The sequence below is a fragment of the Armigeres subalbatus genome, chromosome 2, assembly GCF_024139115.2.
Source record: "Armigeres subalbatus isolate Guangzhou_Male chromosome 2, GZ_Asu_2, whole genome shotgun sequence".
Taxonomy (NCBI): domain Eukaryota; kingdom Metazoa; phylum Arthropoda; class Insecta; order Diptera; family Culicidae; genus Armigeres; species Armigeres subalbatus.
The window spans coordinates 399,454,914-399,522,299 of NC_085140.1; the positions used below are offsets into that span (position 1 = coordinate 399,454,914).

General features: G+C 38.6%; 6 protein-coding genes and 1 long non-coding RNA gene across 13 annotated transcripts; 5 read left to right on the forward strand and 2 right to left on the reverse strand.

Annotated features, from left to right (window-relative positions):
• Positions 1 to 11,169: 11,169 nt before the first annotated feature.
• Positions 11,170 to 12,186, reverse strand: LOC134213271 (NADH dehydrogenase [ubiquinone] 1 beta subcomplex subunit 9). The gene is made up of 3 exons (XM_062692156.1): positions 11,987 to 12,186; positions 11,553 to 11,695; positions 11,170 to 11,493 (listed from the first exon to the last, which is right to left on the reverse strand). The coding sequence occupies exons 1-3, from the start codon at positions 12,082 to 12,084 to the stop codon at positions 11,294 to 11,296; spliced, it is 441 nt and encodes a 146-aa protein (XP_062548140.1). The 5' UTR covers positions 12,085 to 12,186; the 3' UTR covers positions 11,170 to 11,293.
• A 123-nt stretch (positions 12,187 to 12,309) lies between these two features.
• LOC134213270 (dolichol-phosphate mannosyltransferase subunit 1) lies at positions 12,310 to 13,361 on the forward strand. The gene is made up of 3 exons (XM_062692155.1): positions 12,310 to 12,536; positions 12,597 to 12,807; positions 12,871 to 13,361. Exons 1-3 carry the CDS (start codon positions 12,439 to 12,441, stop codon positions 13,279 to 13,281), a joined length of 720 nt encoding a protein of 239 aa, XP_062548139.1. The 5' UTR covers positions 12,310 to 12,438; the 3' UTR covers positions 13,282 to 13,361.
• A 4,092-nt stretch (positions 13,362 to 17,453) lies between these two features.
• On the forward strand, positions 17,454 to 22,188 carry LOC134210238 (uncharacterized protein K02A2.6-like). Its single transcript, XM_062686282.1, has 3 exons — positions 17,454 to 18,895; positions 18,989 to 20,842; positions 20,899 to 22,188. Exons 1-3 carry the CDS (start codon positions 18,173 to 18,175, stop codon positions 22,105 to 22,107), a joined length of 3,786 nt encoding a protein of 1,261 aa, XP_062542266.1. The 5' UTR covers positions 17,454 to 18,172; the 3' UTR covers positions 22,108 to 22,188.
• Positions 22,189 to 29,813: 7,625 nt separating this feature from the next.
• Positions 29,814 to 30,602, forward strand: LOC134217522 (uncharacterized). Its single transcript, XR_009981075.1, has 3 exons — positions 29,814 to 30,042; positions 30,116 to 30,248; positions 30,316 to 30,602. It is a non-coding gene; the product is annotated as an uncharacterized LOC134217522 (long non-coding RNA).
• Positions 30,603 to 31,761: 1,159 nt separating this feature from the next.
• LOC134217523 (uncharacterized) lies at positions 31,762 to 33,356 on the reverse strand. Of its 3 annotated transcripts, none has more exons than XM_062696285.1 (3): positions 33,115 to 33,356; positions 32,698 to 32,760; positions 31,762 to 32,631 (listed from the first exon to the last, which is right to left on the reverse strand). In XM_062696285.1, exons 2-3 carry the CDS (start codon positions 32,743 to 32,745, stop codon positions 32,083 to 32,085), a joined length of 597 nt encoding a protein of 198 aa, XP_062552269.1. In that variant the 5' UTR covers positions 32,746 to 32,760; positions 33,115 to 33,356; the 3' UTR covers positions 31,762 to 32,082. The 3 variants fall into 3 exon arrangements, with proteins under 3 accessions (XP_062552269.1, XP_062552268.1, XP_062552270.1); XM_062696284.1 differs by having other exon boundaries at positions 33,090 to 33,355; XM_062696286.1 differs by lacking the exon at positions 33,115 to 33,356 and adding an exon at positions 33,055 to 33,073.
• Positions 33,357 to 42,001: 8,645 nt separating this feature from the next.
• On the forward strand, positions 42,002 to 43,061 carry LOC134217525 (uncharacterized). Its single transcript, XM_062696288.1, has 4 exons — positions 42,002 to 42,224; positions 42,294 to 42,367; positions 42,432 to 42,633; positions 42,697 to 43,061. The coding sequence occupies exons 1-4, from the start codon at positions 42,104 to 42,106 to the stop codon at positions 42,810 to 42,812; spliced, it is 513 nt and encodes a 170-aa protein (XP_062552272.1). The 5' UTR covers positions 42,002 to 42,103; the 3' UTR covers positions 42,813 to 43,061.
• Positions 43,062 to 45,062: 2,001 nt separating this feature from the next.
• LOC134213272 (centrosomal protein of 104 kDa) lies at positions 45,063 to 50,958 on the forward strand. Of its 5 annotated transcripts, none has more exons than XM_062692160.1 (11): positions 45,063 to 45,934; positions 46,019 to 46,186; positions 46,546 to 46,995; positions 47,059 to 47,695; positions 47,774 to 48,139; positions 48,203 to 48,686; positions 48,743 to 48,904; positions 48,968 to 49,239; positions 49,310 to 49,452; positions 49,509 to 49,610; positions 50,084 to 50,958. In XM_062692160.1, the coding sequence occupies exons 1-11, from the start codon at positions 45,895 to 45,897 to the stop codon at positions 50,215 to 50,217; spliced, it is 2,958 nt and encodes a 985-aa protein (XP_062548144.1). In that variant the 5' UTR covers positions 45,063 to 45,894; the 3' UTR covers positions 50,218 to 50,958. The 5 variants fall into 5 exon arrangements, with proteins under 5 accessions (XP_062548144.1, XP_062548145.1, XP_062548142.1 ...); XM_062692161.1 differs by having other exon boundaries at positions 47,059 to 47,692; XM_062692158.1 differs by having other exon boundaries at positions 45,063 to 45,746; positions 45,812 to 45,934; positions 48,743 to 49,239.
• Positions 50,959 to 67,386: the final 16,428 nt, after the last annotated feature.

Genomic DNA, 67,386 nt, shown 5'->3' on the forward strand with positions numbered 1-67,386 from the left:
GTTAAACGCACCACTGGCGCAAAGATTTCGTCGTAGTCGCAGCCGAAACGCTGATTGAAACCTTGAGCCACAAGTCGTGCTTTGAAACGCTTGATCTCTCCATCCGAACCACGTTTTAACTTATACACCCACTTGCTTCCAAGCGCTCGCTTTCCCGGAGGCAGGTCCACAATATCCCAAGTATTATTCGCTTCAATTGATTCCAACTCTTCCAGCATGGCACGGTTCCATTCATCCTTGTTAACATCGTTCTGTGATTCTGCGTAATTCTGAGGTTCCGTTTCCAATTCTTCCGTTACACAAGCGTATCTTTGTGGTAGAGTGCCCTTTGTTGTTCGTTCTGACCGTCGGACTGCCAGTTCTAACGGGTCGACTTGCGGTTCCTGTAAGGTTTCATCATCGTTAGGTTCATTGTTCAAGAAACATTCAGTATCGACCCACATGTCGTCAGGATCGTCTACTATTTCGGCAATATCTTCTGGTACCATTTGATGCGGGTGAGGACGCGAGTTAGTTAAAGGTACGGTCACTTCATTTTCCCGAGGCTTTTCAATTAGATCAAAAGTGTTTAGAAACCGAACATCCCTACTAATTGTTATTTTTCCAGTATGAACATCAATCAAACGGTATCCCTTGGTTTCATAACTATATCCCATGAATTTTAACTTGACAGCTTTATCGTCTAATTTGCCCCTTTTTCCTTTCGGTACATGGCAATAAACATCGGTACCAAAAGGCTTGATGTTATTCAAAACTGGTTTTCGCCCAAACCAACGTTCATAGGGAGTGCATTTAATCGAACGAGACGGTAAACGATTTTGCATATAATTTGCCGTAACCACCGCCTCTCCCCAGAAACGATCATCCAAATCCGCATCAATTAGCATACATCGTGCCATCTCAACAAGGTACCGATTTTTTCTCTCGGCAACCCCATTTTGCTGGGGCGAATATGGCGCAGTAAGCTGACTGATGATACCATTCGATTTGAGATAGTTTCTCACCTGTTGTCCGATGTATTCGCCTCCCCTATCCGAACGAAGGACTTTCGGCTTCCGTCCAAATTGGGTTTTTTCCATTTCAACAAACTCCTTGAGCTTCTCCAACGTATCCGATTTTCTTCGCACTATATAGACCACAGTGTATCTGCTGTAGTCGTCCGTGAAGGTAAGAAAATACTTCCGACCGCCCAATGTCGCAGTTCGCATCGGACCACAGATATCTGTGTGTATCAGCTCCATTACGTTCGACGACTTGCTGTCTGATGCCTTCGGAAAGGGGCTCCGATGCATTTTACCTCGTATGCACACCTCACAAGCTTCATCACACTTGCAATTTGCAACTTCGAAACCGTCAGCTAATTCACACATCTTCACAATTGCGTCGCAGTTTCTGTGACCCAGCTTACGGTGCCAACCATGGACACAGTCATTGTCCTTTCGTACTAGCGACGCGGATTCGCCACACACTCGCATAATAAACAAATTGTGCTTAAGGTCCGCGTACGCACCAACAACTCCATCGCGAGCAATTTCTGCACCCTTGCTATCAAATGTCACCACAAAACCCTTACGCACAAGCATTTTAACCGACAGTAGATTGGTGTTCATTTCCGGAATGAATAATGCTTCAACTAGATTTTTCCATGCCTCCGCGGCTGATTTAGCCTTTCGAATGTGGATCAGTTGGTTATCCTCCACTGCTAAACCAATTGTGGCCATCGCTTGGTCGTTCTTGCTGCTAAAATCTTCATCATCTTCGGATATTTCCTCTGCTACCACGGTCCAATTTCCTTCCTTTACAAGAAGGAGCTTCATCCGAAAGCTCCAATTATCATAATTTGACCCATTGAGCTTGGGGAAGGAGGCGATCCTTTCACTGTTTGACATTGCTCAAAATAGAACCGACACTACAATTCGACGCGATGACAAACGACTTAGAAAAACGATCCCACGCAAGTCATCCGCCTGCTCCGCCGGGCCCATAACCTGTTGGGCAGAGACAGGTTTCGGATCCTTCGGAAAACACGCAGTTTATCACTTGAAACACGAACTATTTATTCATCGAAGTAAAAACTATATTATACATCCGCACGCGGTTATTGATCAGAGAGGAAGAGAAAATCAGAAACAAGTTTAAAACGAAAAAGGCAAAAGTCAAAAAACTAAAAAGTTATGCACTGAACGAAAAAGCTGTTAATGATTATAATGATTAATGATACGATCTGTGTTGCCATATAACAACATTATCCCTAAAATAGAAGAGCAATACTTCTTCTACTTGTGAAAGTAGAACAAATTGTTTATTTGACAAAATTTCTTTTTCTTATTTTTTATTAAAGAGATTTTCATCCCGGGGCTCTATCTGACAGAACTTCTCTTAAAATGTATTTTCATCCCAATCGCACTATCACACTTAATGTTTTCGCCGAGGCCGGAAAAATTAATAACCAAGAATCCAACAGCTGAGATGTCGGTAAAAATCTCGGAACAAACAATAAATTTATAATAATCTTCTATATAATAAAAATGAAATGGTCTGTGTTCGTATCCGCATAACTCGAAAACGGCTAGATGGATTTTCTTCATTACTTCAGCAGACATGTTCGTTATCGTTTCCGACGGGTTTATAATGATATTTCCTCATGCGAGAAGTAACGAGTAATACTAAGGACACACCTGTGGTACTTGTACCATGGTACAAGAGGACAAGAAAATTATTCCAAGACTATCTTTAATAAAGACAATAATTGGTATGGTACTTATTTCAAGATTCTTGTACCATGGTACTTATACCACCAGTGTGTCATTAGTATAAGGTTAAGTAATTCGTGAAATACTACAATTAAGATTTGTATGGAAATTTCGTATGGACATTTTCGCCTACTATGCAGGACAACGTCTGCCGGGTCGACTAGTTATCAATAAAATGTACAAGTAACAAACATTCACTAGTTGAACTAACATCAGTGTGATGATTTAATTCAGCACTGTGTTGAATTATGTCTGTACTATTTCTTATCACAACTTCTGTTCAAGCTTTGTTCGCACAATTTTGGCGAAGTTATACAACTACAACATCTCATTTTGAAAAACAACTTTATTAACTGATTCGTTAAACCTTTAATAAGCATTTTACTAAGCCTCAATTCAGCTACATGTGAATTCTTCGAAAATAATAACGCATAGAAGGTAACATCAGTAAGATCTCCAATGAACATATTTTGAAGCAATTGCTATTTTCATATAGTCATTTTATAATTTTCCTAAATCGGGTCTCGATCTGCTGTCATTTGATTATCCGCCGGTAACGTTGTCATCCGCGCCATCCTTGATTTGTTAGATATGGCTCACTCAATGCATAACATAAATAATCTTATTACTGAATATGAATCATAATTGGACTCTTGTTCAATAAGTCGATCTGTCAAACTACAGTTTGTTAATAACTGTACAAGATTTTTATTTCAACCATTGTTCAGTCATAACCATCGCACACTAGGAAAAATACGTAAAAATAATGAGAATGAGCATGAGCATGAGCATGATGACCGTGCATTTCGTAGTTGCTACTCCGTGATCGACCAGAACAATCGCAATTGCACAGGGAACCAATGGATGGGAGCATGGGATTTGCTCTCCAACCTCAATGTGCACAGTCCGAGAGCTCTAGTATTTTGGATGGTCGATAACGGCGCTGGCCACGTCCTCACGGTCATTGGGGATGGGAAGGAATTGATGATGCAGCCACTCGCCCACTGCAAGCCGAGAACACCTCTGCACTCACCACGAGTTCCTGCGGAATTTTGTTGGAATCTGGGGTTAGGTTTTATGGCAGAGGTTCGTCTTGGTTAACGGGTTGCCAATGTTATAGTAATGAAAGGGTGGTGTATATTTTAATTGGATGCCGAAACGAGCTTTATGGCTCATTTCGAATTCTAACAATTACCTGCTAGAGCTAATCAAGTTTTATGTATAGGGATAGAAGATGGAAAGCCCATTTCCAGTTCTAGCGATTGGTAGAACATGAGAAATATATGAAAAGATACAAAGTAGGAGAACTGGAACGGGCCTGAGATTGAACCCACGACCTCCTGCGTATGAGGCAGAAGCGGTAGCCATATGACCACCAAGCCCGTCACTAGGAAAAATACGTAAAAATAATGTCGATAAACGATAAAATGAAATCCGTCCCCAATGCTATTTATGAATTTATGAAAATCAAATCAATGTATATTCGGCCTTCCTCAGAATCTCTTGATAATCGGTTGCGATATGATTGTCAAATGCTAAGATTACATAATCCAATTTCGCCGCAATAAAGATCAACATTCATGCGATAATATTGGGATTCCACACATCAAAGATTCAATAATTTTCCGATGTTATTCAACGGCGTTATGCCCGGCTTTTAGTAAATTTAGTTCCGCATGAATGCATGATTTTTTGTATTGCTCCAGCAGTTTTGTTCGTTATAATCTCCGACAGTCTAATAAATCACGAAAATAAAAAGCATGTCTTGAAAATAAATCATTATTTTTCTATAAAACAAATTTCCCAGATCTAGAATCCAAATTTTCTCTCAAACTGAAAAAGCATGTATGATAGATCAGATAAATGTGAAATCCAATGGTTAAGAAGGATGTCTAATTCCTGCTTATTAAATTACTATTCAAACTCAACTCGACCACCCTTTCATATTGATTACATCTGTTCACCATTTCGAAAAGAATTACAGATTCAAAGTGCCACCCCTCCATTTCAATTAACATCTTAACAACACATAAAGTCTTCAGGTAAATTGTCGACCAAATTCATGAAGATTTATTGTATCTGTAAAACTTTCCAAAATGGTCTTTTTAACAGATCTAAGCAATATGAAAGCTGTTGATTACAGTCCAAAACTGGACTTTTTAAAAAAAATTGCCAAGGTCTGTTGGAATTATTACTTTTTTAATTTACCTAAATGTCCTTAACAATAATATCCGTGGGATGCGCTGACTCCAGCAACACTTTTACGCTATCTGCATATAGGCTAGAGTGATTCAAATTTTGACTTTTTCGTTCCCTTATGCTTAAACGATGGCATATGATATTAAAATAGTTTTCCTAAATTTTTAGCTAATTTGGTTGTAATTTGACTGAGCATATGCAGTTTGAAGTTTGTATGAAAATTACTATGAAAACAGTAACTTTCGAGGAAAACCGTTTCGCAGCGTTGCCCACTGAGCTTCAAAATAAATGAATACACTGCCAATATAGAAAATTTGGCCAGGAAACAGATCGTCTTTGTTGCGAAACGATTTGATGCTAGCATGAAAAGCTTTTACGGAAATACTGAATCGTGTGAAATTAAATTTAACATGTAAAAGAATAACATCAAAAATGAGCATTTTTGTTTTTTATAACTTTACTTATAACAGTCAGATCGTTTGGCAACAACCACTGACTTTCAGCTTAAAAAGCATTCTACAAAGTTCAAATATAAATTATATTCAAATAGTTTATGGGCCACCTCAGGAAATATTCTTTCACGTAAGTGGCGTTTTCCATAGCAATTTCCGTACAACCTTCAGATGACGCGTGCACAGTCAAATTACATCCAAATTAGCTAAAACTTTAGGCGGTCTATTAAAATGACAAAACTAGAGATGTCGTAAAATCCCGATTAATCGATTAGTTACTAATCGATTACTCTTGATTCTTGTCGATTATTGAATCGATTAATCATTGTATAGTAATCGATTCAAAATTAATCGATTATCACAACGATGCATCGATTAATCCAAATAATCAATTAATTTTCGACACCCTTATGATGTCGTAAAATTCTGATTAATCGATTAGTAACTAATCGATTACTCACGATTCCTCTCGATTATTGAATCGATTAATTTGCGACATCTCTAGACAAAACCAATCGTTTAAGCATAGGGGAGCGAGAAAGTGAAAATTTGAATCACTCTAATGTAGGCATTAGCTTACAGTGGCCAAACGTCTCGGATTATGTGGAACAGTGGAACAGTCTACTTGCCTCGCATTTCCTGGTGCCCCGGAAAACGTTCCGAATTCCATGATGAATCTGTAAAGCCGTTATTTCTGCAGCTCAGCAAAATAAAGAACAAATTTCCGTAAAAAATATGGTTATTTGCTGATTTTAGCAATAAAACGAAAGCTAGGACATTATATAACAATTCAATCGAGACTGCCTTGTTACTATTCAGTCGGTAGCTCTGAAAAGGTGATCGCCAGTGTAAACTAATTAATTTGGCACAGAATCTTCCAAATACAGGTTGGACTCGATTATCCGGAGTATCGTTTTTATTTTCACTCCGGATGATCGATTCACCATAAAAAATTAAATCTGCAATTAAAAAACCTATGTTTTATTTTACTCGCAGTGGTGTAGTCAGATATTATTTAGAAAAAAAAATCTCTGAATAATCCACCTGCGGCATCGGTGACTTTCTGATGTATTATGGAAAAATAGTATTTTTGCCATAACTCCATAACCATGCCATAACCAATTTTCAATATGAAATGATAAGACAGGATTTCCATTTGAATGCAACTTGTTGGTTGAGAATACGTGCAAGAAAAAAATGGCTGGACTATTTATACGCTTTTTGTACATTACTTAGGCTGTGAACCATTCCACCGATTCGTTTAACTTTTAGTTAAAATTTGACAGTTCGATGGTTATTTCGCCGTGGTTAAAAATCACCCTGCTCCGGAGCATGGTTAGATTTGACAGTTCGATAGTTAAACTTTGTTCGCGAGAAAATTGGCGCCAAATCCATTTCGTTCCGAATAACTATCAATCTGTCAAAACTCAAATGGGTCGGCTTCGGAGTAAAATTTTAACCACGATGGGAAAATAACCATCGGAATGTCAAATTTTAACTAAAAGTTAAGCGAATCGGTGGAATGGTTCACAGCCTTACATGTACTTTGACCATTACTTATTTTTTGCCAACAACTCGAACGCAGACATTTACGATTATTGCTAAATATTAACTGTTAAAAGCAGCAGCACGTCCAAACTAACAACAAACTGCCCTACGGAAAACGCACCGCACCGGCACGATAATGACAGAAAATCGTTACGATTTTGAAGCATTTGAATAATCTGGATCTGAAGGATCTAGAAAATGTGAGAAAATTATAGATTTCCATGATATACGGAATCAAAATTATTACAAATTATTTTTTCTTAACTGAACAATATTATTTAAATAAACAAATATGCATTACGTTTTATATTTGAACACTTTTAACAAAACATCGAAGAAATTTTCAAGCGGAAAGCTAAATGCGTTTCTGTTGAAGATACAGATTTGTATTACGTAGAGAGATTTAGTGGAAGAATTTATATGTATAAAAAATTGAGTGGAATTTGATTGGCTTCATTGTGCGGCGCAGCCGAATTTTTTTTATGATATGGAAATTGAAATTATTAAAAATAAATTTCGAAATTCCGCGAAATTCCGTTAAATTTCGTTAAAAGAATGATTTTTCTGTCGAAATTTTTGAAATTTAACGATACGAAACGAAATCAGTAATTCAGATTTCGCTATACTAAAATTCCGCGGAATTCCGCGGAATTTCGTTTCGAATGTCCTAAAACGAAATTTTTCGAAATACCGCATATGCTTAGTCATTTCTCCTATTGAGTTTTGACATTGGACAACGTCTTACCCGAAGGTACTGGGTGTCAAATCAGAATCTAAAATTGGAGACCGTCACGAAATCATTCAGATTTTGAACGATAATACAGCCTTTATCTTCATTTTTGAGATTTATGTATCAATCGACTCGGAAACTCTCCAGCAATTTGTCAATTTCATTGAAAGTTTCGATTATTCACGATAAGCTATTAAAAATTTCAATTCATGTCCTACCCAGTAAAAACATAAGAATCAACCAATCCCGTTCATGCATTCCCAACACGGACATCAGAATGATGTAAGTCACGAACCTTTTGACCCACCGTTTCATTTTCTCTGGGTATAAATAGACCTGTGTTTCGCGCCCGCGCGTCATTTCGGTTCGAGGATCCACGGAGAGCGGACAGAACGATGGCAGTGAAGGCGGTGTTTGCTGCATCTGTAGCGGCTCAGCGGCAAACAGACTATCGTTGGCGTCATCGGCACTCCAGTGAAAATTTCTCGCATGGTTCGGGATCTGGATTTGTTGCAGTTAATTTGGAAGGCGCATTATTCGAAATTAATCAGTTCTCTTCAGAAACTCAATTTTCCAAAAGAAAAGTTTGAGCAGAATACATTTACATCAAGGACAAATCATCATTATTTGGCCACAGCGGAAATTAACTTCAGCAGCAGAATCACAAGCGCGCGTAGGACTGTTGAGTGGTTGCTGTTGCAGAGATGCATCTGAACACGAGAACGCGTGTTCGTGTTCAAAATGTTTTGAACACAGCACACTGTTCAAGAGCACTGACCTAAGTTAGCAACTTGTATCCTAGGAAAACAAATTCAAGCCACGGCATGCTACACATTTTTCGGCTGGTAATGGAACACGTGGGCATCTAACGGATAGAAATCAAGCATGCTTGTATGTTTTTGCATAGTTCCAAATCTAAGGAATCTTAGTTACCATGATCGTTTTGCTTGCGTACCAACCCAGTGCACACTGAACAGTGTTCAGAGTTCAAAACTAAGAACACAAAGGCACGCTCTTGGCTCATGTGCTGTTCAGGATGCATCTCTATGCCTGTTAGTGATTCGCAAGTCGCATTATTGATATTATTCGGTTCTTCTCAGGAACCAACATTCTATAAAAGGGAAGGTTAAGGAAGAATTTGGTTCAAAGTGAAAATGAATTGCTTGGCAATCGCAGAAAGTTTCCGTCCGTAGCACGCGTCGGAAGGAGATGCTGCCGCATGGATGATATCAGTATCAGTAATGTGTAATTTTATTTCAATATACTTATTTGGTTTTGTTGCTATTAGTGTTCGGAAAGGCGCTTTACGGAGAATAATTCAATTCTTTTCAGAACTACAATTTTACAAAAGAGAAGGTTGAGCCAAGAAAATTTTTCTTCAAAGTGCATATCATGATCGATTTGTGATGACAGAAAATTTCCGTCGTCAGTCTCTCTCAGACTGCAAAAATGTATTCGCATGCAGAAATGTACTCCACCACGCTGCTTCAACGATCTCCACAAACGACAGCGGAACAAGCATGTTGCGATCGAAATGGCTCGCGTGCGCGGAAAAGCAGCTTTCTTGTAGTCAATAATGTAAACCCTCTAGCTCCACCGCTTTGGTGAGTGTTCGCACTCATCTCGATTAACAAAGAGGCGGGACTAATGCGCCGTTTCACTTGATTACAAGAAAGTTGCTTTCCCGCACGCGCGAGCCATTTCGTTAGATATGTCGTAGAAAGCGGCAAGCGGTCCCAACATCTAGATCTGGATTTGTTTCAGTTTAGTGGGAAGGCGTATTATTGTAAATCAATCGATTCTTTTCAGAACCTCAATTTTCCAAAAGAAAAGTAACTAAATTAATGATTTCGTGTGTGTTACTTCTACGTGAAGTTAAACGATTTACAATGATATGGAAATGCTAATATCATCTTCCAAACTTGGACGTACATGTTCATGATAGCATTAGAGGCGAAAGTATAGAAGTGCCTGCCGTATCCTAACGGAACTATCAATTCTATACTTTCGCCTCTAATGCTATCATGAACATGTACGTCCAAGTTTGGAAGATGATATTAGCATTTCCATATCATTGTAAATCGTTTAACTTCACGTAGAAGTAACACACACGAAATCATTAATTTAGTGTACTACCCTTGGTGGGGGCATCCATCAATCCAGCTGTTATTGGTCGACGGTACAGCAGCAGTGCCTTTCTCTGCTTTGTTCTCTCCGAGGCAGCCAAGTTGGTTGCGACGAGACGGACGCAATGAGAAAACAGAACTGTGCAATAAAAATCCTATTCGACTAAATGCTGATGTCATATTAGAAATTTGGAGACAGTACTCGTCGATAGCAAATCCTTCTGCACGCGATGGCACATGAGCAAGTCAAACCACCTTCCTTTTGCCAGTGGAGATATATCAGCTTCCACACTGATATTCTTCCCTCCCCCTTCATACGGGAGCTTGGCAGAAGGAAGGTCGTGCGATATGTGCCATCATAAATATTGCCCTCCGCTCGCTTTCAAATCGACTTCTATAAAAACATTCTTCATGCCTGCCGTATCCTAACGGAACTATCAATTCTATACTTTCGCCTCTAATGCTATCATGAACATGTACGTCCAAGTTTGGAAGATGATATTAGCATTTCCATATCATTGCAAAAGAAAGAGTTGAGCAGAATACATTTTCATCAAGGACAAATCATCATCGCTTGGCCACAGCGGGAATTGACTGCGGCAGCAGAATCACCAACACAAACAAACGGCCCTTCTCAGGGCCACCAAAAATGTTGACGAAAGAGAGAATGTGGCGTACCTGAGTTTATGATAACCTGTTTTGTGTCGAGTATGTGAGATCCACAAAATTTGTGCAAACCATGTATTCGAAGGATTTTGTTTGATTTTGCACACATTTTGTGAACTACTCTGGTCAATTCAATCGAGATTGATACTCTGCGTATTTGATTGTACTTGTTTCCCCAAAAGAAATTTTAAAAACCTGCTTTTGGAAATTCTATGGGTCTGTCTCATTTGGAGAATTAAACTTAAAAGTGACAGTTCGAGAATTAAAAAATCATCCCGTTATAAGAATGGCTGGTGCTACCCAGCAATTCCAATAGGACATCGATGGAAAATGATTCGATATCTGTCAAAAGTAATCTTGCTCTGCGAGCAGGGTTATTTGATAATTATTGAAATGTCACTTTTAAGTTTAATTTCAGTTTAATTATCCAATTGAGACAGACCCTTAGTAATTTTGTGTTGAATATTCTAAAAAATTGCCTTTTGAAAATTTAAAAAAAATTCCATTTGGAAATTTTGAAAAATTTTATTTTGGAAATTTTGAAGAATGTTCGTTTAGAAATTCTTAAGAATTAACCATTGGAAAGAATCCCATCTTAGAAATTCTAAAGAATTCCCTTTTGGATATTCCTCATATTTATTTGTTAGAATAGCAAATTCAGTATAAGTCTGTCATCGAAAAAAGAAATAAATCAATTTCTTCGGAGCTCTAAATCAACGTTGTTCCTCTATATTATCCGACCAGCATTCGTTATTGCTAGGTGATTCAATTTGCAATTAAAGGAAAAATATTTCCCACACATGACATAACTGGCTGGGATCAGTGGTGGTGCGAAGAATCCGCCCCGGATGCCTTACCGTACTGTTTCTCCCACCAGACAACGTACTCCTCCTTTCGCTTCTCGCGACGGGCAAAATATTCCGGGAACTGTGCCTTCTCCAGCGGGTGCCAGTAGTCCAGCACCCAGTCTGGAGGAATCACCTCACGCTCGAAGGCCACACCGCCGGGCGACATGGGGACTGGAATCAGAAACGAAGATTGAAACCCTTGAATGGACCTAGAAACCATGATTACTCACATTTCTTTGGCTGGAAGTGCTGTGTTTCGAACAGTTCCCGCTCACCATCGGCAACCAACTTAGAGATTTTGGCTGGATCTTTTTCGTTCTTGTTCTTATCGAAGCGTTCCCGCATCAACACAGCTTGGTAGCGGAAGATGTGTCTGAAAAACAACAAAAGGTACAATATTCATTTAGGTCTTATCAATTCAGTTCAGAAGTTCGATTTTTCTCACGTTAAACCTAATTTTGGAATTGGTGCGCTGTATAGCGCATTACCAAATGAAAACAGGACACCACTTTAGAAGTCAGTTTTAGCGTACGGATCGAGAAAAATACAACTTCGGTATTCGACTGAATAAATTGATATAATCGTCCGGCGGACAGTGTTTGTTTTGAACGTGAGCAGGTCTACAAAATTACATAAGCAAGGGACCGCACAAGGATGCACTTACCTCCGATCGTACCAACTTTCCAGATTCCGAAGGGACTTTTTGTACAACGAACAAACCCGGCGTGTGTGGGCGATTACCGCGGCCGACGGAGCGGACATTTTCGATGGTTCCCTCGGGGGATGTAATGGAAAAATAAATTTGTTGCTTCTAGCTCGCACTTGCTCTTCTCGATGCACAGTCCGTCGCTTCGATGAAAATCATCCGATTCGTCAAATCTCGGGTTTTGACGTTTCGGTACAATGAAACTTTTTAAAGTCCTGTTGAGACGACGCGTCGCTCCGGCGTTACCACTCTCCTATCCCTCGCATATAGAGCTTTGTTGTTTATTTTTACGTGGAGCTTGCAGTTGCTCATCGAATCGAAATCGGGAAACATAAACCGGATTGGAATCATCCTGAAAAGAGAATTTTAATTAAATTTAATATCAGTGGTAATTAGTGAACATTCGTAATATGACTGTTAACAAATATTCCATCTTGCTTCCTACGTACAATGAACGAGAGAATTTACCCATCATTATCTGGTTGATCGTAAAGTACATGAAACAAGCGTAAGTTTTTCATTGGGATCAGGATTTGCCACGTCCTTTATAAATTATAATATTCCATAGGAACATTGACTACGAAGTAATTGTAATCGATGATGGTAGTCCTGATGGTACTCTGGACGTTGCCAAGGAACTGCAGAAAATTTACGGGGAAGATAGAATTCTATTGCGACCGCGAGCATCAAAGCTGGGCCTCGGGACTGCATACATTCACGGAATAGAGCATGCGAATGGAAATTTCATCATCATTATGGACGCCGATTTGAGCCATCACGTTAGTTGGACGGCACATTCCATCCCTGTTTCCCACTAAACCAATCCCTTCTCGTAATTTCAGCCAAAATTCATTCCACAATTTATCAAACTGCAACAATCGGCGGAATATGACATCGTATCTGGTACTCGTTATAAGGGCGACGGCGGTGTCTACGGCTGGGATTTCAAGCGGAAGCTCATCTCGCGGGGCGCTAACTTCCTGTCCCAGTTGTTGCTCCGGCCAAACGCGTCGGACCTGACCGGATCCTTCCGGTTGTACAAGAAGGAAGTGTTAAAAGAGCTCATCTCCCGGTGTAAATCCAAGGGATACGTCTTCCAGATGGAGATGATTGTCCGGGCTCGTCAGCTAAGCTACACTGTCGGTGAGGTGCCGATTTCTTTCGTGGATCGCGTGTATGGACAGTCGAAACTAGGTGGCTCGGAGATTGTTCAGTTCGCTAAGAATCTGCTATATCTGTTTGCTACTACTTAATATTTCAATTTAGGTAGTAAATGTGTTTCCGGACGTAAAATCGTTTTTCAATTTTCTAAATAAAGTAAATTTTTATTTTATTTTAGTCATATACTCTACTTTTATTAAGCTCTAATCAATACTACTGTAGTTGGTTTGTCCATCTCCGGTGTGGTTACGACGAGGAAGCAAAGAGTAAAACAGGAATCGCAAAATGAAATTCAATTTTACTAGATGCTTATGTCAGGATTTGTACTTTTTGTTTCGATGAGATGAAATCCAGTTCCGGATCGAAGGAGTTTTTTTGTAGACTGAGGTGAAAACATTTTTTTCGCTTCCCATTCTCTTCCCTATAATGAATGTGGAAGATAAACGATAATCGTGTCTCCTGAGCTACTGATGAAATTCTTTTTTCATTTCATCATTTTTACGTCTCACTCACTGTTCGTTCGGGTCACGACATTGGCGCAGTCGGTAGGATGTCGTGACCCGCCATTTCTTTCCCAAAAATCTCCAACACCGTAACTTTTGAAACACGTTTTATTTAGTCAAGAAACTGACTGAGTCAGTCAGGTCAGACTTTTCTTTCTCCAGCCTACTGCGTTCTCGATTTGAATTTTCTTGCAACCAAACGCCTATTGCGATCCAGATTTGAATGCTCCCATGGAATATCCATTAATTACGTAACGCGAAAATTGGGTATTTTTGAACCCCCCTCCCTCCTATGTCAGCCGGAAGTCGCATGTCCTGCGCGCGTGCTCCTAGGTTCATTACCATACCGCCACCGTTGTCTGCCGTATCGCCATTCAGGTGCTCTTCGTAGTGCTGCCGCCACCTTTGGATCTCTTTGAATCATCTCACGCTCGTTTGTAAGAAGGTTCCCGTTTATGTCCTTACACATATTGGGCTGTGGCACGTGGCCCATACGTGAACGGTTCAACTTCTCATAGAACTTTCGTGCATTATTAGCGCGGTACAGTTCCTCTGTCTCTTCACGAAAATCGAGTTTTGTCTGTTCCGCGCCCGCTTGTATCGTACCTCGTTCGCCCTCGTGCGGTGTTGCAGCAATCTCGCCCATGCTGCATTCTTCTCCTCAACTAACTGCTCACATTCGCCATCATACCAGTCGTTTCTCTGATCAGGAGCCACCGTGCCTAGTGCAGCGATTGCGGTGCTTCCAATGGCGGATCGAATATCTCTCCATCCTTCTTCATGAGAAGCTGCGCCTAGCTGCTCTTCCGCTGCGCGTAGTCTTGGGCTAGTCTACCGTCTTGTAGCCGCCCAATGTTTAGCCGCGGCGGATGGCTCCGACGCGTGTTGTACATCGTCGAGAGTTTTGAGCGCAGACATACTGCAACGAGATAGTGGTCGGATTCAATATTCGCACTGCGGTAAGTCCGTACGTTCGTGGTGTCGGAGAAGAATTTACCGTCGATTAGAACGTGGTCGATTTGGTTTTCCGTTACTTGATTAAGTCCCAGGTAACCACTAGCACTTTATTTCGCCTTTTCGGCTATATAGGGCTATAAAAGAGCCAGTATAAAGTTTGTTAGCTATGTGATAGCATTTTAGTCGCACGTACGGCTAATTTTAATGCTTACGGTTACCTGGGGTGATTTCCATGTGGCCTTGTGGATATTCTTGCGGAGGAAGAAAGTGCTTCGGACTACCATTCCGCGGGAGGCTGCAAAGTTTATGCATCGTTGGCCGTTGTCGTTCGATACGGTACGCAGACTATCATGCACAGGGCTGTTTAGCGTCCCACCTAACACCAGGGCATGGGCTTGTTCGCTTTGAGCGGCACACGGTCGCTTTGGCGGAGCCTACTTGCGGATACATGCAGCTTTTTATGGAGGTTTAACAGGGCCCACTGTCAAACCTCACCACATCCTAGGCAGGCGCCAGAACTCCCAGATGGCGGGGAGGGATCGTCAAACCCTTGGACATAGTCCCTGCTACCCCCAAAAGCCATTACAGCGTGTTAGATCAGAGAAGTTACGAAGTGAAATTGGGATCAAACCGGATTTGTTTGAGGAGGAGTGTTGTAAACTGGACAACCAAACCGGAAGATCAAAGTAGTCATGTATAATCTTCTACAGTGGCGTAGCCAGAAAATTGGTCTGGGGGGGGTTTTCCGAACATTTTTTTTTATGAAAAAAAAAATTTCTTCCAAAAAATTTGTCTCTGGGGGGGGTTTTATGCCCAAAACCACCCCCGTGGCTACGCCACTGATCTTCTATCTATCTTCTATATAATGAAAATGAAATGGGCGTATCCGCATAACTCGAAAACGGCTGAATGGATGTTCTCCATTGCTTCAGCAGTTAAATTCGTTATAGTTTCCGACGGGTTTATATGATATTTCTTCATCCGAATATCACGAGTTAGGTTGAGTAAATACTAGATTTTGTTGGAATATCAGGTAGTGTGCAACGCTTCGCTGTAGATCGAAGATGGATAAGAAGCGGGCGCCGGTTAGTTGTAGTTGCCCTTTGGTATAGATTAAGGAAATTTGTTTTGGATTATTGCATATACCTATTGTTGAATAAAGAGAGCTGCAGCTGCTGGCAGAAGTATCAGTCAGTAGCCTGCCGTGGTGTAAAGAGAGGGAACTCTAGTTATTATTATTTGTGAGGGGGTTCCCTTTTCTCCGGCCAACAGATTTAAGATTCATATGGAGTTTCGCATGGGCAGTTCACAACGCGCATTTCGCCTACTATGCAGGGCAACGTCTGCCGGGTCGACTACAGTAGACGTTCGATAACTGCAAGTCATATAACTGCAATGCTTTTTAACTGCAATTCGATAGTTGCAACAGTTTTGCAGTTATCGGATCGCTAAACTTCAAACTGATGTCAAACTCAATGACAGCTGCATTGCGCTGCACATTTGGATGCACTTTTATTGCATCTGACGTCGATTGACAACCGTTTGACGTCTAGAATGAGTTGCAGTTATCGAACGGCATTCGTTAACTGAAAAGTAAACATTTTGCAGTTATCGAACGGCTACTGTAGTTTTATTCTATTCTTTCTATATAATAAAAATGAAATGTTCTGTGTTCGTATCCGCATAATTCGAAAACGGCTGGATAAAAGATATTTTAGTTACTAGATAAAGATTGTCGCTGTCGTCGCTGTCCGGAACATCTTTTGCTGGCGAGGATAGGGGAGCTAAATGTTGTGAGATGCCTACTAGCCTTTCGATTCATGAGAATCCTTTCCCTCATCTGACAATGGTATTGGTAGCACTGTCTTGCATTATTGGTACCACTGCGAGGAAATGTTGGTACCACTGGCTCGCACTGCAAAACAACGCTAAAGCGGATGTGGTTTTGAATCCTTATGATTCGTCGCCATTTTCAGTACAGACTTCTGTGAGGTAAGTCGTGTTTCGTGTGTGATCGTTCTCTCTCATGTCGAGTGATTCTACAACAGTAGTTATTAGAAACTTACGACTTCTAAATCCGGATCCTACTGGTTATTTACATTGGCGACCGTGCTAGGACAATATTAACAAATGAAATCGCATGTAGAATCACTCGGCAAGGATTCTTTTTTCTTGTTCTTAATGATGCAAAAGTGAGTTGATTGTTGAAAGTGAGGAGTTGGTAAGGAACACCACAAAGACGCGTGCCTGGATTATTATCCTGCCTTTGAAATACGTGTAAGGAAAACTGCTCCAGGGAACACATCACGAAAATATCAGCTTTTGTTGAGAGACTGATAGCTGTGTTTTATGTCAGACGAGTAAAGAACACCGTCAGTGTCAGTCAAAAACGGCGTGCGTAATGGAAACCACGAAATAAGAGAACAATCTTTCAAGAGTAATGGAAACTCTTATATAGAAAAGGCGAGTGCAAAAGAAATGGCCGCCTGTAGGGGTGCGTAAGGTAAACCACCAAATTAAAATTTAATATCAAAAAGGTATTGAATACCTTCAATGATGATAGGTGATTCGAGATAAATATCAGTAAAAGTGTGTAAAGAAAACCACCTAGAAACGTATATAATTATACATATAAAATTAATAATTGTCCAGAAGGGTAATGAAAACCTTTAATGAAAAAGACAGGAAAGATAATTGCCAGTAGTAAAAATAAATATGTAACGAAAACCATTCAAAAAAGCGAAATTATGCAACTAATTTGCATAATCAGAAAGTAAACATAGTATAAAGAAAATAGTATTTGAACATTGAAACCTGATTGAAACATTTTTAGTTAATGTAGTAGTGGAATAAGCTAAGTCCAAAAGCTGTGTTCTCGAAAGAAAAAACTGAACTATGTAGGGTATAAGTAAATTTCTGATCAAAGAACACATTGAACAGAGGATTCTAAAGTGGAATGTTCTTTTTTATTTCAAAATTTCCAGAATACAGTTAATAGTTGAAAACAAGCGAGAGAATGGAAGGTGAAGGAAAATACGTACGCGTATATCAGTTCAACGAAGGAGAGTACGATGGCTCCGATCACGAGTGGGACACAATAAGGCACTCGGACGTTGGACGGTTTGTTCGGGCTCCGGCCATTTATGATGACGAGGTAGAGCAAAGCGACGAGAATGCTCACCAGCTGGTCCCGTTGGATCCGAATCGGGAGAACGAAATATTGAAACAGACGATCGCTGATCTACAGAAAACCATCGCTGAGATGTCAAGCTCTGGAGGTCAACGCAAACAAAATGCTGGGCCTACCGACGCTGAGGAGAGCTGGAACAACTATCGAACAATGTCATTGTCACAGTCGGAAGGACCAAGCGTAAGATGGGACCAGATGAAGCCTTTTCCTAAAAATATACCAGCGAACAAAATGTGGGAGGAATAGTCGAAATACATCGAGAATTTCGAAATTGCTGCCTCACTGTCCAACGCCATCGATCCCGTACGACGATCCCAATTACTTTTTCTGTCTATGGGCGATCAACTACAGGGCATAGTAAGAGCAGCCAAGCTTCGTCCGAACCTAAATGATAAAGAGTGCTATACTGTCTTCATTAGGAACATTGAAGACCACTTGCGCTCCATGACCGATACCGCTGCAGAGCATGAAGCTTTTTCATGCATGCAGCAAGGTATTGGAGAATCGGTAATGAGCTTCCACGCAAGGTTGATGGAGAAAGTTCGCTTGTGTAGATACAGTGCTGTCGACCAGGAGCGTTTCGTTCGTGCTCAACTCATGAAGGGCATGACAAACAGGGAGCTAGCCAAGACTGCCAGGACTTTTGGTCACGAAACCAACGTTATCGTGCAGGCTGCAACTCGAGACGAAGCGTACCAAGGGGAAACTACCAGAACAGCATCGATGAACCACCATGAAGTAATCAATCAAGTCCGCAGTCGTGTGTCAAGGTTTACAGTGAAGCGAGAAAACAGAAGCGCATCCAACGAACCGCAAAGTAAGCAGTACCGTCGCGAAGGACTTCGATCCAACATCCGTCCGGAATTGTGCACCCGATGTAACAAATGGATGCATCGGAATCGCCCTTGTCCAGCTCTGAAGCTCAAATGCAACGCGTGTGGTAAATTTGGCCACTTTGCTGTAGTATGCAGATCAGCCCGTATCAATGCAACGCAAACTTACGATCTACCCAAGGGCATGCCGGAAGAAGTGAAAGTGGTCACGAAAGATGAGGAGGTAAAGTAAACTTAAATTAAACTGTATTAATCAATTAATTGAAATACAATACATACCAGTTACGAGTTGAAAAACAATGTTTTATTTTAACAGCTTAACGCACTTTCGCTTGAGGACGTTCTGATCGACTGTCGTGTGGGATCCTCTAATCCCTTAAAGTTCTTAATCGATTCAGGGGCGGATGTAAACGTCGTTGGAGGCCATGACTGGCAATATCTGAAAAATGAGTTTGAATCGGGATCAGTAGAGCTGAAACCTATCGCAATTAACTCGAATATAGGACTACGAGCTTATGCTGCCAGTGTTCCGATGAAGATAGATTTTGCTTTCAGAGCAACTATAGCAGCGACGGGATCATCAAACTCGGTGGATGCAGATTTTCTGATGGTGAAGGATGGAAAACGGTCTTTACTGGGCAGATCGACAGCCAGCGACTTAGGCTTATTATTCGTTGGGGCGCAAATACGTAAATGCGAAGTAGTTGACAACGGAATATTCCCGAAGATGCCTGGCGTCAAAGTGAGATTCAGCATCGACAAGAGTGTGCCTCCTACGCGTAACGCATACTTCAACATACCTGCAGCTTATCGAGAAGGTGCCCGACGACGGCTTATGGAGATGGAATCATGTGGCATAATTGAGAGAGTGGTAGCAGCACCACAATGGATAAGTGGCATGTCTGCAGTGTCAAAAGGAAAGGACGATTTTCGGTTGGTCGTAAACATGAGGGCCCCTAATAAAGCTATAAAGAGAGAATACTTCCGGTTGCCAGTGCTCGACGAGATGAAAATTAAATTGCAAGGAGCTCGATACTTCACGAAGCTAGACCTAAAAAGTGCCTACTATCATTTGGAACTGAACGAAGAATCAAGGGACTTAACAACGTTTCTGGCCGAAAACGGTATGTTTCGCTTCACTCGTTTAATGTTCGGGGTGAACTGTGCGCCGGAGATTTTTCAACGCGAAATGACTCGAATACTGGAGGGCATTGAACACAAAATAATCTACATTGATGATGTACTTCTTTTCGCGGACAGTTTAGAAAAACTACGTGAAACAGTTGCCCAGGTGCTCCAGATCTTCAAAGACAACAACTTGACGCTTAATACAGAAAAGTGTGAGTATGACAAAACGGAAGTAATTTTTCTCGGGCATAAGTTAGATGCAGATGGGTTCCATATTGAAGAGGCTAAAATCGGAGCCATAGCAAAATTTCGACGTCCTACAACGATCTCGGAACTGCGTAGTTTTCTTGGTTTGGCATCGTTTGTTAGCCCTTACATAAGGGGTTTTGCTGAAATCTCAAGTCCTTTATGGTCGGTTGTGGGATCTAAAGCTTGGTATTGGAATGAACAGCAAGAGAGAGCGTTCAATAATTTGAAGCAACAAATAATCCGTTCCACTGTTTCATTGGGTTATTTTTCGGAAAATGATGAAACCATACTTTACACCGATGCTTCACCGAATGCCATTGGTGCAGTGCTAGTGCAAGAAAGAAATGGTAAACATCCGCGCATAATCAGTTTTGCATCGAAAACTTTGACGGACACCGAGAAGAAATACGCACAGAATCAACGAGAGGCTCTTGGAGCGGTATGGGCAGTAGAGCACTTCTCGTACTTCTTGCTCGGCCGACATTTCACTTTGCGTACCGATGCCAGTGGAGTCACCTTTATTTTTAACCGGTCGCGAGAAAACTCAAAAAGGGCTCTAACCAGAGCAGACGGATGGGCTCTGAGGCTCAGTCCTTATGATTATTCGATAGAGTATGTAAAAGGTGTCGACAATATAGCAGACCCATCGTCACGACTATATGAAGGTAATGATGGGCCGTTTGACGAGGTATCGAGTCCATGGGAAGTCGCTCATATTGAAGCAAACGTAGTGGGTTTCATAACCGAAAATGAAATCAAAGAATGCACAAGAAAGGATGAAACTCTGCAACTGGTAAACTTAAGAGTACAATTTTTCGAAATTTGAAATAATTTATATTAACATTTTAGGTTATAAAGGCCTTGGAAACTGGAGACTGGCCGGCGCAATTAAACAGGTTCCAAGCAGTATCCGAAGATCTTCTTATTAAAGATGGTGTGTTGATGAAGCTTGGTTGCGCTGTAATCCCAGAGAAGCTACGTTCGAAAACACTCGAAGTGGCTCACAAAGGACATCCATTGACGGCAAAATTAAAAAGCATTCTCCGCGAACGAGTGTGGTGGCCAGGAATGGCAACAGATGCTAATGAATGGGTTAAGTCGTGTGAAACATGCGCTGTTAACGGTAGGCCCGAAAAACCGACCCCCATGCACCGCTTGTTTGCACCCAAGACAGTATGGGAAACAATCGCCCTGGACTTTAATGGTCCTTATGCTAGATATGGTGGAGTCTCGATTCTGGTTATAATCGACTACAGGTCAAGATATGCTATTGCAAGACCTGTTAAATCAACAAGTTTTGAAAACACGAGAAAAATACTCGAAGACGTTTTCAACAAAGAAGGTTATCCCGAGACGATTAAGTCAGACAACGGACCGCCCTTCAATGGAGAAGAATACCGAAACTACTGTAATACAAGAGGTATACGTATGATCTTCTCTACGCCATTCTTTCCACAACAAAACGGTCTAGTGGAAAATTTTATGAAGGTTGTGAACAAGGCGATGTCTACTGCTCAGTCGGAAGGATGTGATTTTAACGAAGAGCTGCAAGCGGCAGTCAATGCTCATAATGCTGCAGCCCACACAGTTACCAGGATGGCACCAGAAGAAGTTATGTTTGGTAGACGGATTCGGAGAGGCCTGCCTCTGTTAAACCGTGGAAGAGTGTCTATCGATGAGAAACTACTGGACTCAAGAGATGTCGAAGCAAAACTTCGCTCTAAGGCCCATGAAGATGCTCGGAGAAGCGCAAAACCTTGCAAAGTCTCCCCTGGCGATGAGGTAATATTGGAACGCCACTCTAAAGGGAAGGGAGAAACAAGGTTTGATAAAACGCGATACACTGTTATTCAAGAGGAGAACGGCAACCTGCTCCTTGGTAACCAAACCGGTCATCATGTTCGACGGCATGTAACACAAACGAAAAAGGTTAGTCGATGGAGAAGCTCGGATAACAAAGCATTACCAGAAGCAGAAATCCCAAAGCGGACATCTAGAAAAAGAAAAACTCCAGTCCACCTGTCGGATTACGTACGACAAACGGAATATTTAGAATAAGTCATGAACGTCGGAATTGAGGATGAATGTTGGCATATCGTTTTATGGATCACAAATATAAATGAACTAACTAGCTTTAAAATCGGTAAATACTCACGGCGGTTTTATTTATTTACTTTTTCCCAACTACTCGTTTTGGTATAGTTTTACAAATTGGGTCCTAGTGAGATGTTGCTCGTAATCCGCCGTCAAAAAAAACTGCTGCCGTCATCAACTACTTCGGATGTTTTCAGGTTAGGGTCTTTCGCCATCAGTTGATCCGATTCATTTCTTAGAATGGAATTATTAGGGCTGTATCCATCTATGCGTTGTTTTATCCGGCACGATATTCCACCCTTGTATCGTATCCGGTAATCCAAGTTGTAGATTGGTCCTGCGAATGTAGATTTTTCTTTTCGCTTCATTTTTCAGTTTTTTTTTTGTCTATTGCGGTTGATGTATAATAAAACGAATAAATTTGAACTGTTGAAGCTGTTGAAGGCAGAAAAAAAACAAATTTGAGAGTTGTCAAAACAAACTGTCAGTTTCGATTGAAGTGCACGCTCGTCCAGCTGAACTCAATTTTGAGTCGCTTCAACTCAAAATAATAACTTCTTCAGAGACGTCAAACGCTGAGTAACTGAGAATTATTATTTTGAGTTAGTTTGACTCATTTTGTATAAATCGAAGCAGAACTAAAAAATGAGTTCACAGTGAAAATTTTAAGAAGTCCAACGGTCGCTGATAGAACTTCATGTAAGTTTTAATAACCTAAAGTTTCAACCAAATTGAATATTTTGCTCTTTTTCGTTGCAGAACTAAAATCATGAAGCAACAATCCAACTATTCAGACAAGGTATTCTTGTTTCTCTATACAGTATTCTTGTTTCCATATGAATCTATTTACTTATCAAGTATTTTGAAAATTATAGTTTCGAGACTTTGGCGACAGCCCTTTTAAACTACATCAGATATCAGCATCAGTGATCGCTATTACGGCATCCAGATGCTGTTCAATGAAGATATGAAGGTTCAAAAGGGGGCTTAGGCAGCGGTCCACGGTTAGAATCCTAACGACCTTTCAGCAGCCCGCCGCAGCTATTTTAAGAACGTTTTAATTATTATTGTATTATAGCAATCAGAATATGTATTTTAATATGATGTAATTCAATTTATATTTGATAATAAATGTATGTGCTCTGTTTCCGATTTAATTCATTTTTGACTGGGGACCAAGATTGGTTTTCTCGATTTGACAAACTCAAAATCCTATATATCAGATTTTGTGAATTTGAGTTGAAGCAACTCAAAACAAAATATCTTCCTCCGTTACTCAAAATTGAGTTCGATGGCCTTAACTCAATTTTGTCTTGAGCCAGTTTTTACGATTTTGAGTTAAACTGACCCAAAATTGAGTTCAGCCGGACGAGCGTGTGGCGAATGGGGCGAATGGCGATTCGCCATGATTTGAACCCTTGCAGCATACACGCTCGTCCAGCTGAACTCAATTTTGAGTCGCTTCAACTCAAAATAATAACTTCTTCAGAGACGTCAAACGCTGAGTAACTGAGAATTATTATTTTGAGTTAGTTTGACTCATTCTGTATAAATCGAAGCAGAACTAAAAATGAGTTCACATTGAAAATTTTAAGAAGTTCAACGGTCGCTGATAGAATTTCATGTAAGTTTTGATAACCTAAATTTTCAACCAAATTAAATATTTTGCTCTTTTTCGTTTCAGAACTAAAATCATGAAGCAACAATCCAACTATTCAGACAAGGTATTCTTGTTTCTCTACAGTATTCTTGTTTCCATATGAATCTATTTACTTATCAAGTATTTTGAAAATTATAGTTTCGAGACTTTGGCAACAGCTCTTTTAAACTACATCAGATATCAGCATCAGTGATCGCTATTACGGCATCCAGATGTTGTTCACTGAAGATATGAAGGTTCAAAGGGGGTTTGGGCAGAGGTCCACGGTTAGAATCCTAACGACCTTTCAGCAGCCCGCCGCAGCTATTTTAAGAACGTTTTAATTATTATTGTATTATAGCTATCAGAATATGTATTTTAATATGATGTAATTCAATTTATATTTGATAATAAATGTATGTGCTCTGTTTCCGATTTAATTCATTTTTGACTGGGGACCAAGATTGGTTTTCTCGATTTGACAAACTCAAAATCCTATATATCAGATTTTGTGAATTTGAGTTGAAGCAACTCAAAATAAAATATCTTCCTCCGTTACTCAAAATTGAGTTCGATGGCCTTAACTCAATTTTGTCTTGAGCCAGTTTTTACGATTTTGAGTTAAACTGACCCAAAATTGAGTTCAGCCGGACGAGCGTGTAAATAATAGCATACACTCAGAAAAAGTTAGAACCTATAAAATTCAAACATGTAAATATTTGCAAAGTTTGAGCATACTAAAGTAATCTATTTGAGATATAAAGTTCTATAAATATATACATGTATACACATAGGATACGGAGGTTATACTAATTAAGTATAAACTACAAATGAACTAAGCTGTAGAATTAACCAGGAAAAATGCGATCAGTATGGATCAGAGTGTATATTGTGTATCCGAAATAGATATCCAGATACAAGAAACTTTCCCAACTTCGGAAGTAGTGCGCTGGATTCGCCTAAAGATGCGCTAAATAACGCGTCAATTAGTTTGACAAATAAAACTTCGGAAGAAAGTTCGGTTCGGAAGTCCCGACTTCCGAATTCTAACTTGGTGCTACGCCGACAATAGCTCAGGTGTTGGAATTTCATACATGCACGGAAAAACTCGTTTTGGCACTAATTCATTCGAAAATTGTGTATTACGTCACCTAGGGAATACCGTAAAACCCCGCTAATTCGATAGAGATCGAATAGAGAAAAAACAAGATAACAAATAATTAGTATAAGTTATAATGTTATAATGGAAAGTACGGAACCACTCTACAAGCCTATAAGATTATTTGTAATAGTTGTAGCTTTGTTGTCGCTACAAGCAAGTGTCTTGGCGAAATTGGAGAAATGATTCTCAACCTTGAAACCTGTGTTCGATTTAATGAAAACTCTCCGGGAAGACCTAATACTTTAACACAGTTCTAGTAACGCCGCAATTTTTTTTTGGAGAAGAGGGAGAATGTGAGGTGCCTACTAGCCTTACGATTCATGAGAATCCTTTCCCTCATCTGACAATGGTATTGGTAGCACTGTCTTGCATTATTGGTACCACTGCGAGGAAATGTTGGTACCACTGGCTCGCACTGCAAAACAACGCTAAAGCGGATGTGGTTTTGAATCCTTATGATTCGTCGCCATTTTCAGTACAGACTTCTGTGAGGTAAGTCGTGTTTCGTGTGTGATCGTTCTCTCTCATGTCGAGTGATTCTACAACAGTAGTTATTAGAAACTTACGACTTCTAAATCCGGATCCTACTGGTTATTTACAAATGTCAACGAAGGAAAATCCATATATGGAAGGAAGTAGCAGCCGTATTCCATGGCTTTCAAATATTTTTTTATTGTTTTATGTTTATGATTGATCAATTCATTGAAGCATTGAATGCGATAATAAAAATGAAACATTTAATCAATTTTAATTGTAGAATTTTATTTTGGCAAATTCAAAATGAAAATGCAAATATGAGAATGAAAGTTAAAAAAATTGTTGTTTTGAAAGTACCAGTACACTGATAAAAATCCACACATATTTATTGGCAAAAATCTAAAGAAATTTACAAATAAATTTTATGTGTGCGTTAATAACCACCCGCTATAGGAGAATCCACATAAAGGTTATTAGTTAATAACGGTTATGTGTGTTTCCACATATATGCTACGCGAATTCACATAGCCATTATGTGGAAAATGCTATAGTCAAAATTTATGTGTGCCACACATAATGGATATGATTGGATTTTTGTCAGTGTAGTTGACTCCAATGTAAAAAGGACATCTTATTTTGAGAGAAAAATGTTAATATAAAAGGTTTGGCGTTTTTCAAAGCTCTTGCCGAAGTGAAATTTTTTGCATTGGTAAATATAACAATTCTATACAGTTGACGTTCGATAACTGCAAGTCATTTAACTGCAATGCTTTTTAACTGCAATTCGATAGTTGCAACAGTTTTGCAGTTATCGGATCGCTAAACTTCGAACTGATGTCAAACTCAATGACAGCTGCATTGCGCTGCACATTTAGATGCACTTTTATTGCATCTGACGTCGATTGACAACCGTTTGACGTCTAGAATGAGTTGCAGTTATCGAACGGCATTCGTTAACTGAAAAGTAAACATTTTGCAGTTATCGAACGGCTACTGTACTTTCTACTGAAAATCACTAACTCATTTTCTTAATTTTACCTGGGTACTGCGGATAGAGCCGCTTTTCTGCGCTCAAGCGAGCAGAGGGATATTTTGAAATCACTCCCATAAACCAAATTATTTTGCAGTTACTTGACTGTCAAACATTTCCCGCTCTTCGAATTTCTCTTTCCACGCTGCATGAAAGCGCACAAATGCGCTAGACTCTACATGACTTTACGATTGTTTACATACATTCATGCTCCAATCAGCTGCTGAATCTCTTGAAATTTCGTGACGAGTGCTTTTTAGTTGCATTCCCACTAATTTTCCACTCGAAATATAATGTGAGAATATTTGTTACAAAGAATACAAAACTTCAACAAAATTTATTTTTATTTTTACCCAAAAAAATAACAATACTTCTCAATATTAGATCAGAAACGAACATAACCACAATCTTCAATGTTTGGCTCCGGCACAATAGAAAATTTTGGCTTCAGTTTGACAACCAAATCGATTCTATCCGCACCACCCAGAATTTTACTAACGTTTCTTTGACTTCTACCAACTATTTTTTTTGTGTGTACGATTTGACAGGTATGTACCACACATGTTTCGGACAGCAGAACAAAGGGAACCGAAGCGACAATCTTTATCTAGTAACTAAAATATCTTTCAGCTGGATGGATTTCCTCAATTCCTTCAGCAGTTAAGTTCGTTATAGTTCCCGACGGGTTTATATGATATTTTCTCATGCAAAAATTATTAGTAAAGTTTAGTAAATCGTAAAATAAAGATTCGTATGGAAATTTCGCATGGGTAGTTCTCAACGCACATTTTCGCCTACTATGCAGGACAACGTCTGCCGGGTCAACTAGTACAGAATAAATATTTTTTCATTCATTGTAACACTGTCAAATCAAACGTATGTATCTAGCTTACATATTGTATCCAGCTTTCCACGCTCGGTAATGGCGGCTAGTCGGTGTGTAAAAATCAATCAGTCACTGTACTTTTTGACACTAGCTGGAGGAAATCTCACTGGCGAAAAGGCCTTTTTTCCCTTCCCCTCACCCACACTGAACAAAAACTTCACCCGAGACTTCACCCTAAAAGGGACTGAAAACTGATTCACTCCCGCCCCTTAACGAATGTCAGTCACATCTCGGATGATGTTCATACGGCAGAATTTTGCAGCCGATGATGAGCATCCGAATGAGAATCATCCAATAGCCGAATGAGAAGACAACATATATACGGAGTATTTAGCAGACGATAACGCAAAAGCTTGAAAGATAATGCAAAAACCGTTAGGGGATAAAAAACCATGAATAATTGCATATTTTTTGTAACAAACTTTTTATTTATTGTTTCGAATCAGATTTGTGGTTTACATTATGTTCCGAGTTCATACCATTATTTGATCGCCTTATCTAATAGAACTACAGCAAACTAGCAGATTTATGATGTCCATTCCCGTTGGATGTTGAATCCGGCGCGATTCCGCGGACTCCATTGCTACGGCAGATCTCCGATCGTACTCAGCGAATAATGCAGACCTACCGTCGTCCAATATGGTTGCCGGATTGCGGCCAGCTTGTTGAGGCATATTTCCGATCCGGTTGCGGTAATTCATGATGTCCATTTTTACGAATATCTCTTGATTTTTGCTAGGGGTTATGGCACAAAATTTTTAAATTTGCCCTCAATCTCTCGCTGACCAGACACTTCGTTTTACGATTCCGCAGCTAAAAATAAAATCAGTCAATTAACAATTTACAATTGTATTAGTTATTTCTAAATTACTTACCAACTGTGTTTGAAACTATTAAATATTCCGCTTTGGCTCACTTCAAAATGACGACATCTTCCGTCAACAATCAGTCAGCTAGGAACGCCAGTGAGCTTTCCTCCAGCTAGTGTCAAACAGTACAGTGACCGATTGATTTTTACACAGCAGCAAGCCGCCATTACCGAGCGTGGAAAGCTGGATTATCTACAATCCCTAGAAAAATTCATGCCAATCTGTTAAAAACCTTATTTTTGGCGAGTAGTTCTAAGTAATGCAATTTGATTCCGTACACCCTTTATAACTTAACTACGGTCGTGATGATTTGATCCTGGAACGGTTATTCCGAAAACAGGTTCCCGTAGGGCCTAAAGTGGCCATCAACTCAATCAAAATAAACTCTGGCAATATGGATATAAAAATTTTTGAAATTGTTTCGGAAGCATCGGAAATCAGATCAAAATCGATAACAAAATCGGATTGAAAACGTGATAAAATGGGGGGTAAAAAAATGACCCGATTTGACGCTGTGTTTCAATAATATATTTTTTGTTCGAAAAATGGTTTCCGCTTGTCTTGTCTTGTCTTAGCACATGTACAGCCAGTATTGAAAAGCATCCTGGAAATGTCGGTTGTATTCCCGAGCATTTTCTTGTCTGCATCTGGGTACTGCGGATAGAGCCGCTTTTCTGCGCTCAAGCGAGCAGAGGGATATTTTGAAATCACTCCCATAAACCAAATTATTTTGCAGTTACTTGACTGTCAAACATTTCCCGCTCTTCGAATTTCTCTTTCCACGCTGCATGAAAGCGCACAAATGCGCTAGACTCTACATGACTTTACGATTGTTTACATACATTCATGCTCCAATCAGCTGCTGAATCTCTTGAAATTTCGTGACGAGTGCTTTTTAGTTGCATTCCCACTAATTTTCCACTCGAAATATAATGTGAGAATATTTGTTACAAAGAATACAAAACTTCAACAAAATTTATTTTTATTTTTACCCAAAAAAATAACAATACTTCTCAATATTAGATCAGAAACGAACATAACCACAATCTTCAATGTTTGGCTCCGGCACAATAGAAAATTTTGGCTTCAGTTTGACAACCAAATCGATTCTATCCGCACCACCCAGGTCTGCATTAATATTTGCAGCATATTAATTACCATGTGATTTTTCTTTGAATTATTTATAGGATTTTTTGAAACATGTTGCAAAGATTTTGGTGGCAAATTCAAGTCACACGATCAAAAATTCGAACAAAAAAAAAATCGTGTAAAAACAAAATCCTGTGTACTAAATAACATGATCAACGAATAGTTTTGAATCTACGAAAGGAAGAAACGGGGACAGCCGTACCAACCGTTTCACATTCAGGGGGAAAGATGATTGACGAATCGTTGGAAGTGACTTTGCTAAGAAGATTAATGTACACTCCATGGGTCGTCGACGTCTTGGGATGGGACACAGTTTTTAGTCTAGTGCCCTGGCTTATACACTGATGGGCATAAGTATTCGCATAAATTCAGATAGATTACTATGAAACTATGACAAATACTTATGTACATCAGTGTACATATATGCCTACACGTAAAAAAATCTAATTATTTTATTCATTAGATTTGATTTATATTCATTATTGCGCAGATAAACATAAATTTCATAACTCGTGAAATGATTTTAATATCATATTTGAATATGATGTATTTAGCGTGTTCATATGAAGTATTCCATAAAGCAATAGAAAGTATAAGTTTTGCTTAATGGCAAAAATGTATTCAGCTAAACTTATACTTTCGTTACGGATTGGATTTGAAGAAAAACATGGCGCTTGAATGATTTCGGTAAGTGTTCTCATTAATTACTTCCTTACTTTTGGCAATCTAATCTATTTGATAATAATATTTGTATTTACAGAGTATATCAAGTCAATCAGCAGCTGTGCCTTTTCGGTGAAAATATGTAGGATTTACCGGCAATAAACACAAGGAGCTTCCGGAGCAACCATCTCAGCGCATCGGCCGATTTTCGCTACCGCTAACCAAGAAAGGTGAGGCAATAGTGTTCATCATTATGTGCAAAGTAAATATTTAATGATTGAATTATTTTTATTTCAGGGTTCACAAACGTTTGCTCAAAGAAGGGAAAATGACAATATGGTGAACATGCAGATTAGCCAGCAGCTTCACCCACTTCTTCAACATCATTCGCGGATAATTTGGAAAGTGATCATAAAACCTCCCACGCAATACAGCAGAACGGCAACGGAAACGGCAGGATTGACAGTTTCTGTCGCCGTTCCACTGAATTGCGTTTGGAGCCTAGTTTGGGGCTTAAAGAGTAATAAATGTATAACCACATTCAAGTTGTTGATTTTATTTATGTATCTAGAAAACGTGGAAAAATATTGAACTATAAACAACGCAAATGGAAAGCATTAACGAATTTAATCATTTTATTATTATTTTTCTTATGACGTTCATGAAAAGATATTTTAGTTACTAGATAAAGATTGTCGCTTCGGTTCCCTTTGTTCTGCTGTCCGGAACATGTTGGGTACCAAGCTGTCAAATCGTATGGATTTTCCTTCTTTGACATTTAGCTCCCCTATCCTCGTCAGCAAAAGATGTTCCGGACAGCGACGACAGCGACAATCTTTATCTAGTAACTAAAATATCTTTTCGTTCATGCGACAACCGCATGGATGTTATACTCAATCCAGTTGAAACCGGAAATTAGGGGCTAGCGAAGTTGGATTTTTATCACAAGCCGTACGTTAAACCTAACTTCGGAAGTGGTGCGCTGAATAGCGCTTCGCGATATTAAAACAGCGCACCACTTCCGAAGTAAGGTTTAACGTACGGATTGTGAGAAAAATCCAACTTCGCTATCCCCCAATTCCGGTTTTCAACTGGATTGAGAATATTAGAAATCTAATATTGAGTATTCAGAATTGACATGAAATGTATAAGTTTTGTATTATGATTATATTATGGGGTATCTAATAGCTTTCATCCCAATAATGCATACAGTTCATTAAGAAAACACAATGGCAAAAAAGTATGTGTTTTGCTGAATGCATTTGTTAAGGAAATTTATTTTCGTGTAGGTTTAAGCGCCATTACTCGCTCTCTGGAACGAAAGAAAAAGAAACAAAAGCGATGAAAACCAAGCGAAAACTCAAAACGATAAAATTATACCAAATTTTTACTTACAACTTCTCCATTATATATATATATATATATATATATATATATATATATATATATAAATATATAAAAATAAAAATGGTTTCCGCTTGTATTTATAAAATTTTAACCTTTTCATGAGTAAAAAAGGAGTTTGTCGAGCTCTGGATTACATGTTCTGTAACATAAGGGTTGAAAGTTTATTCAATATACCTACAATTTTAATATTTGTAAGTATGTATAGGCTCTCTAGTACATAAAATATGTAAATATTTCGTAGCTTTTAATTTATTTCTATGCGTTCACAAATGAACTTGCTGTTGTTTTATATTTCACAATTGAAAAAAGTAATAATAATAATAAGACCAAGAATCGAACTTTTCATCTCTAGAATTTATTTTTTCACGTATTGTCCATACAAGTGTATTCGGATATAATAACTGTCTCGTTTGAAAGTAAACTGATGTTTTTTTTTAAAAACAATTGCCAAATGATCAATTAATTACAATTTTCACACGGAATCTATTAATAATAAGTAGTTTACGATATTAATTTTATCAAGAAAAATCTAATATGTAACTAACTGAAGAAAAAAAATAACAAATAACCCTCCTCAAATAAGCATCGCTCGGATGCTTTCAGGGAGATTCAACAACATTGATTCAACAACAATAGAACATAATATCACTCCCATTTCTAAGCTTTCATCCGCTTCTTACCCTTCTTGGCGATTATTACATCGTCTGCCTCGGCTTTGCGTTTCTTGACGGCTCTACTATTCTCCGGAACGGCGGCAGGCTCGTTCGACTCTTTCGCCGGTTTGTCCAGGTCAGGATTCAACTTCACCGAACCAACCATCACCCTGTTGTTCCCCGTGAGCTTGATCAGAAGCTTTCTTTTGAGGGCCGCTTCCATGGCGGGTTTCAGTTGTGTGCTCATTTCGACCTTACGTACCTGATAGTGGAGTTTTAGGTAACGCTTGATCTTGTGTATGGAGACTCCCTTCTCTAGATTCTCGCCTGGCGAATTTCGAACAGCCTCTAGCACCCTATCCAGCATATTTTTCACCTGAACATCTTCGTCACTGCTGGTGGCGTCACTACTGTCCTTATCGCTGCTGTCCGACGCGATGAGCGGTGTGCTGGTGTTGATGCTCGTTAAACGCTCGACGAAAGGTATTTCTTCGTCAGAGGAGCTGAAAAGTCCTGGTGCAGGCGCTGGCATGATGGTTTCAATGGTCACTGGCTGCAATGATATTTAGTTCTATGTGTTAGGCCTAGGATACTTGATAGATTTTGTGCATGATTGAACCTTGAAATTGTATTGTTGGCAATAATGTGCACAAACCGAGCAATCCATATGTGAAGAAATAACCTGAATTAGGAAATAAAAAGTTAGTTGAAATAAGGTATAATAAGAACTGTAAAATAAAAAGTAAGGAATTTGTTTGCACACACACACTTAGCAGATACAGAAACTACGTTAAATAAAAGTTATAGCCTGGCTCTGCGCATATCCCGTACATACTGTACATACACTTCACAATTAATCGAGCGATATTGGTTTCACTGAGTTCTATTTGCTTGTTACGAAATTCACAGTCTTTAAAACGAGCACGCAATAATGCAAATCTTGGCATTCAAAATTAAAAGTAAAGTTCATACATACATGTATAACGCCTTATTCGTTTTATTTATACTTACACCTAATCAATGAAAACTAACAAACCTCAAATATACAACACAAAAAAAGCAGCACACGTGGTATTCAAATGAATTATCAACTCCTATACTGTTCGAATTTATACATTTTTATTCACTGTACGATACGAATTTTAACATTTTAGCAAAAAAACACTTTTCTGCCTTTTAGTACGTAGATAACGCAGGAACAATTTCCACCTTTGGTAATTAACTGTTGCCAACGGGTAATGCCAACTGTTGTGAGCTGCTGTGACCGCAAGCAAGCCAAGCAAGAACTATCATTCTGACGACCGATAAACCACGATAAACGATATATTGGATCACGATGGGTATAATAAAACTTGCATAAAACAAAAAGGGAAAATGGAATGCATTCCAATATGGCATTTGTTCTATTGTCAATAACTTGCTCCCATATTGATTACGTTCGCAAAACGAACGCTTTTTGCAGCTATCCCTGCGTGCTCACTATTATAGAGAAAAAAAATCACAAAATTGAGAAACAAAACAATTTGCACCCCAATTCTTTGCTTGCGATAATCTAAGTGAAATGATTCTGCGTTATTTGCGATAAAACGAGTCTCATTCATTTGAAATGGTCATGTTAAAATCTCGATTTGTATATAATAAGTAGGATTAGATTAAATTAATAGCGCGAAAGACAACATCTGCAAGTTTTTTAGATAGTGGTAGAACATGAATGTCGTAAGGCATGTTTTTTTGCTATTCAAGACGTATTGGATATTATATTTTGATTAAATAATTCAACAAAGTCTATTTGAAGTATTCTCCAAAATATCCTTGAAATAGTCTTTCATTTAGAAGATCATGATCTTGAATAATTACCTAATATTTTCTGTAAATGTAAATAAATATTGTGTAAGGTTTGAATTGATACTTTATCTCAAAATTAGATTGAGATTTATAGATTAGATTTTTTGATAAATAGGATCATGATGGGGTAAAACGGACACGTTGACGGGAATCTCCAGAGATTTCGACGGTAATCCAACATGCATACCGAAGAGAACCTTCAAGGATTCGAATGACAATCCACCTTCTTCTTCTAGAATCTTCTAGAGATTCCGAATGAAATCCTCCACGAATTCCGACGGGAGCATTCCAGGAATTCCGACGGGAATGTTCCAGGAGTTCCAACGGGAATGTTCCAGAGATTCTGTCGATAAACCTCCAGTAATTCCGTAATTAGAAGGACTCCGAAACAATCTGTCGAGGGATTCCGAAGCAAATCGTCGAGGGACTCTGAATTAATCCTCCAGGGATTCCGTAAAGAATCCTCTAGTGATTTCAAAGGGAACCCTCCAGGGATGTTGAAGCAAATCTTCGAGGAATTCCGAAGCTAACCGTCGATATATTCTGAAGTGAATCGTCAAATGATTCCAAAGCAATTCGTCGAGGTATTTCGAAACAAATCGTCAGAGGGATTCCAATCGTCGAGGGATTCTGAAGCAAGTCATTGAAGGATTCCGAGGCCAAACGTCGAGATACTCCGAATTAAATATTCAAGGGATACTGAATCAAAACGTCGAAGTATTCTGACAAAATCGTCAAGGAACTCCAAGGCAAATCTCCGAACAGCTCCGAACGATTCTGAAACAAATCTTCGAACGACTTCGAACGAGGAATCTGCAGGAAAACTGTCACTCCAGTCCGTGATGGTTGACCACATGTTTTTGACTGCTGGCGAATTATCAGGATTGCTTCTCCGTTGTTGTTCGTATCAAGCTTACTTTGATGCTTTCAAATAAATTAGATATTGCTTTTTCATAATTAACACCAAGTGCAATTTGACTGCCACACAGGAATCTTTCTCAGAAATGAGAAACAAGCTCATTTGTCTTCCACTAATTTCATTATGATACGGTGAATATGCGAGATAACTCTTTTGTCGTCAAACTTTTTCAGTAATTCATTATGCTATATGTTGAAAATGGATATCACTGCTAACTAACTTTTCAAATTCTAGGGGGAGAGGGGCTATTAAAATATTGAAATGCTTTCCACCCCCGCCCTCTACTATAGGGGAGGAGAAGACCACCAGCTGTCATCGAGAGAAAAAGTAGCATCATTGAAATTTTACACCGTGTGGTATAGGAAATGAAGTATATTTTTGTTATTATTATTTATTATTTAATCAGACTAAGGCCGAAGTGGCCTGTGCGGTATATAAGAGTCTTCTCCATTCGGCTCGGTCCATGGCTACACGTCGCCAACCACGCAGTCTACGGAGGGTCCGCAAGTCATCTTCCACCTGATCGATCCACCTTGCCCGCTGCGCACCTTGCCTTCTTGTGCCCGTCGGATCGTTGTCGAGAACCATTTTCACCGGGTTACTGTCCGACATTCTGGCTACGTGCCCGGCCCATCGCAGTCGTCCGGGCTGATGCCAGCTGATGCTCGTCCAGCTGATGCAATTCGTGGTTCATTCGCCTCCTCCACGTACCGTCCGCCATCTGCACCCCACCATAGATGGTACGCAGCACTTTCCTTTCGAAAACTCCAAGTGCGCGTTGGTCCTCCACGAGCATCGTCCAGGTCTCGTGTCCGTAGAGGACTACCGGTCTAATTAGCGTTTTGTAGATTGTCAGTTTGGTACGGCGGCGAACTCTATTCGATCGGGGCGTCTTGAGGAGTCCAAAGTACGTACGATTTCCAGCCACTATGCGTCTCCGAATTTCTCTGCTGGTGTCATTTTCGGCAGTCACCAGTGAGCCCAAGTACACAAATTCTTCTACCACCTCGATTTCGTCACCACCGATGCAAACTCGCGGTGGGTGGCTCACATTGTCTTCTCTTGAACCTCTTCCTATCATGTACTTCGTCTTCGACGTGTTGATGACTAGTCCGATCCGCGTAGCTTCCTCTTCAGTCTGATGTAGGCTTCCTCCATCTTCTCAAAGTTACGTGCCATAATATCTATGTCGTCGGCGAAACCAAATAGCTGGACGGACTTATTGAAAATTGTACCACTCGTGTTAATCCCTGCTCTTCGTATTACCCCTTCCAAAGCGATGTTGAATAGCAAACACGAAAGACCATCACCTTGCCGTAACCCTCTGCGGGTTTCGAAGGGACTCGAGAATGCCCCTGAAACTCGAACTACGCACATCACTCGATCCATCGTCGCTTTGATCAACCGTGTCAGTTTATCCGGAAAACCGTGTTCGTGCATTAGCTGCCATAGCTGGTCCCGATCGATTGTATCATATGCGGCTTTGAAGTCGATGAATAGATGATGTGTGGGCACGTTGTATTCGCGGCATTTCTGCAGTACTTGGCGAATGGCGAACACCTGGTCCGTGGTGGAGCGTTCGCCCATAAAACCCGCCTGGTACTGCCCCACGAACTCCCTTGCAGTTGGTGCTAGTCGACGGCATAAAATTTGGGAGAGTACCTTGTAGGCGGCGTTCAGCAATGTGATTGCACGGTAGTTGCTACAATCCAGCTTATCGCCCTTTTTGTAGATGGGACACACGACACCTTCCATCCACTCCTGCGGCAAAACTTCCTCCTCCCAACAATGTTATAAAACAAAAATTAAGGACGTTTCTCAGAAAAATCTTGGTTTACGGGGCTAGTATTTGAAAAGCACACAAAATAGACATGAAATCTCGATTTTTATATTTTTTTCGAATAAGCAGTTAATGCTTAAGATTGTTGAATTTCTAACCCCACAAACTAAAAATTGTTTGACAAAAAAATTTCTATAACGTTCTAGAGACATTTTAATTCTCATTTTCTATATCATGCCATGTCAAATTTCCATTGTTCTACTTTTTCTCTAAACTTTTCCAGGTGGCAGCACTGATGAAGGAACCTCCCCCATTCAAGAGGAGTACAATGCGAGTTTCTCTCAATGACCAATGACGCCGTCGTAACCAGAACGCTTTTTTGCCCATGGGTGTTATAATTTTATTTTGACTCTTCAGGTAGGAGAATTTTACAGCCGTATACTGTAGCGTAGCTAATCTAAATGTTGAGGGAGTTGGGGGGGGGGGGAGGCTCTATATAGCCTATCGAACGAACTGTCTTCTTTGTCTTGAGCTGTTTGCGGAAAAAGTTAAACGTCTTGAAATAATAGTTCGAGTAGAACAAGAAGTAGAATCGTTATTCGCATTGCGATTTGAACTTCTCAAATGGTGTTCGGTGATGCAAGATCCCATGTTTAAGCACTTTTATTGCATTTCATTTTATTGCTCTACTAACATCACACCATGCGTTTCTTCAACAAAAATCAAACAACATCGATGCTTTACAAAACAATTTACAGAAGTAGGTACGTCGAAAAAGTTCTCTATGAAAAGTTGGTGACACATAAGGTTATAATGAGTTTCCCACTGTCACGTGTCAGTTTTTAAGAGGTGTATAAATCCCAGATGGAACATGTTCAGATATGTACTTCTTGATAAAACATTCGCAGATATTTACATCGTATTCAAGAATGTTGCGAATCACTGAGATTAATCGTAACAAAATCTAAAGCAATTTAAGCAATACCTGCTTGGATGGGCTTTGATAGGACACTCTGAAGAAGAAATTTCAAAAGCGAAAACATCTTATGGAATTTACATTTCAAAAGCGCGAATATGTGATAAAAATGAATCTATTAAAACATGTTGGAGATTCCTTTGAATGCTTTCAAGTGGAATTTCTGCAAACGTATTCCTGCAGATTCTTCAGTGTTTTTGCTTCTAAACAAATCTTTTGATAAACTCCAGGAAAGAAAAAGCTTGGAGAACCTTATGAAAAAACTCGTTAGAGATCTTCTGTCCCATTTTAATACAAAATCTAAGAAGAAAGTCATCAGAAATCATAAAGGATCATTCAGAATAAAATTGGGAGAACATTTCTCTATTATAGCATTCCAAGATAAACAAAATTGAAGAAACTTATCGAGAAGCTGATGGGGCACGTGACCCACCAAATTAATGAATGAAATTGCCAGGGAATTCCAATTTTTTTTTCTAGATTTTTCGATGGGATTTCTTGGAAAAAATTGTTTTATATAATTTTAAAATAATTGCTGAGACAATTCATTAACAAAAAAAAAATTGGAGAAGTTCCTAATTCTATTTTGGCTGAAATTCCCAAAGCAATTTGTAAAGAAATTTATAAAAGGATTTCTTCTTAGGGGCGATTCAAATATGACGTCCACTACTTTTTGAGATTTCTAGACCCCCCCTCCCCACACTGTCACGCTTTTTTGTATACCTAGTATATGTAGTGTCACAAAATCTTAGACCCCCTCCTCCCCTAAAACTTGTGACATCATTGTTGAACGACCCCTTAAGAATTTTTGGAAGGTTTTCCTAAAACAATTTCTAAATGACAAGCCTCACGGAATCCAAAACTAATTTCACTCGGGAGGCTTGTCATTTAGAATACCTACGGAAATATTTTTAGAAAAACATTCCAAAAATTCTTTAGAAGAAACTCTTTTATGAATTTCTTTATGAATTCCTTTGGAAATTGCTTTAGGAATTTTTGCCAAAATTGAATTAGGAACTTCTCTATTTTTTTCTGAATGAATTGCCTCAGCAATTATTTTAAGATTTTATAAAACAAATTCTTCCAATTCCTTATGAAATCCCATCCGAAAATCTAAAAAAAAGAAGTAATTTCTGGAAGAGTTTTCGAAAAAAATTGGAAAGGTATTTCCGAAAATAATTTAGACTTTCCGAGAAATTCCTAAAAAAAATTCCGTAGGATTTCTCCTAAATTAATTTCCGAAAGTATTCCCAAAATAATTTCCGTAGGTATTCCTGAAGGAATTTCCGAAGAGAGAGTTTCCAATGGAATTTCTTAAAGGATTCGTAAAGGATTTTCCGACCGGAATTTGAAAATTAAATCCTGAAGGAATTTCCGACATTCTTAAACTTCTGCAAGAATTTCTTAAGACATTTCTCCAAGAATTCTTTCGGATTTTCTTGGGATTTCTTCTGAAAACCCTCCAAAAATTACATCGGAAATGAATCCAGAAATTCGATTGGAAATTCCTTATAATATTCCTTCGAAAATTCAAAAAAGGAATTATAAGAATAAATCAAAAATTCATTCGAAAATTCCTTTACGAATTCTTTAGGAATTTCTTCAGTACCTACAATACCTATGGAAATTGTTTTAGGAATACCTTCGGAAACTTGTTAGGCAGAAATCCTTCCAAAATTTCTTCAGGACCTTTGGAAATTCCTTTAGGATTTTTTTTTTCGAAAATCGATTTGGGAATTTCTTCGGAATGTATTTTAAGAATTCTGCCAGTACATTCTAAAGAAATCCCTTTGGAAACTTCAGGAAGAAAATTTCTCGGAAAACTCCCTACGGAAATTCTTTCAAAAATTATTTTAGGAATTCCTTCGAGCATTCCTCCGGATTTTTATTAGCAACTTTCACAGAAATCCATTTAGACCTTCGGAGACTAATGCCGCCGGAATTTCTTTCAGAAATTTCCAAACGGTTTTATAGAGAAATTTCCGAAATTTTCTTTCTCTATTCATTCCTCCAAGAATTCCTTCGGAACCACCTTCTGTGGTTCTATCGGCTAATTCTCAGGAAATTACTTCGGAGATATATTCAGAAATTCTTTTGGAAATGCATCAAGATATTCTTATATAAGTAAAACCTTTACACAATCCTTAAGGAATTCTTGCGTCTTGAGAACTTCTTCGGAAATTTCTTCCAAGTTTTCTTCGAAAATTCCTTCGGAAATTCCATAACGAATTCCTTTGGAAATTTGGTCAGAATTCCTACGGAAAAATCTTTGGAAAAACCTACAGAAATTGTCTCAGGAAAACCTTCCGAAATTCGCTTAGGAGAATTCATGAGGAAACTGGTGTCGGAATTCCTTTGAACTTTTATTTTTGCGAAATTGCTGCAGCAATTATTTCAGGAATTTCTTGAAGAAATTGTTCCAGTAGTCCTAAAGAAATTTCTCCGGAACTCTAAGAAGAAATCCTTTTTGGAGTTTCTACGAAATTTCTTCAGAACTTGATCAAGGAATTCTTTCGATTTTTTTTAGGAATTCCAACATCCAACATCCAACATCCATTTGAAATTCTTTGAGGCCTTCGGATATTCCTTTCAGTTTTTTTCGGGAATCACTCATATATTCATTCAATATATATATAGGGATCATTCAAATATTACTTTGAAATTTTTAGAAATTTTTCTTTTCTTTCTTTTTTATTTCTTTTAGTATTTCCTTTTTAATTCTTTTAAAAATATCAGAAAAAAAATCTTTCAACAAAATTTCCGGAATAATTCCTGCAGGGATTTCGGAAGACATTTCATATGGTTTTATTATAATAATTTCCTAAGCCTGTCATAAGACGAGTTTATACAATCCCATTGTATCTTGACAGATACGTATTTCGACCTCAAAAGTAAGGCCGTCTTCAGTGTCTCGTACTTGACTCGACTTAAGTCGAGTCAAGTGGTGGAATTCAATGGGATTGTATAAACTCGTCTTATGACAGGTGAAAACATTCCACTAAAAAGCTCAAAATAATTTTCTTATCAATTTCATAAGGATTTCCTGGAGGAAGTCTCTAAGGCATTTCCAGAGAAGATTACAAAGGTCTTTCCAGAGAGGATTCAATGGACGAATGTCAATATGAATTACTGGCGAAATTGTTAAAATTATTCCTAGAGTGAATTCCAGGAGGAGTTCTCAAAAGAATTTCTGAAGGATTTTTTAAAACATTATTTAAAACATTTTTTAAAGAAATTATGAAATCAATTTCTAAACAAATTCCCAAACGATTTCCAATGGTATCGTTTAAACAATTCCTGTAGGTATTCATGGGGACCGGAGACGAGCCAGCCTCGGGCTGAAAGTCTCTTTAATAAAGACACAAAAAGGGAATTCATGGGGAATATCGTCAGCATTTTCCTTTTAGGTATTTTCGAAGAAATTTTCAAAGGAATTTCCTAAGGAATTTCTAAAAGAATTTCTGAACAAATTTGTAAAAGAATTCGTAAAGGAATTTCCGAAGAAATTTTCTTAGAATTGCTTCTTTGAATTGTAGTATAGTATGTCTGAAGAATTTCCAAAGGAATTTTTGTATTTATCTCCGAAGTAATTTTCGGAGGAATTCTTGGGGAAATTTAAGATTGTCGGAAATACCTGGAAAGATTTCTTTATAAATTCCGTCAGGCATTCGTTCGGAAACTGCTGAGGAAATCCTTGAAATTTTGTCCTAGAGTTTTGGAAAGGTTTCTTACAGAAAATTCCCGAGGAACTACTGGAGAAATTTCCGATTGTATCCGAGACAATACCTAAAATAATTTTCGATTTGCATTGTATTTTATACATGATAAAATGAAACATAAATTTCGTAATATTTGAAACAACCTGAAATTTAAATTAAATAGATTTATCGCTTGACTGATTTACGCCTCTAATTTTAGTTCTGACTTCAAATTATAAATGAATCAATTACGACAAAAATGTTATTACCCGAGCTCTGGCGCCGCCAGTGAACAAAAGTTTAATACAATAATTTCAAATTGTAAATGAAAATCATTACAACTGCTATGATATGAAACGACTAGCAGTTCGTATCCTTTTCCTTATTTGATTTAGCTTTACTTTATTGATGAAAGTATTGCATTGATGTAAATGAGTAAAGACTGTGAAAAAAAAATCAAACTAACAAATGCAATATATTAGAAAATAAATGAAAGAAATCTAACACCCCATAAGCTTGCCGTGAAATCCAATCTAGGATCTTGAGAACTTTGGAGTATCAAAAGGGTATACTTAATGCCCGTATGCCAGTTACGTTTCATTTATAGCAAAAACTCACGATCGATGTCTTCGTTTACTGTAATCTGATCGATATCTCTATTGATTATTTTTATTTCTAAACAGTTGGCTTCTTACCTATCTGTGTCATGTCGAAAGATCATTCGATAGCTCGCAAACGTTCGTGGCGTGTTATCCATACAACCGACATTTTGGAAGGAATCACTGTTCCGTTGCATCTATTTCCACGATGGGTCTTGGCAATTCCTTCCAGTTGTGCACAATAATTTTCGCAAGTTTAAAGTTGTTTTACCTTACGGTGGTGCTCTACCAGTTGATATTTTGCAGCGGATGGCAATGCCACAATGAACGTTAGTGGCTTATATATATTTTTAGTTGTATCATGAATCGCTGTTACAATTTCATTAACTTTTCCGCAGAGTACACTCCGACGATTTTCTTCATCCTACTGCTGATGATTTTCCCGGCTTTGATGGTTATCGGAATACTGAAGGTTAGTAATTTGATTACAGTTCGCCAAAGATAAACAAGCTGTTTAATCCATTCTGTGTGAATAGAAAAACCTCCAACTGCTGCGTATCTGTAAAGTGTACAACATCGTGGAGAAATCGGTAGCCATCTTTATCCAGCTGGTCGGATTGATAATGATGGAACGGGTCTATCAGATCTACCGCCGCGGACATTACGTGTCCGATAAAGAAGCCATTTCGGTAGAATTGGCATATGCACTGATTTCGGTTGGCATCCTCCTAACAGCGCGTAAGTTATTTATATTTGATAGTGTTTCAATTAAAAACCTAATCTTGAAATTCCTGAAAACAGTTTACATGATTTTCCGTAACTGGATGATCAACGGAACAATTGAGTCCGTCAAACAGGATCTTTACATTCTGAACCGGGAGAAGTATGTCATGCAGTACAACAACGAAGAGCCATAATTTGGTCACCTGAGACTAGGGTCCATTCTAAAACTAAATGGCGGGAGGCTAAATCATTCAAGATCTTCCATAAATGGTTATTTCTAGCTTCAAGTAATTTGCGAACAATCTCCAAATAGAGCCTATTTTGTTTTGTTTGTTTTTTTTTTGCAAATATTTCGATATCCGTAGAATCGAATAATATGTTTGAAGTATAGGATTCATCAAATAATCGGTACTGGAAAGTTAATAAATGAGCTATTAATTGAAGACGCATCATATTTTTAATTCACCATTTCATTCATGTGACATCCTAAATATGCCGAATCCTTCGATTCGCGGTTTTATTCCTACATCCTCGGTTGCATCCTATCTTATCCGCTGTGTTCCTCTTCGACATTAATCGCATTTCAGTGTTCAGCTTTCTTCTGAGAAGCAAAATAATAAACCTGAAATGACGCAATTTTTGATCAACGCCTACTACATGAGTACATATCTGATGACGGTCCATAAGCAGAAGAGGGTTCAGAAGCAGAAGAGGGCCCATAAGCGAAAAGGGTCCATAAGCAGAAGAGGGTTCTGAGGGTGTATGAGCAGGAGATGTCCATAAATGGAGAAGAGGGTCCATAATAAGAAGAGTGTCCATAAGTAAAAGATTCCATTAGCAAAACGGATCCAGGACCAGGAGAGGTTTCCATAAGCAGAAGAGGGTCCATAAGCAGAAGAGGGTCCATAAACAGAAGAGGGTCCAAAAACAGAAGAGGATCCGTACGCCAAAGAGGGTCTACAAGAAGCAAAAGACGGTTCACAAGAAGAAGAGGATTCATAAGCATAGCAATAGCATAGCAATAGCATAGCAATAGCATAGCAATAGCATAGCAATAGCATAGCAATAGCATAGCAATAGCATAGCAATAGCATAGCAATAGCATAGCAATAGCATAGCAATAGCATAGCAATAGAATAGCAATAGCATAGCAATAGCATAGCAATATAGTAATAGCATAGCAATAGCATAGCAATAGCATAGCAATAGCATAGCAATAGCATAGCAATAGCATAGCAATAGCATAGCAATAGCATAGCAATAGCATAGCAATAGCATAGCAATAGCATAGCAATAGCATAGCAATAGCATAGCAATAGCATAGCAATAGCATAGCAATAGCATAGCAATAGCATAACAACAGAACAGCATAGCAATAGCATAGCAATAGCATAGCAATAGCATAGCAATAGCACAGCAATAGCATAGCAATAGCATAGCAATAGCACAGCAACAGCATAGCAATAGCATAGCAATAGCATAGCAATAGCATAGCAACATAGCACAGCAATAGCATACAGCAATAGCATAGCAACAGCACAGCAACAGCACAGCAACAGCATAGCAACAGCACAGCAACAGCATAGCAACAGCACAGCAACAGCATAGCAATAGCACAGCAACAGCATAGCAATAGCAACAGCACAGCAATAGCATAGCAACAGCACAGCAACAGCATAGCAATAGCATAGCAATAGTGTGATAGCATAGCAATAGCATAGCAATAGCATAGCAATAGCATAGCAATAGCATAGCAATAGCATAGCAATAGCATAGCAATAGCATAGCAATAGCATAGCAATAGCATAGCAATAGCATAGCAATAGCATAGCAATAGCATAGCAATAGCATAGCAATAGCATAGCAATAGCATAGCAATAGCATAGCAATAGCATAGCATAGCAATAGCATAGCAATAGCATAGCAATAGCATAGCAATAGCATAGCAATAGCATAGCAATAGCATAGCAATAGCATAGCAATAGCATAGCAATAGCATAGCAATAGCATAGCAATAGCATAGCAATAGCATAGCAATAGCATAGCAATAGCATAGCAATAGCATAGCAAAATTATAAACAAATCAATGAACGAAAACAAGAAATAAATTCATCACTGAAGGAAAACTCCAACAAGTGAATGAACTCATAACATTCATAATTCCGGTGGAATGCATTCAACAAGCAAACCTGATTGCCATCGCAACGGGTGCCGTTTGTATACGTTTACGTCTTAAATGAACCAAAACACACATTCAACCGGTTCACCACCACGCGACACCAGTAGATCGTGTTTATCGACGATGAAGGTAAACATATTCATCAACCATCGTCCCGCGTTTTGTAAATCTTCAATGCGCAAACGCTATTTATGAATGGATGCTTCACCCATTTTGACAGACATTTTTCACTTGACATCCTCAATTTTCAGGATCCAGCGAACCACCATCCGAAAAGGACTGTCATTGCACTTGGCTGGATTTTGAAAAATCGAAAGAGAAAATTAGGAAAAAATAGATTTTCATTAGCTTCTAGTTTTTAATTTTTCTATTGTTGCACAGTTCTAGGAAGTGATTGGATTACTTCGTGTGGTTTATTGATTAACATGATTTTATTTCAATCAGTGACGTGGAAAAATAGGATGGATTAACACTTCCACTATCTCGTGAAGAATAGAGAGTGCTCGAAGAAAATCGTCTGGTGGCAGCTAATTTGCATACGAAATTGAAAACCATCGAGTCTGATAACTTTTAAGTATTCTAATCAAAACTAACGTCAATTTGGCCTAAATACAGTTAACTGCAGAGCCACCAAAATGTGATATACTGCATTATATCATCGACGGGGTGGAAATTTGCTTTTCCTTCGCATGGAAAATTGTCAGTGTCGCATTCTTTGTCTTGTTCTTCTTCGTATGGGATAGACCGATTGCTGCTGTTGTTGCATACCTCACAGGCGCAGCCGGGTCCTTAGCAGCGATAAAGGCGTATGTGAGAGTGCGGTGGATACGCAGAGGCTATCAAAGTGTGATACAAATCATATCGGAATGATACGAAAGTGGAGCTCATAAAACGAACAACTCCATTGCACAATCATTGCCGTGGTCCGTGAGCAAGGGATAAGCTTTCGGTAAACATTTTTGGCACCCGTTTGTATACTTTGCCTTAGGGAGCACGTTATATAACACGTTATAGATTAAACTTTCAACAACGAAGGCCTGGTCCTAATCAGAGGCAGCAGTAAATTTTTAATCAACTTACAGAGCACCCCGGCCGATATGGCCAAGAAGATTTCATTCAAGGTGGTGTTTGCCTCAGGTAAGTTCATCAAATATGCAGGAAACAACTTTTCGTTCCGTTGCTAAAGCTGGAGTGATTCGATAATGATAACTTATGTTTTAGATGAGGATTCTGACTACCCCGCCAGTGAACTGAACAGTCATAGTCCTACGGTGCATGGATGGCGGTCGAACCCGAGCAGCCCGGTGACACCGAAGGAAATTGTCCTTCGGTTCTTTAACCCGGCCCGGATAACCCGAATTCAAGTGTTGGCCCATCAATACTATATACGTGAGTTTTGTTTTATCAACTTTGGAGACCATGAATCAACGGTTCATTGTGAAATGAATATCATTAGTATGAATGTGTTTACTAAGAGAGTATGCGCAGTTTTAACCAATTTCAGTGAACATGTTCATGCATGAACATGTGTACAACTATTTTGCTCATTTTGTTTTGATCCGGGAAGGTCTGTTCTTTAGAGTAACACGTGGCATTTATATATAGTGGAATGTTTACTATTTCGTATGCACTGTTCAGATATTAATTACATTGAACTTGGATTGGACTAGGTTTGGATTAGATTTGCATTGTACATCAATTAGACGGAGTATAAATACACAATATTGTTTTCTTATGATTCTTTGTAGCGGAGCGTATCGAACTATGGCTCCACTATTCAAGTAAAAGTGCACCAAGTACTCCGTCCAGCCAAAGTTTCGAGTACATGGGCTTTGTAGCTTTGTCCGATAACTCCAGTACGAACTTCACATCCCGGGAACTTCAAAGTGTGACTGTTACTCCAAAAGTTGGATCTCATCTTAAACTACGCCTTGGACCACCGTATTCAAACAAATACAATGCCGACAATCAGGTGGCTCTGCTGGCAATCAACATCCTCGGCGAAGAACTAACCTCCGAAGAGCTGGCTTCCATTCAGTCCAACACTGCACTGTTGAACGCAATGCCGGCTAACATTGATGTGTTAAACAGCACGCTTGCATCGTTGTGCGATGATTTGTCTTATTCTATGTACGTAGAAGAGGGTATTTGTGATGTCGTTCGCAGAATGGAAATGCTAAAGGTTCAAGCAGTTCAAGGTAAGTGAGCATAATGACTAATGATTTAACCAGTTGCTCAAGAATCAATTTTTTTTTTTACAGATGAACGCTTTGAGTATGCAAGAAAGCTAAAGTTGTGCATGACAGCATTACGCACGGCAGGCGAACGACTTGGGCGATATGCCTTAGCGAAACGGCAAGCTGTTCAGCAGGAAGACTTCAGCACGGCTCGATTGCGTAAGGAACAAATAGAAATGTACAGGAAAGCAGTATTCGATCAACTTCGAGTGGAAACTTTACTTCAAAGCGATAAGAATATTACCAGTAATGATAGCTGTTCGGAGCTGTACGCTTCCAAACCGACGTTGCCTTCTCCACCTAGTCTGCAGGACGTAGCAAGTGCTTTATCGGAAACCTGTCTGCCCGTTGTGGCGGAAGCTGTTACCAAGCAGCAAATCCTACACGATACGACTGATTCTACCACTACGACCACCACCAATTCAACAACTTCAGCATCCAGTGGCGGAGCTACCAGTAAGCCACACGACTCCACTCCTAGCAAACACTCACACAGTCTATCCAGACCAGATGATATTCCAAACTCTCCCCTACTTAGCCATAAGGGTCGAAGCCCGATGCGTTCGCCAACGAATACGGGTTCGCTGCGTCGACGAAACAAAAGCGCCCCCAGGAATAGTTACGAAGACTACGATGAACGAGCAATCACTACACTAAGGCAGTAATTGATCTACCACGTAGTGGACCCAGATATTAACCTGTTTTATTTTTCGTCTTTTATGGTTCTTTATTTCCACAGTTCCCATACCAACGATTTCTTCCGGGAGTGTCAGGGGACGGCGATGATCGAAAACGAGTCGGGAAAAACTCGCTGCAAGCTGAACGAACGTGAAAGGCGGCAGGCAGCGCTACCGATACTGATCTTTGGAATGGAGCTGGTTGAGTTGATCTACTCGCGACAGTTTACCGACCGCGAAGAAGGTTTGGTACGGCTGCGGAGCATTCTGAAGCGGGAAAGCGATGAAGATCAATCGGCCGGACCGAACAAGATATGTCGAAGCGCCACGCTTTTGCTGCACCGTGGAGTTCGTGATGCAGTGTTTTCGGTTTTTAGCCAGGCCACAGAGACGGTCCGATCGCTGTTCATGGAGTTTGTGCCAAATCGGTGAGTGTTGAATTTAGTTAGAGGTTAAGAGACAATAGATAATCAACCTGATTTTTCCAACAGTGTATCACCGAGTGAAGTGTCTCGATCTGTGGATCGTCTTTTACCGGAGCTTCTATCAAAAAGCGGGGATCCTTCGGCCAGGGTTCATACGCTGGCACAACACACAATCCTTAGTATTGCAGCGTGTCAAGAAGTGAGAGATCAACATCTGATCGCTCCCGCACTGTCTAGACCGGTTGGTAATGGAACTCATCCACGGTTGGCGCTTAGCAGGATGCAAATGCTGGAACAGCTAGTGCTGAGCCAAGGTATATCCAGTGACAAGCAGAGTGGATTGGCATGTCGAACATTATCTGAAGCGGGGTGTTCAGGCATTCATCATCCAGCGGAGTCCGTACGTAAGGTCGCCGAGCGGGTTCTTCTGTTGGTATACAAGGTAAATCCTAGGTTGGTAAGAAAACAACTGCCCCCGGATGATGATATTACGCGGCGGAATCTGCTTTATCGGCAGTTATTTACCGAATTTGATAAGCTCGATCTGCAAGTATGTTGAAAGATGAATACATAAATAACAGAATTTAATGATTCCATTGGTTTCAGCGTAAAAAGGAAATGTTGGAAAGTAAACAATTCAGCGGCCCTAACGCTTTTGGTGGAATAAGTTCTCCGCCGATGTCGAACAGTTCGAAGAACTCGCCACCGGTTGAGGTTCGAAATCGAGCGTTGCGATACGACAGTGCCGGAAGCACAGGGCGAACGATAGTCAGTTTCTCCGACGACAAGAACTCTAATGGGCAGTCAAATTTCAATTCACTGAAATTGCAGGATTCGCATCTGAGTCCGGTGAGACGACCCGATTCGGCTGGAATCATCAAGAGTAAGAGTGGCCACGCCATAGGTCATCACCATTGGACCAGTGAGGATAAATGTGAAAGTTCCTACTACGAGAAGCCGAGCTGCAATGGAAAAGAGCAAAAGTTGAGCCAACCCAAGACGATGCTGTACGACAGTACGGTTGGATTTCTTGGGTCGGAGAATGGTGGCGGCTCTCGGAAGAGCTCCAACTCGGACTCGTTCGATGGGATAGACAATGAGATGTAAATTGGAATCTGTTGTGGGTGTCTTGGTTAGTCAGGACGTTTAAAGTTTGTGCATTGAAAATTTCAGTCGCTGCCCGTTCTGTGATTGGATCTGCCATGGGGACCCTACCCAGCTTGACAAGCACTACTGGAAGGCGTGCCCCGTGCTGACCAAATGTCCACAGTGCAGTCAGATATTGGAGGTGGCCGCGCTATCGCCGCACCTGATAAGTAGGAAATGTTGCCAAATTAAGTTTGCAAAAAATTCAATTATTTTTATTTTTCAGATGAATGTGAGGCAAAAACTAGTTACGTTACCTGTGAACGTTGCACGGAGTCAGTGCACAAGGATCTCTACGAGTACCATATGATGGAAGATTTCTGTCGAGGTGGGTGTTGAAATCAAGGAAATTTGTTTAAAGGAGTGCTTGGGAACGCGGTAAAGATAAACAATTTCACCGATGTTACTAATATTAAATAGGAAAATACTAATGGGCAAAACTGTCAAAATCCGTTGTTGATATTTTTTATTTTTTTTTTATTGTCTTTATTAATGAGGTTTTCGGCCCTTGACCGGTTCACCTCATCGTTGTTGATATTGAAAATTGCCATAGTTAGTGATATTTCATTTCATGGGTACCAATTAACCGTTGTCAGATTCTACGAATATGTTTTTAGTCAGCTTTTTGCCTTTCTCGTATTTAATTATTTGTATATGCATACGTATATTATGTGATTAGCTATGCTAAAAGAAACGAAGGAACTTTCATACCAGAAAATTACCCACACCAGTTGGGATTTGAACCCATAGGCTACGGAAGGTGCCGGGGCTTTGTAACATATTTTCTTCACTTCTTTACAGAGCTTACTACTGGTGCAGCACGGTGTCCATTATGCCACGACGACGTTCTCCTACCGCTGGACGGAGGTTGGAAGCGACATCTACTCAGTCGATCAGGTTGTTTAGGAAACACAAGACGAAGAATTAAAGTTTAGATACCATAAATCAAAATATCTACTGTTGAAAGGAAACATCTTCTGCAGCGTATCGCTTTTTAGTCTGAATGTGGCAAATGATCCGGGGGTGGAGCTAGTGGATTAGGATATTTAAACATCTAGAGTTGCTTTTAAATGTCTTTTAAACATTTTATCATTCTCTAATGCTACTACCAGTCAAAGTGCAAATAGATAGATCCAAATTGATTCAAATCAACAGCACCAAACGAAAGCAAACTAACTAGTAGACACATTCAAATTTTAAATCAAGCAACAAGTTTCTGAACTTATTGTTCCGCTGAGATAGCGGTTATTAGAAGTGTATAAATAAATCCAGCAGCATTTGGCTAATCAAGACACTAACGCAGATGGTACCAATTTGTTATATTGTAATACACTACAGCAAAAGAATTTATTCGAGTTCAATACACATGGAACCAGAAAATCTGAAGTCAAACTTATGCATACAAAAATGACAAATATGGAAACAAAAACTAACAGTAGAGAATGTTTTGTTGAATAGATTTTTTAACGACAATTCGAAATTTAGAGCATTGATTAGAAGTTTTCCGCAATTAATAAATACAAAAAATACATTCAATTGTCCGTGTCCGATAAATGGCAAAATTTATGAATTTATAAAAAATCTGTCCAACCAGTATAAAAAACCGTAAAAGTATTTCCCGTCCTAAACCTTGAATCAAACCGAGTAATAAATAAAGAGTCATTTTTTATTTGAAATGGAGTATATTTATTTATTGACAAGAAATCCAGTTTTACCAAGAACATAAATCGATTCCAGTATTATTAGTTGGGAGAATATCTACCAGGGTGACAGGACGTATTGTTGGCCTTGAATGTAAAATTGACTCATCACGCAAATTAATCAATACTAGATTGCTTTGAGAATAGGTCGTATGTGCAAACGAGAGATTCTCTTTGATCACGCTCTCTTTCGCTAATATATCGGCTAGTTTTGCATGTTTTGCTACATTTCCACTTCAGCATGATAGCTAAAGCTATTGTCTTTGGATATCTACCAAGAAATTCGAAGTAAACTTTTGTATAGTTTCGTAATAATCGAAAGAGAATAGATCCAAAGAGAGACTCTCTTTTGCACATACGACCTATTTTCAAAGCACTTTTTATTATAATTATAATTCAGCGATAATACATCGTGTTGTAGAGAGTTATTGACCAATGCTTCTAAAAAAGTGTACCGTAATCCAGGGGGGAACATTGATCATTTTTTTATTGCACGTAAATATTATCTCCGTAAGTTTTTTTTTCATATTTTAAAATGAGTACTGCTACATGTACAACGTTTAAGGCTTGATTATTTGATAATTTGAATTTTTTTTTTAATATTTTTGACGAGTTTTTTTTATTTTTCAATTTGGGGTAACTTTGATCATAAAATGTTTCGATCATTTATCTATAAAGCAAGCGTCTGTAAATTAAAGTAGGCAAATATAGTTGGAATCCCTTACACTCACTATGGTCCAGGATACAGATTCACGCGGAAAGATGCATTTTACTCCAAAACTATATTTTTTAGAAAAAACTGTTGTTCTACAAAATTGTTCGAAATAGTAAGGCCATCATTATGGTTCTACCGAAAAATAGGGTGGCCCATCATTTAAAAAAATTAGAAAATATTTTTTTATTCCTCGGAATATTGACATGTTATGTTCTACAAAGTTGTAGCGTAGCTTATTCCAATCAATTTCGCTAAAAACAATTTTTCTGTAGCTCTCAAGTTGGCTGATTTAGAGCAATTTTACCTAATTGGATTAGGGTGTACATTAAAAAAACAGTATTTTTGATCTACTATTTTTGTTATAGATTTCTCGAAAAAGTCGTGTTCAGGTGACTTTTAGAGCTCAAAAAAATGCAATGCAAATGCTTTTGATGGGTAGATATGCTCAATATCTTTTTCCCATCAAAAGTTATGATCGATTTTCTGTCAAAATTACATTTTTTTCATAAGTTGCTATCTCCGGTTAGGGCAGACCAAAAAAATATATTCACACGGCATTTGAAAGAGAAACTAATATTCTTTATTATGACACAAAATTGGAGATATGTTATTTTTTTATCTCAAGTTTTATCAATTTGACTAAAATCATGTTTTTTCAAATAAATTGATATAACTCGACAACGGAAGAAGATACAGACGATATTCTTATAGCAAAACACGCGTTTTGAAAAGCCCCAAAAGTCTTTAGAACATGACATCCGTGAAAAATAAAAAATGAAATGAGCAGATCATAAGTATTGTTAGCTACGATTGCAACTGGTTGCAGTTTTTTTTTCGTAAAAGGCAAGCGTCAATTTTTTATCAATTTTATTGCATTCGGCGCATAAACTCATCATCAAGATCAAAACGCCAAATAAAACTTGCTGGGCGTCTGTCGCATAAGTCTAAGATCAACTTCAAAACCTTCCGGAGTTCTGGCAAGCTATGAGAGACGGACGAGGACCCTGAAGCTGCTGATCGTTGTCAGAATCCAAGTTCGAAGCTCGGAGAAGACCTCAGCCGTTTCAACGTTTTTGCCGTGTTGAGTAACCTTACAGCTGCATCATCCTAAGCACATCCCGCATAGCATCTATCTGCTGATGGAAAATTGGATGGACCTCAACGGTTTGATCGGATTCGGTGAGTTTGTTCTGTTATTATTTTTTGTATGATTTATTCAAATTGATTGGAATAGGGCGGTGTTACTCCATCATATTGGTTTGATATTTCAATAGTGGTGATGTAACTTGCGGCTAGTTACCATGAGCCCCCATACAGACATATTTTCATCCGTCAATTTTTCAACGCAAGCGACAAATTTAGTTATTCTATAAAAATAATGGTTGTCATCCGAAAAGTTTCGCGAGCATGACCGTGTGCAAATTTAGGCTGCGAAAATATGATTGGAAGTGTGAAATGTATACGGAATACGGGTTTTATTGTGGCAAAACTGAGTGCAATTTTAATGTCTTATTTCTGAAACTGTTTATGAGTTTTGGTTGCGATCGCGATTCTTGCGTTTTCTATGCTTCCTTCTATCATAATTGGAACATGATCCAACTGATTCAGTGCAAAAATCATCCCTGTTTTATATATTTGAATGTTTAAAATTAATAATTTCATATAATCCCGCTCTTTCCAGAAGTATGAGTTTTTTTTTTGTTATACAGAGTGAATCATTTAGGTATTTGAAAACTGCAGTTACCGATATTTTTTTTAAATATATTTAGAAACCAGGAAAAAATGCTTTAAAACAAATGGCATAAATTCTTCTGACGTTGTTGACATTATTCAGCAAACTAAAGGCATAATCAAGCATACAGTGATATTTTATTGAAAATTTATTTGACCGTTGCAAAAAGCATAATATTATCGAAAAAGCACACTTGTTGTAGACAAATATTGGTAATAATTTCAATTTGAAGGATAGGTATTAGTAATATATTCTATAAAATACAAATTAGTTTATTCTATTGAACAATTTGATTTTAATATTTCAAATAGCTATTTTCACACAAAAAGTATGCTCGTCTTCAGTTTCTTGTTTTTGACTCGACAAATCAGATTTCAAATGGTAAGAAATGGTAAGATACAACAACTTTTTTAAAATATATGTATAATGAATTAAATTAAATACGCGCTGGATTCAAAATATATTATATATATTTTTCATCCGGAAGTTTGATTATGATACCTTCATCCATTTGATAAACGGTAGCATAACCAGGCGGGGCTTACTGTTAGTGATAGTGACCTCGGAGTTGACAGTTAACAGACAGCTTTCTTCCATAACATCACTGCCAGACAGTGGGGGTTAGTTTGTACACACACACACACACACACACACACACACACACACACACACACACACACACACACACACACACACACACACACACACACACACACACACACACACACACACACACACACACACACACACACACACACACACACATCCCCAATTTTTTGACACAATAAAGAATATGAATTCCCCTTTCAGATGCCGTGTGAATATATTTTTTGGTCTGCCCTAACCGGAGATATCAACTTATGAAAAAAATGTTATTTTGACAGAAAAACGATTATAACTTCTTATCGGAAAAAGATATTGACCATATTTACCAATAAAAAGTTGCATTTTTTTGAGCTCTAAAAGTCACCTGAACACGACTTTTTCGAAAAATCTAAAATAAAAAAGTAGATAAGACATACTGTTTTTTGAGGTACACCCTAATCCAATTAGGTAGAATTGCTCTAAATCAACCAACTCAAGAGCTACAGAAAAAGTTTTTCTAGCAAAATTGATTGGAATAAGCTGCGCTACAACTTTGTAGAACATAACATGTCAATATTCTGAGAAATAAAAAAAATATTTTCTAATTTTTTTTATATGATGGGCCACCCTATTTTTTGGTAGAACGATAATGATGGTCTTACTATAGCGATTAATTTTGTAGAACAACATTTTTTTCTAAAAAATATAGTTTTGGCGTAAAATTCATCTTTCCGCGTAAATCTGTATCCTGGACCATACCCGAGCAGGAGAGATTGGCTCAATAATACCTAATTCTGTTATTGATACCACACTCTGTTATGAACTAGCCCTGCATGAGAGGTAAAATACCAAAGGAATAATACCAAAAATTAATATGCACAATACTTAAGCCATAACATACTCAGTTATTAAATTGAATTTCAATACCAAATGCATAACCAATTATTATTCGTTTGGTATTGAAATACCTAAGCATGTTATCCCTCAGGTATTCTGCATATAAGTTTTTGGTATTATTTTTTGGTATTTTACCTCTTATGCAAGGCTAGTTCATACCAATTTCTGTTATCGAGGTCTTCGCTCCTGCTCTGGTAGTGCACTGAGGCGATGTGTGATGTAATAAAACGAGTGTTTCTAGTTCAGTGGTTTATTATATAATGAATTATTAGACAGTGTCAAACTCAGTTATTCCCTAGGTCAGCCTACTGTGATGTGCATGCAAGGCTCATACTGTTATGCCTTCTTACCCCTCGCGCATGATTGACAATGACGATGATGACAGATTCATCGTAACAGTGTTTTGGCAATGCTGTGTCGGAGCGCCGGTACGCGCAAGCAACACAGGGGGTGCATCGTCATCCTCTCAGTCCAGAACAGATCCTCACGCGGGAAAGGCATCTGCAATTGTGCTTTCCCATGTCAAGTGATTCCTTAGTCTCGTTAAATATTTACATTGGCGATCCTGCCAGGAGTGAAATAAACAAAGGAAAATATAATAATTAACATATAAGGAATCACTTGCCATGGGACGCTTTGAAAGTGTTTGTTGAAGAGTGTGTCTAGTAAGAAGTGTTAAAAGAGATCGTTTGGTATTACGACGATCGTCAGAGAGAAACAAACACAGCATGTAATGAAAACTGCTGTTGAGGTAAGAAAAATTGAAAATGGCGAGTATTGAAAACTGCCATGTAAAGAGGTGTGTAATGAAAACCACCTAAGCACAGTTTATAGCGTGTAAAGAATACCGCTGAAAATAGGGCGTGTAATGAAAACCGCCAAGGAACCGTCGAGAGATTATATGGCGCGTAACGAAAACGCAGAGAAAGCAAAAAGTTAACGGCGAGTAATGAACACCGCCTGACTAAAAATATGGGAGCTAAAGAAACCCGCTGAGGGTGAGAAAATAGCTTGTATTGAAAACCGCTGAGAGGAAAAGATGGCGCGTAAAGAAGACCGCCTGAAAGAAAATGATTCCTGAAGAAACAGGTTCAAGGAGTAAAAATGCTACGGTTGCTGTGAGCGAGTAATGAAAACCGCTGGTAGAAACTGGAAACCGCTGGAAAACTGGTAGAAACTTCGTAAAAACAAGACGATTAATAGAAAGCAATAAAAAGAAATGAAAAAAATACACACATGATTTGGATAAAGATAACTCGAAACGATTCGACTAATTTTCAAATCTGCGAGACGCGCAAACAATCGAACTATAAAAAGATGATTTATAAGACCAACAGTATGAGTATTGGAATTGGTAAGAGATCAGAGATGAAAACATTTACTCTCTCCAATAGCAAAGAGCGTTGCTAGAGGAAAAAATATAGTTTTATACAATGGGAATAGACTGCAAGCAGAGTGAAATAGCCTTGCGGGCAAAGGTGTAGAACTGGCATTCCGGAGATGTCGTTTCATGAAACATAACTGATATGATTATTTATGTCGTCATTGATGCTGCCGATAGTAGAATAGTGAAGGTGATAGCGCAGTAGAAGTAACGTACAAATGCATAAGTTTTTAAAATTTACAAGATTGGAATTTACCGGTTGTTAATTGAACACCGATTATTTTTGCGAAAAATGATTTGGACGAAAAACTATTGAATCTGAGGAACATTTTCTATTAGTAGCCACAATATTTAATAATCTATCACATTCACTTTCGGCTAAAGAAAAAACTTGTGAAAAAAAACACAAACACAATTATCCACTCTAAAATCGATTTATTGAATCTAAAAGTTAGAACCCTGACTATTGATAGTATGGATAGGTATAGATTTACCAATGAAAAATATCGACTTCATTATTCATGTATACGATTTTAAGAAATTTTAATTTAAGATCGGCTACGGTGGTTAATGCATGAACACGAATTTCCGGATAAACCGACACAACTAGTCAAAAATCATAATTCTAATTTATGGCCGTTTTCGAGCCTATTTTTTAAACGTGCCAAGGGTTACGACAAGGTAATGTGCCTGCTATTTAATATCTCTTTGGGGATAATTATACGAAGAGCAGGGATTGACATGAGTGCAACAATTTTCCAATCCTCCTTTCAACTATTTGTCTTCTCCGACGACATTTATGTTATGGCATGTCACCTCATGAAAATGCAAGACTAAATTTTCAAGAAAGTACAAGACTGACTAGGAGCTAAGCAAATCGGATTAATGTCCGTCGAAGGCAAAGTACATAATAGGAAGAGGCTCAAGTGGAGATAATGTAAGTGACCTATCACGAGTTTATTATGACGGAATCGAAGTGATGAGATCGCTTAATTGGGCTCACTGGTGACCGCAGATAGCGATACTAGCAGATAAAGATCATGTCAGATAATGCCAAGAAATACAGTCGCCTCTCCACATCTCGATATTGAAGGGACTATCGAGATAAGGAGAGATCGAGGAATGGAAGGAAAATTGAAGTGGATACTAGATCGAAAAAAGCTCGTTGCTAAGAAAAATTACAACAAAACAAATATCATTTCATGTTTTTGATGTGTTTGTTATTGTCCAAAGGTAGTCTAGTAGCTTAGAAATTTGCATATATCGGACATAGGGAGAGAGAACCCTGAGCAAAGTATGACCAGAACACATCGAGAAAGGAAGGTTATGGAGTTGTAGAAAGCAAAAATGTATGTAGATTGAAGGGACCAAGAAAATCATCGACATAGGGAGAGATATCGAGATATAGAACATCGAGATGTATAGAGTCGATTGTAATACTTATTTTAGACTTTGCAATATATTTGGATTGATAGAGACGCTGTCGTTCCAAATTAACCACCTACAAAACCGATAGTCCTTTAGGGTTACGAGTCCTAAACAATGATTGCAGAGGATCACCGCGCACTTTGTCTTAGAAAGTGTCGATATCCATATATGGTGTGGTGCAGATGGAAAAGAGTGGGAGTGCGAAATAATCTAAATTATTTGGTGAAGTTCACATTTCCTCACATGTTAGCTCACTGACAGACATATTTATAGTCGGCTCTAGACTACCAATATTTGGTTGACTATTGGTCATTGATTATTAATGTACATTCTACAAATCAATATTTTTTTTTTTTAATTTGAACACGTTTCAAATAAGATGCATTACACACAGAACTGAGTTCGATTTTTCAACTGTGAGGCGCTTTCAGCAGTAAAACTGGCTTATTATGTTTTTTTCTGCCTATAGTAAGCACTCTCAGTGACAGTTGTATGAATGAGTCGATGGAGTAGTACACTCAGAAATAGACCAAATCTGTAATAGCATACAAACAAATCATTTTTCATATTGTCAACCAGGAGAAATGCAGTTAGCATAGATTTTCCTTAGAGTGTAGTTTGACTATGCCATTCTACGTATTGAATAATCATGACTGAAAGCTGATTTGAGTACTTTCCGTAAATTGTATGGTATGTCGAGTCTGCTACAAAATCATCACTGAGCAGTATCGGCTGGCTTGCAGAATTCAAGGTAGCTGGTTGAATAGACACAGAACGTCAACGGAAGGTTACTGTGGATTTTTCGCGCGACTACTTTGTTACGCCGAGGCCAATTTCCAAGATAAAACACCGGGGTCCTGAATGACGATTAAGTCAATCAACTCGATAACCAGAAACTAATCCCCCCATCCAGCTAATACCCCATAGTTGCTGCGACATTACTACCCACAATAGCTAACGATCCATATACTTTTGTTGTGGCGTCTCATGGTAACTAGTAGAGCTATTGCGGTAGCGTTTCCACACAATGGTGTCCAGTATGAATGCTTAACAATTTTCTTGTAATTTTGATACTACGCTTTGTACTGCATAACAAAGAAATTCGAAATATTTACATATCTACAATTTGATAAACTTGATTCAAATATACTTGATAATCTTGGTATCCATAAACTTTTATCAACTTGGTTACATGCATTTGAAAGAGTAAGAAAAGCTGACAAAAACTGCATATGTTTGAATATTTTTGAATGTGAATGTGCTGCTTTGTGTGAGAAATTCAAGCAACTACCCAGGGCATGAAAGTACCCTTGCTAGCCACGAGATGTATGGAAGCACAAATGGTATTTAATATAGTAACTTTGCAGCTTATAACTTATTGCTTAACGAATATTAAGTCCTAGCAGCTTACATATTCAACATAGGTTACTGCAACTCATATGTGACCAGTTTAAGTCGCAATAAAGTTGATAGAACCAGATTTACATGACTTATGCTGCTCGGGAGGCGCGAGGCGTCAATGTTACAGTTGTGGAATGCGGGAATATGCAAACATGATTCTGTAAACTATTGGAATCCAACAATGTATCCAAAGCAAATATTAGAGAGGATAATGGATGACCAATATTTAGAAAATATTGTATTTATAAGTGCAGTAAACGTGATGAGAAGAAATATACATTGTACAACTAATTGTACTTATTGGTTTCATAACTTTAAGCTTCATTCCAAACAAAATCGGGACATGCAAACCTAATATAATAACATCTTTTGTTATAATTATTTTATGAGCTAAGCGAGCCAAGCACATCAAATGTATGCGGGTGATGTAATAGTTGAAATTGTTGTGCACAGAATATATATGCCGCATGAAAATTATGTTGTACGCATGGATATATATTTTTTTTTTTTTTTGAGTGGAAGGGGGATGTTATGTGCATGCAAGGCTCATAATGTTATGCCTTCTTACCCCTCGCGCATGATTGACAATGACGATGATGACAGATTCATCGTAACAGTGTTTTGGCAATGCTGTGTCGAAGCGCCGGTACGCGCAAGCAACACAGGGGGTGCATCGTCATCCTCTCAGTCCAGAACAGATCCTCACGCGGGAAAGGCATCTGCAATTGTGCTTTCCCATGTCAAGTGATTCCTTAGTCTCGTTAAATATTTACACCTACTATGTTATTACTACATCTCGGGCATCCTGATGGGCCAAATACAATGGATACGTTTGCGTGCGTTTTGACAGTTTTCTCATGGAGAAACTGTCAAAACGCACGCAAACGTATCAATTGGGTTTGACCCATGACATTATCGATGTCCTCATCGATATCACTACCATCAGATATGTAATCAATCATCCATTTCCTTATATTTTGAGGTGAACAAACCGAATTGAAAGGGGTATTTGCAATTTGAAACCCATCTATGTCAGTCACAACATACCTATTGTTTGGCCAAATTTTATTAATTTTGTGCGGCTTTTTATATTTTGGCGCTAATTTATGTCTGCCACCAGCCTTAAGAACTATGAAATCACCTAATTTATAAATTGTGCTCTTATTCCTTTTTTATCTGTCATTTTTTTTTGTTATATGCTTGATTTTGTAAAATTTTACTACGAGCGTTTTCACGAACGTCTGACTCAGATACTGTTTGCCTATTAGCAACAAAATTTTCAATATTATGATGTGCACATTATTTTGCTGGACTCCAAACAGCAATACACTAGGATAATTACCAATTGACCTGTTATATTTATTATTGATTTTAAATTCTACCTTTGATAATAATTCATCCCATTTTTTAGATGAATCGTAACAAAATTTTGCAAGCATGCGTTCAACTTGACCGTTAGCTTCCGGTGTATAGGCAGCTGTTTTTATATGCTGATGTCAATGAAATTTTTGAATTTTTGAGATGTAAAACAGGCGCTTCTATCCGAAATTATTTGGTAAGGCTTACTATAAAAATTAATATAATTAATCAAATGACAATTTCGTAGGAAAAAGCTTTATGAATTTGGTAAATGCATCTGCTATTATAAACACATATTTCGCTCTATTTGATGAAGGTAACTGAATCGGCCCATAATAATCTAAATGTATAGTTTTGAAAGGTTTATCTCCTTTATCAATGCCTTTTACAAAACCCTCTTTTTTTCTCAGAAGAACTGTAAAATATGCATGTTAAACAATTATTTATGTATTTTTTACAATTTTTTTCATTTTACAAAACCAAAATTGTTTTTTTAATCTCAAACATTGTTTTATCTATACCAATATGACCACAATTATCATGGCTTAATTTAATGATATTATCATCATTCATTAACTTAGGAACTACCATTAAACGCTTAATGCCATCTTTTCTAAAAAGTACTCCATTAACAAGTTCAAAGTTTGGGAGAGATGACCTTTCTAACAACTGTTTAATTTTTAATATTTTCTCGTCTTGTCCTTGAGCAATAATAATATTTCGTTTTATTTCAACATCTTGAAGAACATTAATTGTTTTATTTTCAACATTTTCATCAGGACAACTAGTATCCTCCGTTCTTGCATCTTCTAAGCACTGTTTGAACGTTGTCTCTTGGCGGCTTAAAGCATCTACATGTTGCATTCTAGAGCCATCCCGATACTCTAAATTAAAATTATAATTTTCCAGAAACATTTCCCATCTACAAATTTTTGGATTTACCTCTTTCTTAGCCAAAGTTTGTACTAATGCACTGCAATCTGTAAATAATTTAAAGTATAATCCTGATAAATAAATATGAAACCTTTTGACAGCATATACTACTGCCAGCATCTCTAATTCGAAACTGTGCAGTTTTGATTCATATTCATCCGTTTTTCTACTGAAGTAACTAACTGGATGAAACTTTTTATCATACTGTTTTTGAAGCAAAATAGCCCCAAACCCAAAAGAGCTTGCATCACAATGAAGTTGTGTTTCAGCATTAGGATCGTACGTCACTAAAATTGGCGGAGATATCAATTTATTTTCAAATGCATTGACTGTTCCATCTAACTGTTCCTGATCAAACACAAATTTTGCTTCTTTTTTCAAAAGACAATACTGTTAAATCCTTATTTCGGTGGGAGGTTTATTAAAACACTTGTTTTCCAGTTCACAATCCAAAGTATACAACCACTATATTTCTCCTATTCGGTTACATCACCTTTAACCTACGCTCTCTCTTCTTACTCTCAATTCGCGCAGTTAGTCCTCGGGTGACCGTTCATTTTACCGAACTGAACTAAATTCGAAAGAGGTATTCTCACACCTCTACAACTCCTTCATCCTTAAGATAGAAAATCATAGGCATTCAGACAATTCAAATTTATACTTTTTAACAGAAATTGTTCAGATAGCACTAGCAAAACTGACATGCTTAATCGTAAATTACACTTAATTTCTGATATAACTTCATTATTATTAAACTATAAAGAACTAGTAATACACATAATCCGATTTGTTCTTTTTAATACGTTTTCTCTTCGAACGTCGATTCTCGTTGATCGGCGTATGCCTCGTATTGTTGGAAGGACCGACATCCTCCCCGAAAAATGAAAAGAATCGGCCGCAAAACCGTAGAAATCAGAGCTATCGTCAGTGCTGCTGTAATCTTCGTCTCGCCTTCGCTTCCTGTTATGCGCAACCGCTGGTGTGTCGATATCGTCTTCCAATGCCATTCGATCTACCTCGATTGGCAAAATGGCACTCTCCTTGAAAGGCAAAACGCTTGGAGACCTTTCGGCGAGAGGCTGGCACAACCTTAAGCTGGCGTTTGTGTGCCGAGATAACTCTGCCCGCCAAAGAGACCTGCGAAATATTCGTGGAAATTCGTTTCAAAACTTTGCTGGCAACCATTGTCGAATATCAGTAGGGTTATTATTTTTATAATAAATCAGGTCTCCGCTTTTAAGGTTAGAAAAAAGGTCAGGGATTTACCTGTACCAGTACTAACATCATGTTCATGGCGATCATCATTTACCTTTGTCAAATTATGCTTATAACTACTCTTTGGGTTAATAAGATCCATCAGAATTTTGGGTTTATATGAAAGCATTCGCTCAGAGGGAAATTTACCATCATCTTCCAGGCAAATATTTCTGTAATTTATCAGAAAAAGTGAAACCTGTTCCTCCGTATCTAGTTTTCTGATTTCCTGGTCTACCATAAACTTTTTAAATACATCCTTTATCAAACGAACCATGCGTTCAGCCTGCCCATTACTTTCTGGGTGATACGGTGGACTTTTTAACACCACAATACCCTGGTTCGTGAAAAATTGGTGAATATTTCGGAATTGAAAGGAGGGCCCCTGTCTGTCACTAACACGTCTGGTAGCCCAAAACGCGCAAAAATATTGAGAAAACCTTAATAACTTTCTTATGATCCGTACCATATTTCATATGTTCAATTTCAATCCACTTTGTAAAACTATCCACCACGACTAGAAAGACTTTTATCAAAATGGAAAAAATCCGCATGTATCCTGCTAAAAGGCTTATTTGTACGCTTCCAAGGTGAATAAGGCGGCTTTTTAGAAAGCGCTGTTGTTTCTCTACACGTCCTACACAAACGTACAAACTCCTCGATATCTTTGTTCATCCCGAACCAGTAGACTGTTTTACGAGCTAATTGTTTAATTTTGTTTATTCCAGAGTGGTTCATGTGTAGCATTTTCAAAACTTGCAATTTCATAACATCAGGGATTATCACCCTATCCTGAAACAGGATACAGCCATCAACTTCCTCTAAATCCTGATGATGCGAGTAAATGTCCAAAAAACTTCTGTCAATCCTTTTGGGCCAACCTTTATTTAAAAACTCCAGTATTTTAATCAAATACCCGTCTTTTCTGGTTTCCTTTGCCACTTCTTTATAGTCAAGCGGGAATGTATTTGTAAAGTTCAAACTTTTAATGTATTCACGAGTCAGTTCATGTGGTACCTCTTGGGCAATAGGAAACCTGGAACAAAAATCGGCGTTACCCATTTTAGAAGATTGCCGATAAATGATTTCATAATCATATATGGATAATTCCATTACGTAACGCTGCAATCGTGTAACCGAAAGCGCGTTCTTCCCTTCCTTTCCAAAAATTCCAATAAGGGGTTTGTGGTCTGTGTAGATGGTAAAACTTTTTCCATACAAAATTTGTGGAATTTTTTACAGTGCTAACGACAGCTAAGGCTTCTAGATGCAAAATAGGATATTTTCGTTGTGCTTCATTCAAAGTAAACGAAGTAAAACTCACAGGTCTTTCCTCTCCGTCAACTACATGAGCCAAAACTCCGCCCAGTCCGTATGAGGATGCGTCAGTAACTAAAACAACAGGTTTATCTGGATCGAAATATTCTAAAAGGTTAGGTTTTAATAGAAAATGTTTACATTCTTCAAAAACTTTACTACATTCATGATTCCAAATAAAACAGGTATTTTTTTTTAATAAAGCGTATAAACATTTAATACGGGTGGATAAGTTTGGTATAAACTTGGCATAATATGTAACCAGCCCCAAAAAGGCTTTAAGCTCAGAAACATTCTGCGGAGCCTTAGCTTCGCGGATGGTTTCAACTTTATTTGGACAAGGCAGCATTCCTTTGTCAGTCAAAACATGTCCGAGATATGGGAGCACAGTTACAAAAAATTTACATTTGTCAAAGTTCACCTTGATGTTAGCCTTGGCTAAACGATCCAAAACTAAGTGAAGTTTCTTTTTACAATCTTCGTAATCCTTCCCGGCTATTAAAACGTCGTCAAGATAGCACGACACATATTCCAATCCTTGAAGCACCTGATCCATGACTTTTTGGAAGATTGACGCGCTTGACGAGGCCCCTGTGGAAGCCTATTGTAGGCATAAAGCCCTTTGATAGTGTTTATGATCATAAACTTTCTTGACCGTTTGGAAAGAAGCAGCTGTGTGTAAGCACCTGTCAAATCCAGCGAACAAAAACTTTGGAACCGGCTAATGTAGCAAAAGGTCTTGCGCCAAAGGCAAAGGATATGAATTGGGGACGATCACCTTATTGATTGACACTTTGCAGTCAATTACTAAACGTATGTCTTGGTTCTTTTTAATCACTACTACAACTGGTGACGCCCACTCGCTGGCTTCTACCGGGGTAATAATACCATTGTTTTCTAAATTATCCAAATGCTCTAATACCTTCTGTCGTAAACGAAGCGGAACTTCATACGCTCTCCTAAAATTGGTCTGTTATCCTTTAAAACCAAATCTCCTTCAAAACCTACTATCGGATTAGATAAATCCTTGTCGAAAACCGATGGAAGCTTACTTTTCAGCTCAATAATAGCGTCGTCGTCATTTATCGAATTGATCCTGTCAACAGCCGCAATGGGTTTCTCAAAAGTGCTTCTCCAACCAACGTAAAAAACATCCAGCCAGCTACGCCCCATCAATGGGATGAAATCGTTTTCACAACGCAAAATCACCAAGTACAATTCCTTCTGGATGTCGCCTAATTGCACCCGCACTTGAACTTTTCCAACAACTTTCAGCTTTTTCCCATCAATGACAACCAAACGCTTATTGCAGGCCTTTATGGGGAGATTTTTAACCTTCGCAAAAACAATTCCTCGGAGATGACACTTTCGGCCGATCCACAATCTATTTCCATGGTCAATCTACGCTTTTCTATCGTTGCATCTACATAACAAGGTTCGCTGATTTTATTTGCAGATGAGATCATCAAACACGGCATATCATCTTCAGAATCTGTTTCCAAATCTTCTTTTAAGCGTTTGAACAACCCATCTGTACCGGAACTAGAAGGCTTTGGAGAACTCAAAAACTTTACACTAGTTTCAGGTTTACGCGGACTTTTACTTTTTAGACGGTAGCAATACTTTCGAGTATGACCTCGCTTCTTACAGTAGGAACACAAAAAGCGGTTTTCGGAATAGCTGTCTCTTTTGTCGTCGTAATTTCCACCATATCGATTCCTAAACTGACGATTATTACTCCTACTTCTATTCCTGAATCTTGTCTCTCGATAAGCACGGTCTTCTTTACGACCTAAACGAGCTACTATTCCAACTTTTTTCATCATCATTGCTTAAAATCTCAGTTCTATCTGAAGCAAGCTCTTGGTTGACAATGATCTTTTCAGCTTTAGCCGCCGTTAGATCGTCTTCATCGAAAAGCCTCTTCTGTAAATTACGATCATTTAATCCAATTACCAAAACGTCTCTAATTGCTCTGTTTTTGAAATCTCCAAAGTCGCACTGTTCAGCTAAATGTTTTACATCTAAAACGAAATCAACTGCCTTTTCGTGTTGCTTCTGTCTACGCGTCCAAAACGATAGCTGTGAATAACATCCGAGTCCTTTTTGTCATAATGTTGCTTTAATCTATCGGTAATCTGTTTGTAAGACAAGTCTCTTAAGCTCTGTCCCGGGAACAAAAGCTTCAATTGTGAAAACACCTCCGTACCGCAAACGGCAAGAAATGATGTTTTATATCTGTCTTCGGCATAATTATTGTGTTCAAACAACCATTCCAGTTGTTCAAGATATTGAGAAAAAGGTATCGTTCCCGTAATGAACGGCTCAGACGTTGGATTAATAGACATCCTTGATATAGAAAAACAACAAATAAAATATGCAGAAAAATATCTATATAGTTTTTTTATCAATGCACAAAATCAAAATCTCACTGCAAAATATGAAAATAAAATCACATACCTGAAATACCAGGGCTGTTATAAGGGCAACACCCTAGGCACGATGCAACTGCACCGTCCAAACCAAACCAAAAACAAAACAGCCCGATTTCCTGCGGTGGTAACTCAAACCCACAAACCGTTGACTCAAAATACACAGACAAGATCCTCTCATCCAACAGCAACAGCAGCAGCAAATTCTTCCTTCGTCGGGGCACGCCAACAGCAGACAGCAACAACAGCAACAAATAACTCCTTTGGAAGGCTTTCGCTAGCAACACCACACCAACAGCTACTCTTCACTTCACGAGATGCACTTCTATGCATTCACTGCACCCGGTTGTAAACAAACGGCTTGTCGTCTAGCACACTCACTGGAAAGCCACTCACTTCGCTTCCTCTCTGACACTTAGGGTGAAATGCTCAACATGAGTCCGGTGCACTCAACTTGCAATCTATGACGATGTCAATGGCGTTTATCGGTGCTCGCTATGAAACAAAAGGAAAACGCAAAATGGTGAGAAACAAAAGCTGTCGGACATAAAAGAGTCTCTAACAAAGACTCAATGGCGTACTCGACAAAATGCTGTTCTCTAAATATATCTATCCACACTTTTTCAGCGAGTAGAAAAACTATGCACTACGCGTTAGGTCAAATGATTCAGCGAATCAACTACCTTAAACGACTTAAATCAAGCTGAAGCGGGAAAAATCAACACGAGGTGAAACAAAATACGGCAAAACCACTTACGTGATACGGCCGTCCGAATTAAAATTGCACGCAATTAAAAAATCACGTATTTTCACACACACGCGGTAAAGTTACTATTTTATCCTCGTCGCCACTGTTAAATCCTTATTTCGGTGGGAGGTTTATTAAAACACTTGTTTTCCAGTTCACAATCCAAAGTATACAACCACTATATTTCTCCTATTCGGTTACATCACCTTTAACCTACGC

Bases quoted from the DNA above. Each gene is read 5' to 3' on its own strand.
- LOC134213272 (XM_062692157.1), top strand. From the start codon at position 45,895: ATGGCCAAGAAGATTTCATTCAAGGTGGTGTTTGCCTCAG. The intron at 45,935-46,018 runs GTAAGTTCATCA...CTTATGTTTTAG, and splicing joins CAAGGTGGTGTTTGCCTCAG to ATGAGGATTCTGACTACCCC. The intron at 46,996-47,058 runs GTAAGTGAGCAT...TTTTTTTTACAG, and splicing joins AAAGGTTCAAGCAGTTCAAG to ATGAACGCTTTGAGTATGCA.
- LOC134217523 (XM_062696285.1), bottom strand. From the start codon at position 32,745: ATGGATTGCTCGGTTTGTGCACATTATTGCCAACAATACAATTTCAAG. The intron at 32,632-32,697 runs GTTCAATCATGC...ATATCATTGCAG, and splicing joins GCCAACAATACAATTTCAAG to CCAGTGACCATTGAAACCAT.
- LOC134213270 (XM_062692155.1), top strand. From the start codon at position 12,439: ATGACTGTTAACAAATATTCCATCTTGCTTCCTACGTACAATGAACGA. The intron at 12,537-12,596 runs GTAAGTTTTTCA...AATATTCCATAG, and splicing joins GTAAAGTACATGAAACAAGC to GAACATTGACTACGAAGTAA. The intron at 12,808-12,870 runs GTTAGTTGGACG...TCGTAATTTCAG, and splicing joins ACGCCGATTTGAGCCATCAC to CCAAAATTCATTCCACAATT.
- LOC134210238 (XM_062686282.1), top strand. From the start codon at position 18,173: ATGGGCGATCAACTACAGGGCATAGTAAGAGCAGCCAAGCTTCGTCCG. The intron at 18,896-18,988 runs GTAAAGTAAACT...TTATTTTAACAG, and splicing joins TGGTCACGAAAGATGAGGAG to CTTAACGCACTTTCGCTTGA. The intron at 20,843-20,898 runs GTAAACTTAAGA...TTAACATTTTAG, and splicing joins AGGATGAAACTCTGCAACTG to GTTATAAAGGCCTTGGAAAC.
- LOC134213271 (XM_062692156.1), bottom strand. From the start codon at position 12,084: ATGTCCGCTCCGTCGGCCGCGGTAATCGCCCACACACGCCGGGTTTGT. The intron at 11,696-11,986 runs GTAAGTGCATCC...GTTGTTTTTCAG, and splicing joins GAAAGTTGGTACGATCGGAG to ACACATCTTCCGCTACCAAG. The intron at 11,494-11,552 runs GTGAGTAATCAT...TTCTGATTCCAG, and splicing joins GCACTTCCAGCCAAAGAAAT to TCCCCATGTCGCCCGGCGGT.
- LOC134217525 (XM_062696288.1), top strand. From the start codon at position 42,104: ATGGGTCTTGGCAATTCCTTCCAGTTGTGCACAATAATTTTCGCAAGT. The intron at 42,368-42,431 runs GTTAGTAATTTG...CTGTGTGAATAG, and splicing joins TGGTTATCGGAATACTGAAG to AAAAACCTCCAACTGCTGCG. The intron at 42,634-42,696 runs GTAAGTTATTTA...TCCTGAAAACAG, and splicing joins TGGCATCCTCCTAACAGCGC to TTTACATGATTTTCCGTAAC.